Raw genomic sequence first — 66,069 nt, forward strand, 5'->3', positions numbered from 1 at the left:
CAGCAGTGTTCACTTGAGCTTCGAGTTCACCTCCGTCAGACTCCGGAATCAGCTCGTACGTCCCGTCTGACAAAGTAGTCGTATCTATATGTAATGCAAGAACAACATTATAAATACACACATGGGCAATTGTTTATAGAGTAGTTAAATAACAAATTTAACTACACAAGGCATCATGATCAACAGCACACGCACGCTATACCAACTTCATAAATTGAGTGGTGGTTGATTCCTATAGCAATTAAATCCATGTTTGCTAATAAATAAATAACTCAAAGCACAAATAGTAATAAATTTAGCAAAAATTACCCTAAGCAGAACATGAACAAATTAAGCTACCCTGCAAAAATCATGCCAAGACATGTAGCCATTTAATCATAACAATTCATTCCTTCAGACAACACCTAGCACAAGCTTGAATTATACAGGTCAAACTAGAGCAATTCAGAAGCTCAAAATTTAACAGAAGGTTGACACAGAAATGATCTAGCAACTGTGAATTTTTCATGATTTTATCTACAAAGAATTAACTCTGAGAAAATAAATAAAACAGAAAGTAGATTAACAAGATTCATTTTTTCGAGAACTGATGCTCAAACTTCCTGGACAAGCTAAGCTACTAAAAAAGAACATGCAGAAATATTTTCGAGATTTATTACGAACAGAAACTATTTACCATAAATAAAGTCTATTAAACAAGGATTAAATCAAATAAATAGCTACACCAGAGAACTGATCATGAAATTTTTATAGCAAAACTAGTGTTACATGAGTAAACTACCATAAAAGTTTCACTGCAAGACATGGCTTTATACAGTAGTTAAGAAAAAGATAAAAACAACCAACATTTATGCACTAGTAACACAAATCAAATTCTACAGCAAAAACTTGCAACTAAAGCCTAACATGTTATGGTATTACTGCATAGAGCTCTTCAAGAGGATTCCAAAACATCCAGATTTGATATTTTATGAATTTTCTACGAATTGATAATGAATTTCAAAGATCACAACAAACTATTACAAACAAGTCCCTATAGCACTATTCAAATGTGTCACTGACTACGCAGATAACCCCTGGGGTTTTTCAAATTCAAACACCGACGTCCTTGGCCGGGTCAGAGAGGGGAGGCGGGGTTTGACCGGCCGTTTCCCGGCGAGGGGCTCACCGGCGGCGAGGGTGGAGGGGTGCGTGAGCTTCACGGGTTCAAGGCGCACCACTGGGTGGTCTAGGGGTGCGGGGAGGGGCTCGGAGGCGGCGGCTCGACGGAGCAGGGCGTCTCGGCGGCGGAGGCAACCGACGGCGAGGGTGCTCCGGTGAGGGTTGGGCGAGGGGAAGCGGTCTGGGAGCTGCGCCAGGACGAGGCGCGGCTAATGGTGGGGGCTATTGGGGTGGAGCGGGTCTGTGGTGGCGGCTCTGCGGCGGGGTGAGCTCGCGGGGGTTCGGGGTGGTGCGGCGGCGGCGTTCCAAGGCGTGGGAGCGAGGAGAGAGCAAAAGGGTGAGAAGAATCGATTTCTGGGGCTCTTGTAATGCTCGGGCGCTTGCTAGAAGAGGGCGGCGGGCTCTGCACGGGGCTGTCCACGGCGGCATCGCGGTGGCGGCCGCCTGGGCGGCTCTGGAAGCGGCGGGGGTGCGTGGCACGGCCGAGGAGCTCCAGCGCGAGGCAACACGAGGGGGAGGAGGAGCGGCGCGACGCGTGGGCGCCAGCGCGACGGAAAAAGGTGGCCGGGAAGGCCCTCAACGGCGCCGGTGGGCGGCGCTGTCGGTGGGCGGCGGCGAGAAACAGAGCAGGGAGGTGGAGGTGGAAGAAAAGGGCGGTTTTGCAATTTCCAAAAAATTCAGGGACCCCTCTGTAAACAAGCAATAACTTTTAAACCAAAGCTCAAATGGAAAAGTGTCCAAAATGAAAGTTGTTCAACTTTTCAAGATCTACAACTTTGATGTTGAGCAAAAATCTATTTGACCAAAGATTCAAGAGCTAAAATTAAAAACATTGAAGAGGTTTTGAATTCAAAGGAAACTTGTCTTTTTCAATGCAAATTCACTTTAAATTTACACTTAAAAGCAAATTTTGCTGCCATGCATTAAATGCACTGAATTTTTGCAAAAAGACCCTCCACAAAAGCTATAATTACACAACCTATTCAACATAACTAGAGAAAGGACCTTGCATAAAATTATAATTACACATATAACCTTTGTATTTACAAAAAGATCCTTTTCAAGCAATTCAAGCACATGATGCATATAAAATATACACAATTACTGTGCAGACACCTATTTAATTACTGTGCAGACACCTATTTAATTACTGTGCAGACACCTAGGGTGTTGCAGCTATTCTGCCGATGTCAGAAACCAAAGGTGCATCACTTACCATGCTCCCATGTCATCGCGGCTTGTTCTGTATCTGGGTTAGATGCTGCATCCTATGTTTCTCAATATTTCATAAAAGAAGCCGCAGCACAGACTTGGTGTCACAAAATATACGACATTGGTATTCTAGGCCCATTCACTCAAAAAAATCCCCATCCAATGCTCATCCCTGATGCAGCTACGAAGCGGGGCATAGGCCGATGGTAGACACGTCGGATCCGGAACGGAATGGACGAGTCCGAGGCTGGAAAGAAGAAAAAACGTTGCAACTTGTGTGGAGCGGACGGTCACACTTACAAGAAGTGCCCACAGCTTTCAGTACCCACTGCTGCTGCCGAGGCTGGACCTTCCGGGAATCCGATGGATGGATCGGCTCCACCTACAAGAATTCGCTGCATCTAGTTGTGCACGTAACAGCTTGCAATGTATTTGTGTGTACGAAACTAAGTATATTATGTATTTGTCTCGAATTTGGTTGTAACGAATGAAACCTTCAATGTAATATGTTATGTGGTTTAATGAAGGACAAGTTAGGTGCGGTAGGAGTTAGCGGCCGAGATCCTGCCGACGATGATGATGACTACACGCTCGAATAGCTCAAAATTGGAATCATAGTGTATCTAGCTGCGAGTACGAGATCACAGGTTGCCACTGCTCAGCACGGCAATCACGGGTTTCCCAAATGTCGCATTCTTTGCCCAAACATACGTGACAAAAGACGACAACCCAATAGCAGTGCCCTTCCACCATTTCAAAAAGATGTGACAACACGGCAACCACACCAGCTCACCTTCAAAGCAGTCTCTCTAGCGAGGACGACGGACCTGTCATTCTACAGCGAAGGTCTGTGGCGTGTAGTGGGGAAGGCGGCATCTAGGCGCGATCGACCGAGCGGCAGCAATGCAGTGCTGTGAGTCAGCATGCACAGAGATGCATCGAGTAGTCATTTCGAGAATCGAATCTAGCCTTTTCAGTGTTAGGTCATCTAGCCTCTTCACTGTGTTGTCATGTAAGCTTTTTAGGTGCATTTACACTCCACACTCCGGGTATCAGACCATTGTGCGCCTATAAATACTCCGAAGTTTGTGAACTCCCAGCAGCACTCAAACATCAAAGCTCATTGTATACCCAATGTCTGGAGGTGGGTCTAGCGGGAAGAATTACTACGGTTTTGGGAAAGGAAAAGGGGGAAGAAAGAGAGACCCCATAATATGGGAGGGGCCTCTTGGACCTGATTCCTTTCCGGAACCAGTGTTTGAGTTTCCGCCACAGCAAAAGAGTGAATTTACCAATGAAACTCCTCTTCGACAATACGATAACCGTAGAGAACTGTGGCCAAAATGCAGACATGGTGAGGACTGCTTAGTGCAGATGTGCACCGACGGGATGGATGGCGGCCGGCGTTTTTTTAAATGTCCACACACATGGGTAATACTCGGTTGTTTCATTTCTTTTTCTTCAATGAGACACCTTACATGAAATTTGTTTTGCAGTCTTCCGATGCTCCAGAAAACTATGGTTTTACTAGGTGGGTCGATCCTGCACCACTTGATTCTGTTCAGGAGTTCATCGAGTACCTCCAGATAAAGATCTTTGATCTGGAATGCAAGGTGAACCATTATGAGGAAGTGAGCGAGGGTAACATAGACGACGAAGTTGATGATACCAGCAATGCTGCCGGCTCACAGGAAGAACCATGCACTATTCCTTACTACAACTGCCCTTGTCACAAGAAGAAGGGCCCTGCGCCTCCGGCACCACCGCCTGCACTACCTGCAATGGGTGGATACTGCGGAGAAGACTCAACGCAATTTGCTACGTGGGGGTACGGCTACTAGGACTACCCTAGTGCTAGTAACATGTTGCATCGTTGTGTTTGTTCTGTTTTTTTTTTAAATTACCTAAGGCATGTTAGGTTAGTCCGGAATCTGTTTACCGTAGTTTGCAACGGGTTCTGCCATGCCACTGCATGTGTGATGTGTGTTTCATTATCGTTGTATTATGATGTTTGTATCTGATGTTTGTATCTCTGATGTTTATTTGTAATGAGATAGCTGTGGACCGCTTATTTATACACTTCAACGTTCGCCTCTTATCACTCTCGTATTTTCCATTACATACAATAGATGGTATGTTTATACTTCGATGCTCCATTACGACTAAGTACGATTCAAACTCGACATTATGTACATGTCTAGTGAATGCAAAGTTAGGTACGAGACATACATACAAACATAATACAACATTAACAATACTAAATGCGAATACATCTTAAACCGATGAACATCATATGTTATAGATCATGACATGAAATCATCTAGGTCGTTATCCCAGTTGACAGATGGTGGTGCTGCAGGTGGTGTAGTATGGCTCGACGAACCTCTTGCCTTTCCCTTTCTCTCTTTTCTTGATTTACGTTCATGTACAGGGGGAGGAACATCATGTGTTGAAGGCCATGGTTTGGGGGGCATGAAGTCATCCATGTCGTCATCCCAGTTAACACAAGTTTGTGCTGCAGGTGGTGCAACATGACTTGATGAACCTCTTGTCTTTCCCTTTGTCTCTTTTCTGATTCTAGGTTCATGTAAAGGGGGAGGAACATCATGTGTTGGAGGCCATGGTTTCGGGGGCATGAAGTCATCCATGTCGTCATCCCAGTTAACACAAGTTGGTGGTTGAGGTGCTGCATCATGACTCGATGAACCTCCGGGCATCTGTTCTTGCGCAGGCCAAGTACTATCACCCGAAGATCTTATCCACCTCCTTCGTCTAGTTTGCGGCATAAGTCCACCAAAGATACATACCAATTTACGGAAATTTGGTATCGATTTGTTAATCAACTCCGTGTCCTCGGGGTAATCCTAGCATATAATTACACAATAATTTTACTATTTCGTAAATATGGATTACAAATAACGGACGTGATTAGAACTAAATAAGAGTTACCTTAATGTGCATCTCATACACTTCTGGCCGCATCCATATCTTACAATTAGTTTGTAAGAATCCAATAACATAAGGATGATTCGCTAGTTCACATACCCTTATGTATATTTTCCGACGTTCTAGCAGGTGTTCCTTTAAATCTTGCATTGTAATACCTCGAAACAATGTCAAATCTTTAAACTCAACTAATTTGGACAATACCATCTCTATCGTACCATCCGCTAATGGATCCAACTTCTTACTGATTACAAGATGTGTCATGATGTCAAGAAATATACTAGATTTTTCTTCGGTCCATGAAAATCCAACAGAATTGGCGGCAGCCATTGCCTTATGCTACAATAATAATAAGGTACTGTCATTCTAAGTTTACTATTCTATATTTCACTATCCAAAAACTAAATCTATTCTAATTCATAATTATTTTAGAAACAAGTCTATAATAGTTGAGAAATATTGGTTACCTGCTGTTCAGATCCAAAATCCTGCAGGGCTTCGCCGGTTTTTTTACCTCCCTCACCCCTCCTCTCTCTCTCTCCCCTCTCTGGATCTCATGGGCAGAAAATGAGGGCGCAGAGGGAAGGGGCAGAGTTTTATATTTGAGGAGGGAGCCTGCCGCCCGGCAGGAGGGGGGGCGGCAGGCTCCCTTCAAGGACCTTTGCGCAAAATAAATTTATTTTTATTTACATATAAGTCCCTACCGCCTCCCTGCCGGGTGGTAGGGGTATAGAACTGTAAAACCTGAAACCAATAATATATTTCTGTAATTTTTTTTGAAAAATACAAAATAAAAAAAAACGCGCCCGCGACTAGTAGTAGGCTATGCACATCCTCTCCGGAAACCCTATACATCTTTTGGAATATTTTTTCCCACCTTCCATGGTTTGAGATTCGTGCAAAACAATCAAAAAATTTGGATCCACTCTAAACCTAGCTTCTCTCTCTCCCAACTGCTCTTCTCGCCTCGACCGCCGCCGCTCTGCGCGCCCTGCTCGGCCCCACATCGTTGTCTCGCCAGCTCGCCGCCACCAGCCGCCGACGTCGGAGAAGAAGGTGAGGTTCAACATTTTCAAAGTATTAGTTTAACATTTTCAAACGATTGATTTAACATTTTCGAAATATTAGTTCAACATTTTTGAAATGCTAATTCAATATTTTTTAGTAAAATGTTGAATGTACCGTCACATGGGCTTTAATAGGCTTTATAGGTGAGTTGCTACATAGGAGCCCCATCCTCTTTGTCTAAAAAAAGTAGGCTATGCGCCAGTGACTGTGGCACGCTGCCAGTAATTTTTTTTGAGAAATACAGTACAGACGCATACGCTCACAAACACGTACGCACACTCATATCTATGAATACGTGCACGCAACCCTATCCCTATGAGCATCTCCGAGAGACTGAGTCGGCAAATCCTCGAAATTGACGAAGTCACCACGGGCGCTTCGCTGTCGACGTGAACGTCGCCTACCATTGAAAGCACAAATGCCGTTAAATTTTAAAAAATTCGCTCCCACAGGTAGTCGAGCCCATGACCTCGATCAGATGCTATCGAGACTCTTGTAACCACTAGACTACACGCTCTTTCGCCGTTGACTGTAACCTGGTATATAATAGTACAGCTTGTGGTGCGACTGTTAAAATCTTCTAAATGGGAAGCTTTGTTCCTCTAAAAAAAATGGGGAAGCTTTGTAAATTAGCTTGATTCTGCAACTAGCTTTGTAAAAAAACCTATCTTAACGTCATTTGTTTAAGAACGGAGGGAGTACGTTGAAATGCACCTTCGTTACGGACCAAACACTCTTATCCACACCAGCATATCATGGAAGGGCAGGAGTAAACAATAGATCGCGTTTCTTGTAAATTTTGCATTTGGACGACACACGGACACGGTGGACTTGAATTGTTTTGACTGTTGAGCGCATGCGTGCAGCTGTTGCCTGTTTTTTTTTTTTTGAGCAGCAGCTGTTGCCTGTTGATCAAGATGACCCACACACATTCTCAGACATTCATTCCTGTCCTTGCTCCATCACTACTCTGCATCCAAGCAATCACCAGCTGTCCCGCCTTGCCCCAGCCACTGCCACCCGGCCCCACGCGCCCTCTCCAGCTGTACGCCGAACGCGGACGCGCACACCCAACGTCGCTGTCCCGTGGTCCCAGCCCACCTCACCGGCCCCCATCCCGCTATTCCCCCCTCGCTCCCAAAAACTAATCAAACCAAGGGCGGATCAGCTCGGACGCGCACGCGATTCCAGAACGAGTTAATCCGCAAATTCATAGGGTTTATCACCGCCATCCCCGGCTGCTAAACCCGCAAGCGAAGTGATATACACGGGCCGGGCGGGCGCACCGATCCAGTTCACCCGCGGCGGTGTGCGCTGCTCCCCACCCCACACCAATCCACCCCGTCGCCGTCTCGCCGGTGCCGCGTCCCTTTCCTCTCCTCTGGCCTCCGTCGCCGTCCCGCGCGAGCTCCCCGCGTCTAATCCGAGCCGGACGGTGCTACTAGTGCTGCTGCCACCACCGGGGCTTGGGGTGACACCTCCGTCGGCGCGCGAACCCGGGGGGCGATTCGGTGCGGATACGCGGGGGGTTCGCTCGTCCGGGGTCCGAGCAAGCCGAGGAATGCGGTGAGCCGGCGGGGGCCCAGTTGCGGAGTCTCGCTCGGATTGGTGGCCGGTGAGTGATCGGCGCGGGCGCCATGGACGGCGGCGGCAGCAGCAGCGGCGCTGCGGTGAGTGGTTTCGGGGGACGGGGAATGTCGCGGGGTGGGTTTCCTGGTGCGGTGGTTTGTTTGGGGATTGTGCTTGGTCTGAAGGTGTTTTGTGTCGTTTGTTTTTTTTTTCATGTGCGCGTGCGAAGAATTCGGGGAAGCACGGGGCCGGGCAGGTGTGCTGCCAGATCTGCGGCGACGGCGTGGGCACGGCGGCGGACGGGGAGCTCTTCACCGCCTGCGACGTCTGCGGCTTCCCGGTGTGCCGTCCCTGCTACGAGTACGAGCGCAAGGATGGCACACAGGCGTGCCCGCAGTGCAAGACCAAGTACAAGCGCCACAAGGGTAATGCCCTCCTCGCAATCTCCATTGATTTTCGTGTGGTTCAGGTTAATGGGACGTGGTTAGGCTCGAGGAGCAGAGAATAATTCAGTGATTGGCAAATTTATTCAGAGTGTTACCAGAAGCTTGCCCTTTCAATGAATGTGGTAATCAATCAAATTGTGTTGTATTGTTTAGGGAGCCCTCCTGTGCATGGTGAGGAAAATGAGGATGTTGATGCTGATGATGTGAGTGACTACAACTACCCAGCATCTGGCAACCAGGATCAGAAGCAGAAGATTGCTGAGAGAATGCTCACCTGGCGCACCAACTCACGGGGTAGCGATGTTGGCCTTGCTAAGTATGACAGCGGTGAGATTGGGCATGGGAAGTATGACAGTGGTGAGATCCCTCGAGGATATATCCCGTCACTCACTCATAGCCAGGTTGGAGCTAGATTTTGAACTTTTAAGTTGATTTGTGTTACTTATATGTCACATGATGTAACTAATGCTCAGTTTCTTCATATGAGTTCATTGTACAGATCTCTGGAGAAATTCCTGGAGCTTCCCCTGATCATATGATGTCTCCTGTTGGGAACATTGGCAGGCGTGGACATCAATTTCCCTATGTGAATCATTCTCGTATGTTTATCAATCAATAATCATCCTTTTTGTCTACTTTTCTGCATATGTTGTGATCTAATTTGTTCATCTTGTTTCGTACCAGCAAACCCATCAAGGGAGTTCTCTGGTAGCCTTGGTAATGTTGCATGGAAAGAGAGAGTGGATGGATGGAAAATGAAGGACAAGGGTGCAATTCCTATGACTAATGGGACAAGCATTGCTCCCTCAGAAGGACGTGGAGGTGGTGATATTGATGCTTCTACTGACTATAACATGGAAGACGCTTTACTGTAAGTTTAAATATGCTTGTGCATACCATTAACCAGCTTCAAGTGTACCAGCAATTAACGTTTCCTGCATTATCTCAGGCACTAACACTGTTAACAGTACTTTGCACTTTAATGTGTTTGTAAGTCTAAAACTGTATGTGAAATCCTGCCCTTTTGGAAAAAAATTTATGCATTGCTCTGGGATTAATGGCTTATACATTATATGGATGTAAATCTCATCAAATGTGCTGATGCTGACTTTTCATGTCCCTTTTAGTACTAACTTTTGTGGACCCAAATTGCAGGAATGATGAAACTCGGCAACCACTATCAAGAAAAGTGCCAATTCCTTCATCCAGAATAAATCCCTACAGAATGGTCATCGTCCTACGTTTGATTGTTCTATGCATTTTCCTGCACTACCGTATCACAAATCCTGTGCGCAATGCATATCCACTGTGGCTGTTGTCCGTTATATGTGAGATTTGGTTTGCTCTGTCCTGGATCTTGGATCAGTTCCCAAAGTGGTCCCCAATCAATCGTGAAACCTACCTTGATAGACTGGCACTAAGGTGATGTGAAATATTTAGTGTGAATACAGAACTGTCTCCACTGTTCTAATACTGACTATTTCACAATGCTACATCCATTATCAGGTATGACCGAGAAGGTGAACCATCTCAGTTGGCTCCTGTTGATATTTTTGTCAGTACCGTGGACCCTATGAAGGAGCCTCCTCTTGTCACTGCAAATACTGTGCTTTCCATTCTTGCTGTGGACTATCCGGTTGACAAGGTATCTTGCTATGTGTCTGATGATGGAGCTGCTATGCTGACTTTTGATGCACTCGCTGAAACTTCAGAGTTTGCTAGAAAATGGGTACCATTCTGTAAGAAGTACAACATAGAACCTAGGGCTCCAGAGTGGTACTTCGCTCAAAAAATTGATTACTTGAAAGACAAAATCCAAACTTCATTTGTTAAAGACCGCCGGGCAATGAAGGTATATTTGGCTTATATGCGTGTAGGTTTTGGTAGTTCCTGCTGCTGTATGGCATTGATTTCTATTTTGAAAACATACTTGACAGAGAGAATATGAAGAATTCAAAGTCCGTATTAATGGCCTTGTAGCCAAAGCACAGAAAGTTCCCGAGGAGGGATGGATCATGCAAGATGGTACTCCTTGGCCTGGGAACAATACTAGGGACCATCCTGGAATGATTCAGGTGAAGCTCAATTTTGTTGCCAAAAACTATTTGACATTGATTGATTTTCTAGCACACATTGATTATTAGTCTAAGCACTTTTAAGTCCAAAATTGTGGTCATTCTTAGGTTTTTCTAGGTCACAGTGGAGGCCTTGATGCTGAGGGCAATGAACTTCCTCGTCTGGTTTACGTGTCTCGTGAAAAACGTCCTGGATTCCAACATCACAAAAAGGCTGGTGCCATGAATGCGCTTGTGAGTGGCTAAACACTATATATGTCGAATGGTATCTTGTTAACTTTTATAACTTGGATATAATTGAAGTTGAATGCTTTCTTCAGGTTCGTGTATCAGCTGTCCTTACTAATGGGCAATACTTGTTGAATCTTGACTGTGATCACTACATCAACAATAGCAAGGCTCTCCGAGAAGCTATGTGCTTCCTTATGGACCCAAACCTAGGAAGGAGTGTCTGTTATGTCCAATTCCCTCAGAGGTTCGATGGCATTGATAGGAATGACCGATATGCAAACAGGAACACTGTGTTTTTCGATGTAAGCTAGCAATATCCTTTTAAAATATTTCTGGGCATCTCACTTTCTCATTTTCGTGAGCATAAAGAAAATTCGATGAATTAGTGCTGCTAATACTTGTTATGTGATGATTTTTTTGAGAATTCCAGTGAATGTGCCAGGTAATTATCTGTATTTCTGTTTGCTGCAGATTAACTTGAGAGGTCTTGATGGTCTTCAAGGACCAGTTTATGTGGGAACTGGTTGTGTGTTTAACAGAACTGCCCTATATGGTTATGAGCCTCCAATCAAAAAGAAAAAGCCAGGCTTCTTCTCTTCACTCTGCGGGGGAAGGAAAAAGACATCAAAATCTAAGAAGAAGAGCTCGGAAAAGAAGAAGTCACACAAACATGCTGACAGTTCTGTGCCAGTATTTAATCTTGAAGATATAGAGGAAGGGATTGAAGGTATCATTGAGTTGATTTTATTTTTCATTAGAGTATGCCTGCTTTCAATTTTTTTTTTTGAAAGAAAGATGCCTGCTTTCAGTATTGCTGATTGTTGGAGATGGCTATTTCGGTGCCCATCCATTTACTATTTTTATCTGCTGTAAATGTAACATACTGTAGACACCTAGAGCTGCCTTTCTTTATTCCCTCTACTTTTACCTTGCACTTGTTCTAAAAAAATACGTTTCACTTCACTTTCATGATAGGTTCTCAATTTGATGATGAGAAATCGCTGATTATGTCTCAAATGAGCTTGGAGAAGAGATTTGGCCAGTCCAGTGTTTTTGTAGCCTCTACTCTGATGGAATATGGTGGTGTTCCACAATCTGCAACTCCAGAGTCTCTTCTGAAAGAAGCTATCCATGTCATCAGCTGTGGCTATGAGGACAAAACTGACTGGGGATCTGAGGTAATGACTCCTTAACTCCTAAAGTTACAACTTATAACATCAGCATTGCTGATGCTTGTGCTATTACTTGCTACTTGCATGTACAAGGAAGTATTGAGATACGAATTGATGTTTTGTTGTCTGGTCTACACATACAATTTTTGAATTTTGTGATAAATATCTGCTTCTGTTGTTGCAAATGATCAATTGAAGAGAAAAAGTTTATTCACTGTAAATCTTCAAAATGGTTAATTGCAGATTGGATGGATCTATGGTTCTGTTACAGAAGATATTCTCACTGGGTTCAAGATGCATGCTCGAGGCTGGCGATCGATCTACTGCATGCCTAAGCGACCAGCTTTCAAGGGATCTGCTCCTATCAACCTTTCAGATCGTCTGAATCAAGTGCTTCGATGGGCTCTTGGTTCCATTGAAATTCTATTCAGCAGGCATTGTCCCATATGGTATGGCTATGGAGGACGGCTTAAATTCCTGGAGAGATTTGCTTATGTGAATACCACAATTTATCCACTCACCTCAATCCCACTCCTCCTATACTGCATATTGCCAGCTGTTTGTCTTCTCACTGGGAAGTTCATCATCCCAGAGGTAAAGCACATGCATTTACCTACTTGTGCTAGCAGAATTACGAAAGAATTGATATTGACTTTTTTCCTCATTTTGGAATGCAGATTAGTAACTTTGCGAGTATTTGGTTTATATTGCTATTTATTTCTATCTTTGCCACTGGTATCCTTGAGATGAGGTGGAGTGGTGTTGGCATTGATGAATGGTGGAGGAATGAACAGTTTTGGGTTATTGGTGGTATTTCTGCCCATTTATTTGCTGTCTTCCAAGGTCTCCTGAAAGTACTTGCTGGTATCGACACCAGCTTCACTGTCACCTCTAAGGCCACTGATGAAGAAGGCGATTTTGCCGAGCTCTACATGTTCAAGTGGACAACGCTTCTGATCCCACCAACCACTATTTTGATCATCAACCTGGTTGGTGTGGTTGCCGGCATTTCCTATGCGATCAACAGCGGCTACCAGTCGTGGGGGCCTCTCTTTGGGAAGCTCTTCTTTGCCTTCTGGGTGATTGTCCACTTGTACCCCTTCCTCAAGGGTCTCATGGGGAGGCAGAACCGCACGCCCACCATTGTTGTCGTCTGGGCCATCCTACTCGCATCGATCTTCTCCCTGCTGTGGGTTCGCATCGATCCATTCACCACCCGGGTCACTGGTCCTGATATTGTAAAATGCGGCATCAACTGCTAGAATGGTCGAAAATATTAGGAATGTAATTGGCACCCATTGTGTTGTAAGTTATCAGCGGGTGACACTTTCTATTATGGTAGGAACTCAGTTGTCAGAACTTTACTTTCGTATGCACTAATATGTACCTTGGATATCGGTTACCGATAAGTTAAAATCACTGCCTTGTTTGGAAGTGTCTTGACAGTATCTAATTGGAAAAAGCTATATAACAACATGTCGCTCTCACGCTGGAGGGCGCGACCTGCTGCGGTCCCTCATCAGATGAAATTAGACTGCCGTGGCCAATTTATTTTTAGGTAAAGACTTTGTTGCGGCCGGTCGTAAATTTGCTCGACTGCACGGTGTCTAAAATTTGCTGTTCATCTTCGATCGGACACGCAATATTTATCAGGGGCCATGTCCGTGAGCTATCCCACCGAAGTCACATTTACAATACTGCATGGCAGTCTAAGTTAGCTCTCCACCCGTGAGCTATTCCACCGAAATCACATTTACACTACTGCACAGCAATCTAAGTTAGCCCTCAACCGTGCAGGATGGCAGTCTAAGTTAGCTCTCCACCCGTGAGCTATTCCACCGAAATCACATTTACACTACTGCACAGTAGTCTAAGTTAGCCCTCAACCGTGCAGGGCATGACACGTGCAAACGACCTCAAAACTTAAAAAAGTTGTAGTTCTTAAACAATACATCAAATTCAAATTCTGATTGCGTAACTGTATCTCTTTCGAGGAGATCTTCAAAACAAGACCCCACTTGAATATATTTCGACGATACTTTTCAAAACACATAAGTTGCTTTATGTACGTGAAAAAATGCCAAAATCAATTAGTTAAAATACTCAATCGATATGCTAAAATTGCCTATTATTGATCATGCGATCAATATTCACCTACCTAACAAAATTGTTTACCATTATCCACTATTGATACTAAACATTCTATCTTCACAATATGAACACCAATATCCACTTAACTGAACTCGGGCATGCAAAAGCAATATTATGTAAACCCATGAGCATTTTTTGCAAACATCATAAGCAAATTAGAATATGCGAAAAAAGTATTTTCTCTCGAAAAAATCATATCGTTAAAACATAGTGGTGTGAGATCTTGTTTTGAAGCTTTTATTGAAACGAATACAACTGTGCAATCGGATTTTGATTTCGATGCTCGGTGTTGAAACTATAGCATTTTTTATCTTCAAAATTATGTGCATGCATGCGCTGTTGGTTCTGTCATTGTCCCTCACATGCATGCAACACTCACTGTCCGAACGGCCGTACGGCCAGTCTGATTTACGGCCGGCTGTAAATTAGTCGTGTCCTTATTTTTATATTGTTTGAGGTAAAAAAATAAAGTTTATTAGACGACAGATCACGCTAGCCATCGATCGCGCGGCCCAGCAACCAGCTCCCGGGGCCTATCTCTTTTTCTCTCTAAAAATATTTTATCTCACTCATATAAGCTCCGTTTTGAGAACCGATTGCACCACAGTAATCTACTCGACGAGCCGAACAAAACTAGATCTCACTTACATATGTTTCGACCACATTTTGCAACAGTGTCAAATTACTATATACTATAACATAAGTTACACAGTGTTATATACATAGGTTGTCATACTTCTAATATACAAGTTGCCATAAAAAATAACATTTCATTTATATGAGTTTGTCATAAAAGCAGAGTATCCACTAACAACTCATGTGCCAACTTATGTGTAGGACATCCTTCTGTATTGTGTGGCAAATTATGTGTTATATGTGTAGCAACTTATATTTACAACACCCTTCTGTGATTGTGGCAATTTATGTGTTATATGTGTAGTAACTTATGTGTAAGACACCTCCTATTTTCTGACAACTTCTATATTACAAGTGTGACAACTTAGTATAAGATTTTTTTTGTCAACTCGTGTGCATGACACTTTTTCTGGTCTTTGTGACAACTCCTGGACATAACAAAGTATGATTTCATGGTAAATTTCTTTTTTTTCTTGACAACTTACACAAGAAAATGCTATTTTTTGTTGCAACTCTTATTTTACAAGTGTGGCAAGTTATGTGTAGACACTTTGACAACTTATGTGATAGTTTATAACAACTTGGCATGAGTGAAAAACATATCAAAATATATGCAAGTGGGATCTAGTTTTGTTCCCCTCGTCGCACAGAACGCAATGGTGCAAACGGTTTCAAAAACGGAGATCATATGGTGGAGATAAATCATTTTTTTTCTATAAAAATACATAGACCCCACTTTTTTTTGGACAACACACCACCGCTGCTCTCCCGACAGCGACAAGTCGCGCGCTCCCACCCAGCACGACCTGTCGCGCGTTATCTTCGTCCTATCTAATTATGTACGGCCCTCACCATGTTGGTTTAGTGTATAAATCCAAATCTCATCTGCCAATATCAGATGCATTAACCCTGGATTTATAGGAATCTTACAACAGGAATTCCAGATACAGTAACGAACACTACCATTTTAGTATTTTACTACTACTTTATGTACACCCGCTTTTAAATGCTGCTCAATTCCAATCCCTCATACTCGTAGTTTTTGGCAGTGCAGGGCTGTGGGATAACGGTCCCCGATTTCCTCCATTTTGCATTCTGGCAGGTGCTTTCTGTGGCGCCCTTCCCGCCCTGCATCTTCAGGTCAATGTTCTGCAAGGTGATGCCATGGCATGGGACATGCTTACTGCACTTCAGTTTAATGGCGTCCTTGGTAATTGTTGTCCCCCTAATGTTCTTGAATACCACATTGCTAACCTCCACTGCTGACCTCTGTTCTTTGCATGGCTTATTCTTGTCGCAATAGTTTTGATCGATGATTATCGGGTTCTTGACATTATACATGATCATATTTTGAAATGTGATATCCTTGGCATACCCGCTTCCTCCCTGGTATGTCTTGATCCGTGCTCCATTGGTTGTGCCGTATAACTGCACTGTATCTATGATAATGCCGGATACTTCAGCTCTCGAGTTGTCATCTCCCAAGCTTCCTATGCTGATTCCGTGACCCGGTCCGCACACAACTTTTGAGACATGAAGATTATGCGTCCCGTGTTCAATTGATATGCAATCATCTCCTGCAAAATCCATGGCAAACAAGCAGATTATTCAGTAAAAGAGAAACCCAAAGGTACAAAACCATTTGATTTATGATTTTGAACTGTTAATTTGTCGATGCTACTTACCAGTCTTGATCTTGCAGTCCGTGACCTTCACATCTTTGCTGCGAGTGATGTGGATGCCGTCGGTGTTTGGGCTCGTGCCAGGTGCAGTAATAGACAAACGTGCCAGGTGCGCATTGGTGCAGTCTTCCACCGACACGTGGATTTGCTGGCTGTTCACAATTTTCAGATCCTCCACCCTCAAATTCGTGCAGAAGTGGAACGAGAGAGCGGTTGGAGCCTCCTTGCACGGCTGCACAGAAAAGTTGTGCTAGGTCAGGACACTTTCGAACTTAAATCTATAATTAATTATCAAAAAGTTTAAATTTATAATTAATCAGATCATGTGAAGGATTGGCACCACACTTACGAGAGCCTTGTTGATCTTGCACGAGTGCGGCCACCACTTGTTGCCGTTGCCGTCGATGGTCCCGCCGCCATTGACGATGAGCTTGTGGACGCTCCTGAACACGATCCAGAGCCTCCTGTCCCTGTCGCTCCAGTCCGCCCTGTTCGGCGACGCCACCAGCGTGCCCTTCACCGTGAGCGTGACGCCGGACCTGCACGGGCCGTGGAGGGTGACGAGCTTGAGCAGGTAGCGCCTGCCGCCGGGGACGAGCACGATGGCCGGCCGCGGCGAGGCGCACGCCGCCTTCCACGCCCTGGCGAGCGCCTGCGTGTCGTCGTGCCTCCCGTCGCCGCGGGCGCCGTAGCGGTCGAGAGCGAACACGCTCGAGCCCAGCGGCCTGGCCCTGGTCCCGGCGGCGGCGGCGGCTGCTCCGTCGACGGAGGTGCCGTTGGTCGTGCCCGGGGCCTCTAGAGCGCCGGGCGCGAAGAGCCACGCGAGGAGAGGCGCCGCGAACACGAGACGCGACGCCAGTGTCAGAGCCGCGAGCGCGTCGCCGCCGTAGCGGTCGAGGCTGAGCACGCCCTGCGACGAGGAGCCCGGCGACCCGCCCCCGATCCCGGCGGCGGCGCCGTCGGCAGAGCTGACCAAGGAGCTCGCGCCCTCGGGCGAGGTGCCATTAGTCGTCGTGCCGCCCGCGGACTCTAGCGCGCCGGCGGGCACCACGAGCAGCGCGAGGAGAGGCGCCACGAACACAAGACGCGGCGACGCCATTGGCGGCAGAGCTAGCTTGTGCCAGCCAACGCAGTTGCTCTGCTTTCGCGTTGGATTGCTGGATGGCGTGGTGACCAAGGAGCATGCCCATGGCATATATGCGCGGGAGCTCGAGCCATGGAATCTGGGAGGTGAGGCGAGATGGGGGGTTGCGTTGCTTGCGAAGAAGAGTAATGCGGGAGAGTTAGGTTGGCAGATGTGAGTTTCGGAATTTGGAGTGTGCACGCAGGTGATGGATGCGTCGCCATGCCCATGTGCGCAGGTTGCGGGGGTAAAAAACAAGAACAACTTGAGCCGTTGCCTGCCTGCCTACCGTACAGCGTGCTACTGGGCAGTGGACGCTCTCCACACTCCAGTGGTTCGGCACACCGGCCTGATTCAAGTGACCTGAGAGCCTGAGACAAATTCCAAGAGCTTACACTAAGTTTAACTGCAATGTTTCGCTGCTACAAGTTTGGGAGTGCATGCCATCTTCTCTACCTACGATTCCTTGCCAATTATGAGGCCTCTCATTGGGCCACATCACCCGAAAAAAATCGGCCGTCCGATCGGGCCATCCAACGGCCTCCGCCCGAGCCCCGCCGCGTGCGCGCGCGCCGCTACTGCCCCGTCCCCGCCGCCGTGGAGGTCCCGTGCCGCCCTGGAGCCCCCCCGGAGGCCCCACGCCGCCGTCCGCCCGCCACTGAACGGCAGACCCGCCGCCATGCGCAACCGCCACGGCCGCTGGCGTGTCCTTGCCGGATCCGGCGCCCGCGGAGCGGCCGCCCGCGGAAGGGGAGGGGAGCCGCCGCCAGCGCCAAAGAGGGACTGGGACAGGGAGGGGCCGGCGGCGCTCGGGAAGAGGGAAAGCCGGCGAGCGCGGCGAGATGGCCCACCGCCACCTGCTCGTCCTCGGCACCTTGCCCTTGCTGCCACCGCCGCCGCGGCCGGGAAGAGAGAGAGGGAGAGAGTGGGGAAAGACCTAGGGAGGGGAGGGGCGCAGGGCACCACGGCACCGCGCGCAGCCCTCGCCCGCGCTGACCGCCGCCGCGCACCCTGCTGGCCGCCGCCAAGAGCTCCCTGTTGACAGTGCCCATCCCCATCTCGAGCTCCCCCTCCCTTCCTCTCCTCCCACAAGTGGAGGACCCTCCCTCCCACGCTTGGGAGCAGCTCGAGCTTTTGGGCATGGTGGTGATGGGGAGATTCCTGCGCGACGAGTTCACACACAGGCTGTTTGCTCGGCAAAACAACAGGGACAGCAAGAGAGGAGAGAGAGAGATTGGATGATTTTGGCTAAGGAGCGGCGGAGAGGATAGATAGCAGGCCAGATTAAAAAAAATATTAGGGTTAATTGGATCTGTGCCATTACAATTCGTCTATTTTGAAACATGCCATTATAATTTTCCCTCTATCTGGCTCATGGCATTTTCTACACTTCCGGTAATATTGGGCCCACTTGCAGACTGTAGTATACGTATAAAGCTATCGTATGGCTCAATCTGCTCTTGGCTCCTCAGATAAGATCGGAGCTGGGCGCATAGAGCCGTCGTCCTCCTCCCTTCTCCCAGTCGGCTTACACCGGCCGGCCTCATCCGCTCGCGTGCGCCGTCGCCGCCGCCTCCAAGCTTGTAGTAACCTGCTGGCCCCGCCGTCGGGGCTCGTCTGGCGGCGCTCCCCAGCCGCGCAGCACCGACGTGAGGCGCAAGGAGTGCATCCTGCACCACGCCCCTGCTCCAGGTCCGTCAGCATCCACACGTCGACGGAGCCGCCCGAGCAGTCGTGGTGTGCCGTGGCCAGGCAGTTGTTGAGCTCCGCCAGACTCAGGTGCGCGCGCGCAGGCGTGGTGGCAGCCGCCGGCGCCGGAGGAGGAGAGCGGGCCACGGAGGACAAACAACCTCCATGCCTCCGCGCCGAAGTCGAACGAGTCGACAGCGTCAAACTTGGTGGCCTCGATGGATATATGCTCCTCCCCGATGGATCGGCTGGAAGCACCTCTTCTTCCCGCTCGACGGCGTTCCGTCCGGCGTGCCGTTGCCGCCGGGCTCACTCTTCAAGTCACCTTCCCAGCCTCCGCGGCCGATTTCTATGCACATAGCGAGCATCTCCCTTCCCCTTAATGGCTGAGCATCTCCCTCCACTACATGGATGCTGGCACATCACTTAGATCAGCCCCTAAGGACCGCCGTGCGGCCGTCCAAGACAGACCGCGGCAACGCCGGACAGGCGGGGCCGGACCGGTGCGCCGCACGCGCGGCCGGCAGGGCGGCAAATCGGAGCGTAGCTGCTCGCGGATGCGCAGGGTCAGAGCGCCGCATGCGCAGCCGGCTGGCCGGTCGAGCTGGACCGCAGCTGTGCGCGGACGTACGGGGCTGGGCTATCCAGCCGCCATTGGAGCCTCTGCGAGCTTCACCCCCAACACTGATGAGCACCTCCGACTGACCCTCGTTGCCTTTCGACCCCCAAAACGGATCCCCATGAGCTTCTCGACCCACCCAGCCCTATTACCCACTCTATTGCTCGCCACGCCGCCGGGAACGAGGCGCCGCCGCGTCGGCCGGGCCGCCGTTGAGGCGCTCTCGTAGCGAGCCGCCCCGCGTGGCCCTGCGTCGCGCCTTCGCGCGCCGCTATCTCCCCATGGAGCGCAGGACGCGGATCAGCCCGGCCACGCGCCGGCAGGGGGGCTGCGCCGGTGCCAATGCTGCGGCGGCTCGCGGCCGCCGACGGTGAGGATCTCGCAACGCGAGCGGACGAGGCCGGCTGGCCGGGTGTAAGCCGACTGCCATAAGGGAGGAGGACGGCTCTGTGCGCCCGCCTCGATCTTATCTATGAGCAAGGGCATATTGAGCCATATGACATCTAAATACGTATACTACGGTCTGCAAGTGGGACCAACATCGTCGGAAGTGTAGAAAATAGCATGAACTGAGTAGAGGGTAAATTATAATGGTATGTTTCAAAATAGACGAATTGTAATGACAGAACTCAGAACTTAGAAAATTGTAATGGCACGGATCCAATTAACCCAAAATATTATTACTACACAGTTCTACAAGGCTCTGAATATGTGGATAGAAAGCGTCCGATATTTTCTCTCGACGCCCGAGTCCAAGCATTACTCCAAAACTACTGCCTCCATCTCAAAATATTTGCATTTCTAGATTTAGGTATGTATACCAAGATAGTACATGAAAAATAATACTTTTACCCCTAAAAAGAGCCTCTCTTCTATTATCACCGGAAACACCACGCAGCCTTGCTGCGCGAGACCTGATTTGTACCATTTATTTGTATTATTTGAAACTTTATTTGAAACATGGAAGAATGATGTAATTAGGTTGATATAAAATTTTTAAAAGGTTGCTATGTATGTAAGACGATTTGGTCAATTTATTCTCTCCGTTTTTTTTGGTTTGGTCGCAGGTTATTGCTGCACTAACTATTAGTAGGTTGAACAACCTGTGTAGTCGAACAACTGTATAGCATTACCATGTAAGGATGTGTTTTTATTTTATACGTGCATGAGATTTTTAAATGTTTGTCACAGGCTAAACACTTTTTTGGCCATCGGGGTCAGGGACCTGGACACCTATAGAGTAATAGGGTGATATAGCACAGCACAAGAGGCGCCAGATATACAAATAACTAGTTGAATACCCCACGCGTTGCTGCGGGATTTCATTGCAAAAATGTTGAAGTTGAGTGTGTTGAAAAGATAGAGTTATGAAGTTGCAGCCAATTTTAGTATTGCAGATATATGGCATGTTTGTATATAAGAAATGATTAAATATGGAAGTCGATGTACATATAAGAAGTTCTAGTTGCATAAACCGATAAAAAGAGGAACCATAATAGTTATGATAAGGATACGTAAATTTTATTCCGGGAGGAAATGGAAATATCCGCATCATTTTGTGAAGCAAGAGATTGGACTTTGTATTGACTCTCTTGGATAATTGAAGTTTCTGGATTTTTTTAAAAAAAATTAAGTGTGAGCAACGCAATTGTGTGAAATGTTGATAATCGGAAAGAATATATTTTGTTTAATAGTTTTATTAGTACCTATGTTTCATTGGACCAATGTAGATATTTTGAATTGGTTATGGATTCTCCACCATCGTGATCTGTATTACTGTAGTATAATAGGATGTTAGGAATGGGTGTGACAAAAATGCATGAGGGATGTCAGCACTTACATTATTTTTTTAACATTTTGTTGCTAATTCTGTCATAAAAATTGTTCATATGGCAATATAAAACCAAGTAAAAAGGTAAGAAATCTTAGTGGGTTGCGGAAGGTCAAGATATGAGCTTTCATTCAGATCCAATGGTTGAAATAAAATGATGATGTGGCTTCACCACAAGTGAGAGAAATAGCTATTAATGACTCTTAGTGGGTTGCACTTATATAAGATATATAGATACTTGACAAAAAAAAATTCATTGGCTGTAATAATACGACAAAACACACACCCTCTGTGTCAACCCAATGGGAAAAATAGTGATTATTTTGCGAGACACGTTCAAAAATTCTATGCACGGATAAAATAAAAATACACCTATACATGCTAATGCTACGCAGTTGTTCCACCGTACAGGTGATCCATGCACCAATTTGTCACACATACGTCGGAACCTTAAAAAATTAAAGAATGTACCAACCTAAATACGTTCTTCTCCCATTTATCAAATAAAGTTTCAGAACATATAATCAAATGGTACAATACAGGTCTCGCGCAGCAAGGCTGCGCGGCCTTTCTAGTAAGCATACTAACATTAGTTAATACTGGGAACGAAGTAAACACTGGATCAAGTGTAGAAATTATACATCAACTTCCATTGCCAGCATCTTTCGAAAAAAAAAACTTCCATTGCCAGCAGTTTCTTATGATCTTATCCTTTACATGGCAATAACCGGGCTCACCCCTGCTTCATGTACTGTGACCTCTGAATTGTTCTGTCAAGTAGATGTAGAACCTAATAAAAGTAGAATTGCACAAATTATGTTAGAACACACGTCTTATCTGGTTATATGAACATGTAATCTGACAAATTTGTGCATACTTTTGTAGGGGTCGAGGGGGATTAAGCCGATTTCTTTTGCAATGTCCAACTTCTTTTTGGCATAATTGTAATATGTCTTCCGTTTTGGAATCTGAAAGTAAATTCAGGCTTAGCCTCCACATCAATCAGCAATATAAAGTCAATCCTAACATGCATTAAACCTTGAAGAGCGCTACATCTAACATCTCAGAAAGAAAAAGAATCCACTAACAAATTTTTTGACAGCCTCCATGATCAACTGATAAGCTACACCTTCTTCAGCCTATAGATAGACACAGGTTGCTTTAATATGAAGAAATATTCTAGTTAGACTTTGATCTCAGACAAATGAAGCTACCTTTTCATCAATGTGAGCCAAGTGGGTGTTATACTTGACAAAGGACAAATGAAAGAATTAGATACTGATGATAAAACGAGAGAGTGAATAACAACTTTGAAGGGTAGCGTACACGATGTTCCACAGGGCCAGGATTCGGATCATCGCTCTCAAACTCAGATTTCCATTCAAATCTAAACAAGGTATACTTTCCTACATATTACACTTCCTTCAAAGCCTCTTTATAATTCATCTAAGCAATGAAGGAAATAAAAGTTTTTGTCATCAAGCACATAAATCTGGAATATAAATGGAAAAGAAGGAGCAGCACAAGTTCATTAATTCGGTGTATTCAGGCAAAAAATTTACCTTCTGTTTAGCAACCCTCTTCCAAATCCCAAAATAGAAACCAGCAAAGTATTTATACCAAGTATTATCAAACTGAACGCTCCACATGAATTCCTGAATAAATAAAAAATATCATATGCCATCATCAATTTGCAATACCCACTAAATTAATATGTGAGAGAGTATTACAGGGAAGCCATAGTGAATTCGATCCGTAAAAACGTAGGAAAGTTCTGCTGTGATCTTCGGCATGTGGTAGAAGACCAAACTCTCAATTTTTGAACGCTAAACAACAAAACAGCTTTAGGACGTGACATGTGAAACTTCATAGCATCAAATACATTAGAATAAACAATGCTGATTAGTCACAGCAGACTATTTTAGGATGTTTACATTACATGATTTGTCTGTAAGAAAGAAATCAATCAACTGCGCATGACAAAAAGGGCAATCAGACCATGAGAACATATAACTCGAATTTTGCAATTTGTCACATCATGCATACCTTAGTGTTACTTAGTAACTTTTCCCATAACTGGACAAATTCTTGGTCACCCTCAAGGGTACTACAGGCTTTTCGGTAATCTTCCCACTCCTCATACTCCCCCTGCACAATGAAAACGTTACCTATGACTAACCGGTGTGATGTTCCATAAATTTTCGCTAAAGTTCTTTCCTGAAGTATATCCAATGCCAACCTATCTAGAAATGAACAAAAATATTTCCTGAAGTTCTAAACAAACATGATAATGAAACACCAACAAAAACAGGTTTAGCACCTTAAACTATGGAATATAATTGAACGATGAAACTTGCATACAGCTAAATGCTACCTACATTATTACGAAGCATAAGCCGCTGGTAGTCTTGAAAGCGGGCATAGTTGCAGTATTGAGGATCGAAGTACCAGTCAAATTTGTTCTCATACAACTTGAAGTACCCGTTGTCTTCAAGAACATTTGGTGGGTATCTTGCTTTCAGATTTGCATCGTCAATTTCCCGATGTTCCTCCTTTATCTACAGATATAAGGCACATAAAGCAAACTAAATATATACCAGAGCAGATGCTTCAAACTAAAATAAAAAAATGGATAAATTTGTATGATCTTGTCACCCCATCTGAATATCTGACGCTCTGGTGATAACAGATACCCACCATATGAGCTCTGATCCGGCACAAGGCGAGCCGTTGGTTCATCTCCCGGCGCTGCTTGTCATCACAGTGAACCCAAAAATCGTCGTCGTCGTTATCAGGGAGGCGACGGTTCAACTGTTGAAGCTGAAGATACCAATCAATCTTCTCGTCGAGCGTATCCTGATCCCAATCAAGGCCTTCGAGTTGCTCCGGCCCTTCTTGGACAATAATCATGGCAGAAGCGTCATCCTCTTCGGCCTCTCCGATATCCCCACAGGCAGAGGTCGGTGTGCTTTGGATCTTTGTCTTCTTTTCACCTGTCCATGCGCTTGTTACCTCCATCTGCCGCCGCATCGCCCTAAACTAATCTTCTTCTAAACAGGATCCCCAGACCCTAACCCGCCCTGCCGACGCGATTCGAGCCGAACCCTGGGATCGGTTTTGACGATGCAGAATTGAAGAGGCGAGGGGCTCGACTGTGGGGAGTAGAGTACGCTAGCAAGCAAAGCAAATCTAATCTCGTGGGCTACTTCTTTTCACTTTTCGGCCCAAATGAAGGCCCGAGTACGAGAATGTTTGGCGCGCACGTAGGGAAGATTGTCATGGAATCCGAAACTGAAACTGCTGCCGTACGTTCTACCGAGGCCCACGCAGCTCAACTCTTCCGCGCGTCGATCCATGGAGGATTTCAAAAGACTTGGGCATGTTCCCACCCCGTAAACGCAAAAAAACCATAAACGCAAAATTTTGCGAAGGAATCTTACTAATTTGAAGTACTAAATGAAGTCTATTTATAAAACTTTTTGTATGGATGGGCTGTAAATCACGAGACAAATCTAATGAACCTACTTAATCCATGATTTGCAACAGTGATGCTACAGTAACCATCCACTAATTATTAATTAATCATGGATTAATTAGCATCATTATATTCGTCTCGCGATTTACAACCGGTATGTGCAAAAAGTTTTGTAAATAGACTTCATTTAGTACTTTAAATTGGCAAGATTTCTTCGAAATTTTTTTGCGTTTACATATAAGAGAACTAAACAGTGCCTTGGTTGACGTGTTACTTACCATCGATGCGTTTACGAGCAAGTCAAGTAGTAGCAGGGTCCAGTCAACCACGGATTGATAGACGGTCTCCGTCTGTGGAAGGTTGTTGGGAGGCAGGGAACTAGTATGCTCACGTACGTACGGGTACATTCACTTTTCTCACTTTACGTGTGCTCCCAAGTACGAGATCGCTAGTATATTCATTCGCTGTTTGTTGGTGCAGACAGATCGGAGAGGTCACTTAACTTCAATAGCACTGATTAGTTTGATCACCAAAAAGGCAATTACGTACTCCCTCCGTACTCACTCGTTAAGGAGATCGTTTTGGACGGCGACAGGATCTCCAAACACAACTTTGACTTCTTCTTTTTATAAAAATATTTATCAAAAAGTGATATATGTATATTTTTATGAAAATATTTTTAAGACATTTATTCATATAATTTTTACATTTTCAAACTCAACAGCTTGAGAGTTATTCATAATTTATATTTCCTAGGTTTGATCCAAATCTTGTCCTAAACGACTTCCTTTACGAGTACGGAATGAGTACATCATACAATCGAACAAGTGATTTAATTTTGACCTATCTTAAAATGTGAACAAACTACGACTTCTTGTCCCCAAACCATTTATTTGTCCAATTAAATCCTCTAATATTTTTCTCGTTTTGGACCCCACATACACAAGTTAGAGATTTATTAAGTTCAAATTTTGTAAATGTGAACGAAAAATAATCAATGACGAGAAAGTACTTCAGGATTTTCCCATATATAATTGCTTTTGAGAATTGCTCCAATGCTCGTTCCTAAAAATTTCACATGGATCCTAAAGCTGATTAATTCGTTTTGGATATATATATATATATTGTTACTGATTTTAATAATTCTCTTACTCTAAACCTCCAGGTTTAAATGCAATAATGATGCTTCTAACCTAAGACAAAATGTCATGAATAGAGTCGGAGACGTGCGGTACTAGCTCCTGAATATCTCCTCTTGGATGTTGCTTTTCTATATATAAAAGAATATGTATACATGAATCTATACTTGACTTTGACTAGTTGTTTCTACAGCAGCACAGTACAACCACTTTGTACATGCTACAGAGGCTGCTCAGCTGCAGCTAGCTGCTGCCTAGCTAGTTCTGGGAGGTGCACGGTTGTGGAAGAACGGTGCCGGCTTTCCTCCACCTCGCGTTCTGGCAGGTGCTCTCCGCGGCACCATTGCCGCCCTCCATCTCGAGGTCAATGTTCTGGAGGGTGATGCCATGGCACGGGGCGTTCTTGCTGCAGCTCAGCTTGATGGCGTCCTTGGTGGTGCTCGTCCCCCTGATGTTCCTGAACACCACGTTGCTGACCTCCACTGCCGATGATCCCTGCTCCCGGCACGGCTTGGCCTTGTCGCAGTAGTTCTGGTCGATGATGATCGGGTTCCTGACGCCGCCCATGACCATGTTCTGGAACGCGATGTCCCGGGCGTACCCGCTCCCTCCCTGGTAGGTCTTGATGCGTGCTCCGTTGGTCGTGCCGTACAGCTGCACGGAGTCGATGGTGATGCCGGAGACTTCAGCTCTCGAGTTGTCATCTCCTAAGCTTCCGATGCTGATCCCGTGCCCCGGTCCGCACACGACCTGCGAGACGTGAAGATTGTGCGTCCCGTTCTCGATGGAGATGCAGTCGTCTCCTGCAAAATCCATCAGAAACCAACCAAAATTTAGTAAGTGATTTTTGAATAATTATGGATGTGCTGATGCTACTTATATCATTACCAGTCTTGATCTTGCAGTTGGTGACCTGCACATCGTTGCTGCGGGTGATGTGGATGCCGTCGGTGTTAGGGCTCGTGCCAGGAGCGGTGATGGACAGGCCTGCCACTTGTACGTTACTGCAGTCCTCAATGGACATGTGGATTTGCTGGCTGTTGACGATCTTCAGATCCTGCACTCTCAAACTCGTGCAGTAGTGGAACGACAAAGCCGTTGGGGCCTCCTTGCACGGCTGCAAAAGTAAAACAACGTCGGTTAGTTAGTTGAGCTATTTAGGTCATGACAGTACTTTCCAACGAACAGCAATTTACGATCAATATATAATCAGATGAATCGTACGGCAGCAGCACACTTGCCAGAGCCTTGTTGATCTTGCACGAGTTCTTCCACCACGCCTCGCCGTTGCCGTCGATGACGCCGCCGCCGCTGACGGTGAGGCCATCGACGGCGCGGAACACGATCCAGTGCCTCGTGTCCTTGCCGCTCCAGTCGGCCCGGTTCGGCGACGCCACCAGTGTGCCCTGCACCGTGACCGTTACGCTTGCCGACCTGCACGGCCCGGAGAGCTTGACGACGCTGCTGAGCAGGTAGCGCTTGCCGCCGCCGGGGACGAGCAGGACGGCCGGGCGCGGCGAGGCGCAGGCCGCCTTCCACGCCCTGGCCAGCGCGGGCGCGTCGTCGTGGCTCCCGTCGCCGCGGGCGCCGAAGCTGTCCAGGCTGAAGAACACGCCGCTCTGCGCCGACGCCAGCGACGACGACCTGCCGACGGCGGCGGCAGTGCCATTATTGGTGGTCTCCGCGGCGGCGGCCCCGAGAGCGCCGGACGAGAAGAGCAGCGCGAGGAACGGCGCCAGGAACACAAGCTGCAGCTTGGTGGACGCCATTGCCGCCAGAACTAATTAATTAACAAGATCACAGGCTCACAGGAGGAGGCTTTGAGCTTACGCAGCAGCTGCACAAGACCACAAGTAGTTGCTGTTCCTTCTCGAGGAGCTTGCTGGCGGTGTTGGATTGGATAGTTGTTGGCCATGGTCCCATGGAGCGGGCAGCGAGTCCTATTTATACGCGCGCTGGAGATGCAATGGAGGCGCGCTGGAGTCCTGGAGCTGGCCGGAGGGGGAGGAAAGCGAAGGCCGGCCGGGGTTGTGTTTGCGTGCGAAGAATCGGAGTCACATGCAGGCAGGACTGCAGCCTGCAGGAGGGTTAGGCCCAGCAGAACTTGGAGAGAGCTGGAGCTTGTGCAGGTTTCAGATAACTAGATGCGGATGAAGAAGGCATGCATGCGTGGTGGTAGACGCAAGCTCGTTTCGATCGGCTAGCAGATGTAGAAAAAAAAATGTGCCTGAATCGTGTCTCCATGCATGCATGTGTGTTTGCCATGGCAAAGATAAAGGAAAAGGTCCCAGATTTGCCTGCCTGCTCGATCGTTTCATCAATTCCTCTTTATTTGATTTGGCCTGGACTCTCTGTGCTTCAGCACCCAGGGGCGAGCGTGCTGGTTCAGTTCAGGTGAAGCTGAGGAGCAGCTGGCTGCTGGCCCGTACGTGTACGTCCATCGCCCGTCCATCTCTAGATCTCGAGACAGCGAGCGTATCGTGTGACGATAGATCTGTCTCTGAGACTTTTAGATGGTCACGTCAGAACTGAAGCTGCTGCCGCGCGCTACTTCAGGTCACGTACCCGGCCGACGACGACGACGTACGACGTCGTGACGCCAATCATGCGACGCGACGGCGGTTGCCGGTTGCTCGTAACCGCCGCCCGGGAGAGTGGGAGACCACCGACGTGTGGGACCCACATGCAGGTACCGGTAGTTGGCTCTGCCGCCAGTACTCCTCTCCTCTAGGTAAGTTGCAAAAGGATGCATGCAATGCAAGCAGCTAGTACCGAGTGTGGTGCTGACACGTCGCGATCGATCCAAGGTGATGTATCATTGTGCTGGCGGCAGTACTACGTGACAGTCAGTGTCATGCTTAATCGCACTGGTCCGATCGTGTTTGTGCAATTATTGTGCATGGCTCCGTCCGTGCCGTGCAAGACGGACGGCACACGAAAGAACGGCGAGGCTTGGGCAGGCAAGAGACCCGATCGACCGAGTTCGGCGACACGCCAACACCACTTATAGCTCCATTCTGCTCTTCTTTTCTTCCTCTTCTTTTTTTTGTTAGAAAAAAATCAGAGACCTAACTAGTAGTATTGATGATGGGTTGGTTCATTGGTATGGATGATTAGGATTAATTAATCGCGTGCACGAAACACCGAGACTAATTACACGCCGGCCGGCCCCTGCACGAATGCTGATTAGGTGTCGCGCGCGCGCTCAGCGTCCGTGACAAGACAGGGACGCACCCGCGGCCCCGCGCGCGCGCGTATCTCGCCAACTAATAATCCACGGGTACGCTAAGGTGGCCGTGCACGTGAACGTGATGAACAAACAAGCTAAGCTAAGCTAAGCTAAGCTAGCTAGCCCGGTATAGAATGATCGCTCGCTCCAAGTGTACACATGTACTCCTACTACTTGAACGAGACGTGTACGGTGGTCGTATAGCTTTGGTGATGGTCAAGGGAAACAAGGATGACGAGATCGACATATGATGTGTCTAATGGATTGCGTCAGCCGTGCTGACTGACTGCTGACCGCTGACGTCACCTCTCTGCCTTTCGGTACACGTTCAGTACTCCCTTGCATTGGTTCAAAAATACTGAGGCCTGTTTGGCCAACCAAATATGCTGGATAGATAGGAGATGGAATGGAATCTTTTTTTTTCTTTTGAAAGAATGGTGAACCAAATATTATGAATTTGGTTGCTCCATTTGAATCTTAATTATTAACAAAACAATAGACATAACTACACGCAACCAAGTATTATGAACATAAAAAAAAATTGGATCTAAATAACTGACAAGTACTGTGTCAATAGATAGGTTAAATTTTTTTAAAAAAAATTATACATATTTCATAATTTTTTGACTTAAAATGGATTACTTATGAATTTTTAGTTTCAATGGAATATTTTTAATTCTCATAAAATAAAAAACCACGAGCTAAATTTACCCGGTTTCAACACTTGAATGGTCTTTGTTATCCAGTTTCGTAGTTGAAGGTTGAAAATCGGACTTTTGTAATAGTTCGAGAGCATGTAATAGGACTTTTCTCTCTCTTTTTTAGGGACAACGGGAGGGGAGAGAATGGACCACTCGATTTTAATTGCAATAAGGGAGTTTTAATTGCAATTAGCCCCTAGTAGATTGTCACATTGCTGATAAAAAACAGGAAGCACAAGGTATCACCTGAAAACCTGAAACTGAATGCGCCAGCCGCATACTGATAGTCTGATACTGACAGTGATATGAAAAGCATCCGAGTCTGCCATGGGTCCGTGGCCATCAAAGTATCGTACGCTGTCCCAAATTACCTGTAGCCCGAAAATAAAATCGCTTGGCTGTGCTACCCTGCGCTGCCCGGCCCCTTTTGGCGTCGCTAGCTAGCTTATCAAAGTTCAGTTGTCCAAACTGCCTGTAGCCTGAAACTGAAATCGGAGCTGTCAACCGGATGAACCTGATCACCTGAACAAACACACTCGTGCGCTGCCGGACCCGGACGTGCAAATAAACGGCAGGGAGCGAGCGAGCAGGCAAATGAAAATACATGCGAGAATTTTCGTCATGAGAAACCTGCAGACTGCAGTCGGAGGATCGATTCAGGCACATCTATCCCCTTGCCACGCCACAACGACCAAGCTGAGTAATCAACGCAACAAGATCGAGCAGCTGCTCAGCTCAAAGTCTCATCAGGCCGGTGGCTTTGCTCGATCGATCAGACTCCAAGACGCCTTGCCCGTCGTACTCGTATCTCTGCCAGTGGCGTCGCGTTCTGTGCTGCGCTCGGTAATACTTGCCGCTCCGCACACCGCCCGGTGCCCGGAGGCTCGGCGATGGAGGCGGCGAACAACGAGGTAAATAAACCTAGGGTTACCCATAAACCTATACGCTTCGCACGAGCTGCATTCGACGCGGCAGGAAGACCGTGTTCTCTCACTCCCGGCGCCCCTCAACTGCCGGCGGACGGCGGCGGGGAAGGATAGTGTCCGCGGGGACGGGAAGCCGGGGAGGACGGTGGGACGGTGTTTCATTTACCGTCCACCCCCTCGACCTATTTGCGCGTGCAGCTGGATCTGTCCCCAGGGAGGCAGGCGGCAGCCTCACGTGGGCCGGGCCGGCGTGCGGTTACTTCATCTCGGCCCAATCTAATCCGAAGGCCCAGCAAATGAAGCCAGTCGTTTCTCTCAGAGGCGCCGCACGGCGGCAGGCAGCTCCGAGCCTCCGACGTCACGGCGAGCCCGCGCGGCGACGGCGGCGGGGGTGCGGTGCCAGTGGCGAGCCCGCTGCCGTCCAAGTGTAACGCGTAGTTGAGCGTCTCACTGCAGCAAAGGGAGGAGACGGAGGCCATGGAGTAGCTGTTCACCTCACCTGCGCTGCTGATGCTTGTGGTGTTAACTATAGATGGCCATTTGGCCCAATACCCATGGGCCCGAAGCCCGGCCCATATTAGCCCGACCCGAGCACGGCACGGGTCCGAATATTATTGGGCTCGGGCCGGCACGGGCACGATAGCCGGGCCATACCTGGGCCTCACTGTCAGCCCACTGACGCGGCCCGAAAAAGGGCGGCCCGATGGGTAACATGATAGACCACTTTAAATACTATGTTATCCATTATCAAACCCTATTTAAACATTTTCGGGCCGCCGGGCTGCCGGGCCAAACGGGCCAGCCCGGCCCGATTAAATCAATTTCGGGCCGAGCCTGGGCCGGCACTTCAGCCCATGGGCAGCCACGGCACGACCGGTTAATATTTTCGTGCTTAAACGGTTCGTGCCTAAACGGGCCGTGCTTAGACGGGCCCGTGCCGGGCCGGGCCGGGCCGCCCGTTTGGCCACCTATAGTGTTAACGTTGGCCTGTTGGGGGAACTGAACAGTTTTCGTAGCAGTGATCAGAACGCCGCGGCAGGCGAAGTTGCAACACAAATAGGAAGCAGACTGCCAACTTGAGACGAGGTAAGAAGGCGACAATGCTTTGGGATGCATGGTAACTTATTACTGATTTCTGTTCCACTAACAAGCAGCACCAAAAATAGGCCTGGGCACTTAAAACCGAAAAACCGAAACCGAACCCGAACCGAACCGAACCGAATAGACCGACGGTTTTCGGTTTCGGTTCCTAAAATCAAACTGTTCGGTTTTCGATGTCGGTTTCGGTTCCGTTCTCCTGAAACCCGAATAGACTCAAAGAACCGAAATTCTAGTGAATGAAGAATTTAATTTTCCAATTCTTTAGGTTGCTCGTGCAGTGTGCTGGTGTTGTGCTGTACTGCTGTTACAGCCAACATGCATGTATGGAGTCATGGAGAAGGGTGGAACCGTGGAAGCCTGGAAGGTGTTGGCAAGTTGCATTTTCTTTGGATGATTAAGGATGGAGCCTGTCAGGCTGTCACCTGGTGTTTGTCAAGACTTTTAAATTTGTTTGTCATGAACTTGTTAAGTTATTTTCTAGCCTTTTGTCCTGTGGTGACGTATTGTGGTACTGGTACTATGGTTAAATTATTTCCTAGTCAATTTCTGTCACTATTTATCTCATTGTGTGATCTGTGAGTAGTGGCTCTGTTAGGTTATTTCGGGGAACCGAATAGACCGAACCGAAATTTTCGGGTTATACGGGTTCGGTTTCTGCAATTTTTCCAGAAACTTCGGTTCTCAAAATTCAGAATCCGAAATTCTCGTAACCCGAATAGACCGAACCGAACAACCCGAATAGACCGAACGCCCAGGCCTGACCAAAAGGCATGCTATTGCTAGCTGATGAGGACTGTGACAGGCGCACGGGGACACCTCTGAACCCCACCGAACAGCAAAAATTGTTTGCAGCTTTGATTTGTGCATTCATCCTTCAGCCGTGAGATTCGTCGCTCTCACGCCCATCTTGAGCCGCCGGACGCGCCGCTCTGCAGTTCGCACCGTCGCGCACACTCGGCGCGGCTATGGACGCAGGCTCGGCGATGGAGGCGGTGAGCGACGAAATAAATAAACCTATGTGCTTTGAATCGGAAGCGAACTCTTCCCTGCGGACGCAAAGGGCAAAGGCGCCGTTAGCTCCTGTGTTAGCGGTGCCGCGGTGGACGAGGACGCGCCGGCGCGGCGAGGAGGCCCTCCGCACTTGCTGCGCGTCCGCCGCCGTCCGGAGAGGCAAATCCAAGCCGGAAAGCTGCTTGGGCTGCATCGGTCGGTCGGAGGAGCGGAGTTCCGCGTGGCAGGAAGATCGCGTTATCTCGCTCCTGGCACTCCGCCACATCCGGTGGACGGCGGCGGGAAGCCGGGAAGGGCGAGTGTCCGCGGGGACGGGAAACCGGGGAGGACGGCCACTTCGTTTACCGACAAGGTTGGACGGTATTTCATTTACCGTCCACCCCTGGGCCACATGAACCGTCGGATCGAAAACGTGCCGCGGGATCCGATCCTTCGCAGGCGAGCGGCAGCGTCGCGTGGGCCGGTGGGCGGCTAAATCAGCTCGGCCCAGTATTTTCGAGGCCCAGAAACAGCAGTCGCCTTCCCCCTCTCACCAAAAAAAAAAATCTCTCCGCAGTCGCGACGCGGAGCTCCGTCGTCGTCGCGGCCAGCCCGCGCCCGGCGGCGCGGTGCCGTCGGTGAGCCAGCCGTCCCCAAGCGCGGCAACATGGTTGGTGGGGACAAGGACGTGAGGCGCTGCAGCCTGCAGCGAAGGGAGGGAATGAAGACCATGGATTCCACCTGATGACCACGACCTCCGGCGTCAATTATTCGAGATTCAGCTGAGGGCTCGAGGTCACGACGGCAAGGCGGCGAGCAGTCGAGCACTGTGCCAATTCAGCCGTCGCGCCTCTCCTCGCCCGCATAGACACCAATTGCTACCGGCTGCTGAGGACGAAATGCTCGCCATTGCAGATCGTCCGCGCCTGCTCCTGTTCCTGCTCGGCTGCTCCTCCGCTTCCCGAACGAGGAACAGAGCAGATGCCAGCCACGAAAGCGACGGAGGAAGCGGCACGAGGCGCCTGCGCCTGCTACGGGAGACCAGAAGTCTAGCTGGAGTCGGAATCCGAATTGACTTAGGGCTATTATTAGCTTCCTTCCCCACGCGGAGCAGGGCCTGGTCGAAGAAGACCTCCCGATTGCAGCTTGGGTCGGTGCACTAAGCGTTCAAACCTGGAGCAGTGGAGTTCCGTCGCCGCGCCGGCGGATGCCAGCCGTCGTTTTCTAACGCCCATCTTGAGTCTCCGCGCGCCGCCACTGTGCACGCACGCCCGGCAATGCAGGCGGCAGCAAATATGCAACGGATTAAATAAACCTGTACGCTAGGACCATCGAAAGTTAGATGTTCCAGGCGTCTCCGGGACTCCTCCCCGCGGCAGAGATGGCGGTGGTAGCGGTGCCGCAGTGGCCGGTGGGCGAGACCGCGCTGGCGCGGCGCGGCGAGGCTCCCGACCGGCAACCCGTGTGCTGCGCGTCGGGGCGGAAAACCACAGCTGGGGACGGTCGAGCTGCATTGATCGGAGGAGCTGCGTGCGACACAGCAGGAAGACCATGTTCTCTCTCTCTCCCGGCGCACCTCAACTGCCGGCGGACGGCGGCGGCAAGGACAGTGGCCGCGGGGACGGAAAACCGGGGAGGACGGTGTTTCGTCTACCGACCTGGGGTGGACGGTATTTCATTTACCGTCCAACCCTGGGCCACATGAACCGTCGGATCGAGAACGTACGGAGGGATCCGATCCTGCGCAGGCGAGCGGCAGCATCGCGTGAGCCGGTGTGAGGCTAAATCTGCTCGGCCCAATCTTTTCGAGGCCCAGAAATAGGCGTCGCCTTCCTCCTCTCTCTCAAAAAAAAAAAAAAAATCTACGCAGTCGCGGCGGGAAGCTCCGTCGTCGTCGGCTCGTCGCGGCAGCGCCCGCCCGGCCGCGCGGTACCGGCGGTGAGCCAGCCGTCCCCAAGAGCAGCAACAGGGTGGTGAGGGCGTGGGGCGCTGCAGCCTGCAGCGAAGAGTGGGAACGAAGGCCATATGGATTCCACCTGACCACGACCGGCGGCGTCAATTATTCTGCCGAGGTCTCGAGGCGGCGAGCAGTGGAGCACCGTGCCATTTTCAATTCCAGCCGCCGCGACTCTCCTCGCCCGAATAGACAATTCATCACCAATTGCTACTAGATGCTGTGGACGCCGCGGGCATGGAACTGTCTTTTCTACCAATTGCAAATCGTCTGCGCCTGCTCCTGCGGCTACTCCTCCGCTTCCCGAAAGAGGAACAGAGCGGACGCGTGAACACGCCGGCAAAGAACACCATGACCTGCAGGAACGGGGACGCGCCCCGGACCAGCGCGGGCACGGCCAGGAGCATGTACGCGACCCACACGCGAAGGCCGACGCGTATCATCAGGTACTTGGTGCCGGCGGCGGGGATATCGATGGCAACGTGTTCCGACGTGCTGCGGCGCGGCAGTGGCACGGGATCTCGAGCTGCAGGGACGCACTGCACGAAGGCACGAGGCCTGGAGTCGTCTGCTCGGCAGGCGCCGCGAGGTCCTCGGCATTTGCGACCCGTGCGCTGCGCGTCCGGAAGCTGGTCGACCTGAATGGGTCGGAGGCGCTGCGCTCTGCGCTGCAGGACGACGGCGGACAGCGGCGGGAAGGACAGTGCCCGCGGCCGCGGGGACGGGGACCCGGAGAGGCGGGGAGGACGGTGTTTGGTTTCCCGACCGGGGGTGGACGGGGACCGTCGGATCGAGGTCGTGCGGCAGGATCCAGCCCTGCGGGAGGCGAGCGGCCGCGTCGCGTGGGCCGGCGTGCGGCTACATCAGCTCGGCCCAGTCTACAACCGAGGCCCAGAAAAGCTCCGACGTCGCGGCCAGGCCACGTGGCGGCGGAGGCGGCGGCGGCGCTGTGCCGGCAGTGGGCCCGCCGTCCCCAAGCGCAGCAACACGGTGTTGTGGCGCTGCAGCAAAGGGAGGGGACGAAGGGCATGGAGAGGGAGTGTCCACCTGGCAGGAGCGGCGGCGTTCACTCGGCAAGACAACCCAGGAGGTCTACGACGGCGAGGCGGCAAGCAGCGTGCCATTTTCAGTTCAGCCGTCGAGCCTCTCGTCACCAGCAGAGAAACTACATCAGCTACTGTGGACGCCGCTGTCACCGAACTGTATTTTCTGATAGCAGCGCGAAATGCTATCTTTGCAGATCGTCAACTCAACTGCAGTACTATATCTGAGAGTTCTGAAGCGCCCCACAGAAAGCTTACAACCGATTTCAGCAAACAACACGGCAAAAACTCTTATTAGGAATGAGGACGGAGGCAAAGAAACGTAGTAATTTTAGGGCTTCACCACTCAAAGGCAGCAGCAAGCTGGACAACGGAAAACAAATAACTGATGAAACATATTACTGGTGAGAGCAAAAATTGTTTGGGAATTCGTTTCAAAAAAAAATTCCTTTTAAGAAAAAATGTTTGGGAAACAACCTCATCGACAGGTGAGGTGCCAGCAAACAGGTGCTGCAAGAGTGCTCGTTGATGGGTTTAGATCGCAAAAGGTTTTACAAACGCAAGCTTCTGATCGAGGTCCTGCGTTTTTCAAACACAAAGCAACAGGTTCAGCATCCACTGAACTGTTAGCTTGGAACACTGGTCGAAACAGCACGCCGTCAACCCTGTATTTGTTAATTGGTTCTTACAACATTCCTGTATATTCAATTAGTAAGAGTAACAACAGTTGACATTTCGAGATACCAAGAGCCTGCAACTAATGCATGGATGATGTGGTTAGTCCAAATGGAAAATTGTAAAAGCTTCCAAAAGAAGAAATCGAGACAATCTGAACTCTGTACTGTAATGAACTAAAGCTTCATTATTCATTGAAATTACAAAAAAAAAAAAAACACGGCCGGGGGGTGAACGGATCCCACCGTTTTCATTGAAATTACAAGGTAGAGTATTTTTAACCTTAAATCAACCGTCGTCGGCATGGTCCAACATTCACCATCGACTCTAAAGAATCGGATTCACCTGAACACACACACTCGTGCGCTGCCGACGTGCAAATAAACGGTAGCGAGCGAGCAGGCAAATTATAATACATGTGAGGATTTTCGTCAAGAGAAACCTGCATACTGCAGTTGGAGGAGCGAAGTAAGCAACGCAACAAGAGCAGCTGAGTCATCAGCTCGAAGTCTCAGGCCGGTGACCTTGCTCGATCAATCAGACTCCAAGCTGCTACCTACTCGACGCCTTGCCCATCGTACTCGTAGCTCTGCCAATGGCGTCACGTCCTGTGCTGCTGGCACGCCTCTCCTTGCTCGGCGATGGAGGCGGTGAGCAACGAGATAAACCTACACTCTTCGCATCGGAACTCTTCCCTGCGCAAAGCAAAGGCGCCGGCAGCTGTGGTAGCGCTGCCGCGGTGGAAAAGGACGCGCCGCCGCGGCGAGGAGGCCCTCGGCATGCACCTGCTCTTGCTGCGCGTCCGGAGCGGAAAATCCTAGCCGGAGGAGCGGCGTTCCGCGCGGCAGGAAGACCGCGTTCTCTCACTCCCGGCACTCCTCCCCATCCGGCGGACAGCGGCGGGGAAGCCAGGAAGGGCAAGTTTCCGCGGGGACGGGGAAACCGGGGTGGACGGCATTTCGTTTACCGACCGGGGTGGACGGTATTTCATTTACCGTCCACCCCTGGGCCACGTGAGCCGTCGGATCGAGAACGTGCGGCGGGATCCGATCCTGCGGAGTCAAGCGGCAGCGTCGAGTGGGCCGGTGTGCGGCTAAATCTCTCCGCGCAGAGTCGCAGCAGGGAGCTCCGTCGTCGCGGCCAGCCCGCGCCTGGCGGCGCGGTGCCGGCGGTGAGCCAGCCGTCCCCAAGCGCAGCAAAATGGTGGTGAGGGCGTGAGGCGCTTCGGCAGAGGGAGGTTCCACGGACTCCACCCGACCACGAGTCCACGACCGGCGGCGTCAATTATTCAGCCGAGGGCTCGATCGAGGTCACGACGGCGAGCAGTCGAGCACTGTGGCAATTTATCCGTCGCGGCTCTCCTCGCCCGCATAGACACTGCATCACCAATTGCTACCAGCTGCTGAGGACGAAATGCTCGCCATTGCAGATCGTCTGTGCCTGCTGCTGCTGCTGCTCCTCCTCCACTTCCCGAACGAGGAGAATGATGGACGCGTGAACACGCCTGCAAAGAACACCATGACCTGCAGGATCGGGGACGCGCTCCAGACCAGCGCGGACACGGCCAGCGGCATGTACGCGACCCACACGTCTTGAGACGAAGGCCGACGCGCATCATCAGGTACTTGGTGCGGCGCGCCGTCGAGACGTGCGGGTCAGGGGTGGCGTGCCGGCGGCCGGGATATCAATGGCAACGTGTTCCGAGTTCCGACGGCGGCGTAGGAACGTAAGATGTAGATGGCGACGGGCTGCGGCGACGGCGGCACGGGATCAGAAGCTGCAGGGCCGCACTGCACGAAGGCACGAGGCCTGGAGTCGTCTGCTCGGCAGGCGCGACGAGGTCCTCAGCATGTACGACCCGTGCGATGCGCGTCCGGAAGCTGGTAGACTTGAATGGGCCGGAGGCGCTGCGCTCTGCACTGCAGGACGACGACGGCGGGAAGGACAGTGCCCGTGGCCGCGGCGACGGCAACCGGGGAGGACGCTGTCTGGTTTACCGACCCGGGGTGGACGGTATTTCATTTACCGTCCACCCCTGGGGCCAGATACACCGTCGGATCGGAAACGTGGGGCAGGATCCGAGCCCACGGGAGGCGAGAGGACGCGTCGCGTGGGCCGGCGTGCGGCCACATCAGCTCGGCCCAGTCTACTCCCGAGGCCCAGAAAGCTCCGACGTCGCGGCCAGGCCACCCGGCGGCGGCGGCGGCGGCGCTGTGCCGGCGCCCGGCAGTGAGCCCGCCGTCCCCAAGCGCAGCAACACGGTGGTGTGGCGCTGCAGCAAAGGGAGGGGACGCAGGGCATGGAGTTGGAGTCCACAAGACACGAGCGGCGGCGCTCCCTCGACAAGGCAACCCAGGAGGTCTACGACGGCGAGGCAGCAAGCAGCGGTGCCATTTTCAGTTCAGCCGTCGAGCCTCTCGTCACCGGCATAGACACTGCATCACCAATTGCTACCAGCTGCTGTGGACGCCACTGTCACCGAGCAGCGCGAAATGCTGTCTTTGCAGATCGTCAACTTATCTGCAGTACTATATCTGAAAGTTCTGAACCGCCCCACAGAAAGCTTTACAACCGATTTCAGCAGCAACACGGCAAAAACTCTTATTAGGAATGAGGACGGAGGCAAAGAAACGTTGTAATTTTTAGGGTTCCTCCACTCAAAGGCAGCAGCAAGCTGGACAACGGAAAATATATTACTGATGAAACATACTACTGGTGAGAGCAAAAATTGTTTTGGAATCCTTTTAAAACAAATGTTTGGGAATCCTCAACCATCATCGACTGATGAGAAGATGTTAAAACATAGAGGTGACAACAGTTGTTAATTGGTTCTTGCAACATTCCTGTATAATCAATTAATAAGAGTAACAACAACAGTTGACATTTCGAGATATCAAGCCTGCAACTAATGTATGGATGATGTGGTTAGTCAAAATGGAAAATTATAAAAGCTTCAAAAGAATTAGAGACAATCTGAACTCTGTAATGAACTAAAGCTTCATTATTCATGCAAATTACAAGGTAAAGTATTTGTAGAGACAGGGGAGGGGTAAATCAGAACTGTAAGACTTCATATTGCCACACATTGGGGTTGTGCGATAGCATGACTAGCATTATTAGGGAGTTTTGGTGGGGAACTGAAAAAGGAAAAAGGAAGATGGCATGGGCGGGATGGAACACGTTGATTCAGAAAAAGAGTTATGGAGGTATGGGTTTCAAGGATCTCCGATTATTTAACCAAGCACTGTTGGCTAGGCAAGCTTGGCGGCTGTTGGAATACCCAGATAGTTTATGCGCCCGTCTGCTTAAGGCCAGGTATTACCCAAGAGGATGTTTGGTTGACACATCCTTATGTTCTAATGCTTCTAGTACTTGGCAGTCTATTCTGTACGGGTTAGAACTTTTAAAGCAGGGCGTGATTTGGCGCATTGGGGATGGTAGGAAAGTGAGGATATGGAGGGATCCATGGATTCCCAGGGAGTTATCGCTAAGAGTGACAACGACAAAAGGCAGACAAAGAAGCAAATGGGTGGCCGAGTTACTGGATGCAAATGGTAGACAATGGGATTTTAACAAGCTGATTGCCATGTTCAATCCTACAGACGTTGACGCCATTGCCAGGATCAAAATTCCTACTCGTGCTTCAGAAGATGTTCTTGCATGGCATTTTGATAGGACTGGTACCTTCACAGTCCGCAGTGCCTATAACTTAGCCATGCAACTAAAACATAAGCAAGGTGAAGAAGCATCTAGCTCTTCGCCAAATGGGGAAAGAAATATATGGTCAAACATCTGGAAGACAAGGGTGCCCGCAAAAGTCAAAATCTTTGCATGGAAGTTAAGCAAGGATATTCTGCCAACCAAAAACAACAAGTTCAAGAGGAAGCTGGAAGCCGATGGAACCTGTGACTTATGTGGGCTAGCTTCAGAAACAAGCTTTCATGCTGTGGTGACCTGCCAGCAGGCGTACAACTTGAGGCAGGCTATGCGTGAACACTGGGAGTTACCAGCAGAGCATCGCTTTGCTCCTAGCGGCCCGGATTGGCTGTTGGTACTTCTCGATGGGTGCACAAGTGAGCAGAAGGAAAACACCCTCCTAATGCTATGGAGAGCTTGGCTCGTGCACAACAACATCACCCATGAATCAGGGCCAACGGGAGTTACGGATTCTGTTCATGCGCTGCTCTGCCTGAAATCAAGCCTGCAAGATGCAAAGAATCATCAAGAGCTCGAGTTCAATGGCAAAGGAAAGATGCAAATAGGATCTGCACAAAGTGGTTTGCGCAAGGAGGCATCTAATCCCAGGGAAACCTGGTCACATCCACCTGACGGGTGGATCAAGCTGAACGTTGATGCATCCTTTGTGGACGCCACAGGCTGCGCGGGGGCCGGGATGGTAGCTAGAGACAGCGAGGGAAGGGTGAAATTTACTTCCTGGCGTGCGCTTTTCAACTGTGCTAGTGCAGCGGAAGCGGAAGCACATGCTTGTGTTGAAGGTTTAAGACTTGCCTCCCAATGGTGCCATCATCCGATCATCCTGGAATCGGATTGTGCTCGTGTGACGCAGGCATTGTTGTCCACGCGACCGGATAGGTCAGAACTCGGCTTCATCATAGCCGAGGGCAAAGAGCTATCTCAGCTTCTACTGGAACTGAAGATAGTGAAGGTTAAGAGAGACTGTAACAAAGTTGCTCATGAACTAGCTGCGTTAGCTAGGCGTAACACTCACTCAGCGGTATGGTTAGGTCAGGCTCCTGCGTGTGCCATAGACCTCATCAATGCCGATTGTATTCAGCCTCCTGCCTAGTTAATAAAGCTCTCTCTTTACTCGAAAAAAAAATATTGCCACACACTGTTCCTGAAAACTTCCCAGAAAAATGTATACTCTCTACTACAACTCCAGTTATATACAACTGACAGACTGATGGAGAAACCACAGTGCTCGACCTAAGGAGCTAAGCTTAATCAGCAACCCAAAAGAATTTTAAACCTCGGCTTCAACCGATCTTCTCCGTGTTGGTGTCATCGGTTGGCCAGATGACCGTCTCCATCAGCCGCTCCCGCATCAACATCAGATTCTCGTCGGAAATCATCTCGTACATCTTTGCATGGTCACATTTCTGACAGTTATCCAGAATCAAATTGTCAGTCTATAGCTGAACTACAGGGCAGCAGGTTGGTTGGCAATAGACTGGCCTTGTTTGGTTTCTCCGTGCTAGTTCCTAGCACAAATTTCTTTTGCATGCATGAAGTACTAAATGAAGTCTATTTGCAAAACCTCTTCAGGGATGGGTGCAACTTTTCGGGACGAATCTAATGGCTGTAATTAATTGATGATTGGCTACAGTGATACTACAGTAGCCATTCTCAAATCACGCGGTCAAAGATCTCATTAGATTCTTCAGGGTTCCTAGTGCAGGGGTTTTGGAGTTAGTTTTGTAAACTGACATTATTTAGTACCCCTAATTATTAATCAAAATTGCTACAGTCTAGCGTAGCACAAACCAAACAAGGCCAGAATACACGGGCAGTGATTGTGACTCCACCAGTTACCTTTATCCATTTCCCATACAGGTGAAGCCTGGTTATCATCACCCGTTCTGCAAGCTCCTGCCTCTCCTGAATGACAACAAAGCCAGCAATTTTGTGAGTTTGATTTGCAGGAGTGCAACATCATGTGCAGCAGGGTATCAGTGGATTTATCTCTGCACTACCTTGCTGAGAGCACGAAGGAACAGCTTGCCATCAGTAGGTTTGTTGACAGCAACGAAGCTGTGGCGAAAACAAGAACATGTTTATTATACAACCGTGAGCTGAATTGGCACGTGATGAATAAATCGACGATATGTGGTAGGACAGAGAGAATTCTTGTTTATTACTTACTTGTAAAACCAACGGTAACTTGGGGGGTTCATCTCGTAGAGCTGGGTCAGCACGGTCCTGACGGCTTTGTAGGTGAAGTAGTTCATCAGTTGCTGGAAGCAAAAAGAGAAAACAGCAGCAGGAAATTCTATTCAGTATTCCTACACCAGGAGACATCAACATCTATTTTCCATTGGAAACAGGAGATTTTATCTTGGTGATTAGGCTAAATCATAGCAGAATCAAGGCATGGTTTATGTTCAAGACGAATCTTGGTAAGACCTGCTTGTGACAGGCAAACGGACAGAACAGTAGCAGTACAGCGTACCAGCTGGACGTCATCGAAGGTATCCTCGTACTGCCCCCCGAGGTTGCAGACGATGCCGAGCCCGCCCCTGCTGCTCCGGCCCTGGCCCTGCCTGAGGGCCCTGACCGAGCAGGACTGCCGGCGAGGCCTCCTCCAGCCCCCCACGAACAAGCTGGTGGTACTCACCGCCGAGCCACTGGAGGGCCCCACGCGCCTTCTCCTCAGCGCCGCCACGCCCCCGTCCGCCCTCACGTCGATCGCCGCCGGCATCATCTGAACTCCGGCCATCCTCTCTCTCTATTATCTGTTCTTCAGACAACTTCGTTCCTTCCTTCCGACCAATCTATCTATCTCCGGCTTCGGGGGAGCAGCCGCGGCGGCGGCGCGGTATAAAAAACCGAGTGGCGCAAGGAAGAAGACGACTTGTACTGCCGTTTGGCCTCCTCCCCGCCCTCGTGGCTGGCTGTGCTCCCTGCCCGCAACCCCTCGCCAACCAAATTTTCTGAGGCCCAGGGCGCGCGCAGTCTCCGCCTTGTGTTTGGAAAACCTCGGCCGTCAGCGCCACCGCTCCCGACACGCGAAGGCCACCCGTTGGCCGGCCATGGTCCCCTCCCAGCGAAGATTCTAAAAGGCCGGGCCGGCACCGTAGACGGCGGCCCCGCGTGTCATCGGCGCGTCCACGGCGACGGCGAGGGTCGTGAGTCGTGACCGGCAGGTTCGGCGGACCTGAAACAGAAGACGGGACGCAACTTGGCAGCTTCCGTGACGACGGCACGGCACGGCCAGGGCCCAGGGGCAGGTCGCTGTGCGCGGCGGGGCTTCTGGTTTCGGGTCGTGGCGCGCCTCGTCCTCGTCGTAGCCGGGCGGCGTGGCGACGACTTGGATGGAGCACGGGATTCCTGACTCCGGGGGCGCGGGGCCAAGGCGTGCACGGTGCACGCGGGGTTTCTTGCACGAACGAGCAAGCTGTCGACGTGGTCAAGGCTGCAAACGTAGGAAATCGAGCACGAGCGTGGATGGACTCCAAGGTCCAAGCAGAATAGCGAGCAAGGAAGCAACGGATCGGTGGCGAATTGCAGCACGAGTAGGGATGCCCAGCCCTGGCACGTTTGCGTACTTCTTGCCATGCACGACAAAAAGGCAGGACACTCTGAACACTGAAATTTGCAGCGAGATATGTACGCCGCTGTTGCTCGTGGGACGCGTCAATATCTCCCAGTAAAACACCTTAATTGATTTTCTTTTTCGCTGATCAAAAGGAGAAGTATTAACAAATTTTGGACACCAAAAGATAAACATAAAAAAATTTAAGATGGTGAAGTCAAAATATCTTTTGGTTATTTGTATTGTCTAATATAGGGGCCCATTCTGTATTTCGCAACGCGGCCTCGGAAACTTGGGTACGGGCCTGCCAGCGAGGTACGGCCTGCCATCGGCTCGCCTGGCCGTTCCGCCTGAGGACGCGGCCGTTGCGTTGGGAGACGCCGCTGTAACGCGAACGAGAAGAACAAGTTCTACATCCCGAACCCCTGCAAGGCCCACTCCGACCACCTCCGGACAGCGATGCTTAGGGTGATAAAGCGCCATCAAATTAGATATCTATAATCTTAGAGGCGGGCTCCAATCCTATATAATATCGAGCTAAAAAAATTTAAGAGCTAAATTGACCTGTGAAGCAACCCCTAGCGATGCTACTTCAGCATCAAACAAGCATAGATAAACCCAAACTAAGGATGCCATATACAAAACATCGAAAAAATACTACGAACAGCCTATTGCTACTTGCTCCCCTCACGCAGCCAAACATCAGCGATGGCTCAGATTATGCTAAATTAAAGACACACAGTATAATAGTATATATAGGCTGAATACCAATCAAGGACACACAACACACCAGTAGCTCAAAGGCAATTAAAACAGAATCTGTCAACAATTCAAGTATCCAACACCAATTATGTGACCGTCACCAATAGCTTGAAAAATGGAAGACGAATCATGAGACATTTATGTAGCATTCAGCGATAGGAGTAGCATTGCACCATAATCCAAAACTTGACAGAAAATAGCAACATCCAGGCAAAGAAGACCGAAAGTTGACTCCCTAAGTTCTTAACTATGATATAGTAGGTGCATTAGAGAACTCGAAGCAAGTAGAACTCTTTACTCCAACATCCTAAGCCTCTACTGTCTCAACTGGGGCCTCAAGCATAAGACCCTTGGTAGGCTTTGCCAGGATATCAGTGAACTGCTGGAACGGGGTCCTGGAGAAACTGGTCTCCTTCCAGAACTCAGGTGTAAGGAAACCGTAGGTCTTCATCAGGCAGTCGAAGGTTGCCTACACATCATCAACAAAAATAGATGAATCAAATCGCAAAGGCTATATGTTTCTATGTAAAGACAAGTGCGGAACATAACCACAGGATTAAGTTAAGTTAGTTGTACTGTGAACTAAGAATATATATATAGAAACACCACATACAAAGGTATCCTGAATGTCAGCAGAAGCACAACTGCAGCATAAAACTAGGTTTGCGGTAACTCCAGGTGCCAATAAATAAAAGAATACCACAAACAACAAAATGGCATTCGGCATGTAAAATATCGAAGGAAAGTAGACCACCAAGAAATGAAATTGAATCATGTTTAGTACATGGAATTGTGGAACAAAAACCATAAACCGAATTAGCTTAATCATAGCGACAGATCATGTAGAAATTGTCCGCTGTAATTTCCTAATCATACTAACAAATTATAAAACACACATTGTTGAGCATGTCGCTAGACTATTAGACTAACACTAAAACAGCTACAGCTACAAGCACCAAGTTCTGAACAATTTAGTGACAGATCCTATCCCATAAAGTGAGTGCAATGAGGGTCCTCAGCTACAAGTTGTAAACAACTCTTCTGCATAAAACACAAAACATACCAAAAGAACGTACCAATCTGTAAAATACTGAAACATCAACACTACTAACTCACTGGTCTATCCATTATACAGTCCTAAGTTGCTAGCATTGCCAAGGTCTAGCATCGTATTAGCATTACGCTACTATATTCAGATCACAAAGTACCTTGACGAAGTTGCCAAGAGTCTTGGTGGAGCCGCGGGACGAGGTGAAGACATCCTCAATGCCAGCGAACTGCAGCACCTTCTTGGGCACGCGCGCGGCGACGATGCCGGAACCCCTGGGGGCGGGCACCATGCGCACTGTGACGGAGCCGCACTTGCCGGTGACCTTGCACGGCACGGTGTGCGGCTGGCCGATCTTGTTACCCCAGTAGCCCCTCCTGACGGGCACGACGGAGAGCTTGGCGAGGATGATGGCGCCGCGGATGGCGGTGGCCACCTCCTTGGCGCACTTGACGCCGAGCCCGACGTGGCCGTCGCAGTCCCCGACGACGACGAAGGCCTTGAAGCGGGTGCGCTGCCCGGCGCGCGTCTGCTTCTGCACGGGCGTGATCTTCATGACCTCGTCCTTGAGGCCAGGGAGGAGGGTCTCCACGATCTGGTGCTCCTTGACGGGGAGCGAGTGCAGGTAGATCTCCTCGATCTTGGTGATCTTCTGCTCCTTCACGAGGCGGCCGAGCTTGGTGATGGGGACCCACTTCTCCTCCTCCTGGCGCTGCCCGCGCCGCCCACCACGGCGCCCGCCACGGTCGCCGCGGCCGCCGCGGCCGAAGCCCCGGCCGAACCCGCCGCGCTCGCCACCGCGCTCTCCGCCGCGCTCCGCCATGGCTTGGTGAAGGGTGGGGGGCCGCGGCGCTCCGGTGAGTGAGGGGGATGAAGGATTGGGTGCTGCGGCGGCGCGAAGAGTGGCCGAGCGGCAGGGGATGAGGTATTTATCTGGACGTGGCGGAGCTAGGGTTTTCAGGATACGGCCCGGTGGAGGCCGTGGGCTCATACATGGGCCAGGAATGCAGTTTAGAGGCCCGTTTTTCTGTCATCGGGCTTTCGAATTTCGCGGCCCATGTACAAACCGGGCCTCTCTCTTGTTGCTTCATTCTCCACGAGCCCACAACCCAGCACGCTAATGGGCCGGGAATCAAGTTCTGGGCTGCGGCTGCCGCCGCGAACCGAATGGATGAAGAGGATCTAAATCTAAACAGAAAAAACAAATGAGTCTAAAAAAAAAGAAAAAACAAATGGCATTTCCATCCCCCGGATTTCTCCCGCGACGAACAAAAAATCAGTTCAGGGAAGCAGGCCGTTAGCATCTTGCTATCGTGATCTTGTGCCTAGCGAGCCCTATAAATAAAGAGGCGTGGCCTCGCTTGAGAGCACGCAGCACAGCAGCAGCCCCGAGCCAATTCCTTCATCGTTCTCCTCGCGCCCTCCACCACCATCGACACCATGAAGCTTTTCGCCGCCGCCTGCTTCGTCCTCTTCCTCCTCAACAGTAAGCTAGTAGATCAGTATTAGCACTGTCGATGTTACCTTAGCAGTAGCAGTAGCAGTAGCATCACTGTTTTTACTTTTAAGCATGCAAAATTCTCATGGTGGCATCTGTGTGTGCAGTCGCAGGCCGTGTGGCGGAGGCCCGAGCGGTGGCCGGCAACGGCGACGCGGCGACCCAGCGGCGGCATCACCGCCACCACCGTCGCCATCACCACCACCTCCCCCGGGCGAAGCGGGCGCACAAGCTGTTCGTGTTCGGGGACGACTTCGCCGACAACGGCAACAGCGCCTCGGATCCGGGGCTGGGCTCGGTCTCCCGCGCGTGGCGCTACCCCTTCGGCATGTCGGACGCCGCCCACGGCCGGAAGGCCACCGGCCGCTTCTCCGACGGCCTGGTGCAGTCCGACTTCCTGGCCAAGATCATGGGGCACGGCGAGTCCCCTCCGCCCTACGCGGGTGACGGCGACAACTAGGACGACGGCATCGACGCCTCCGGCATGAACTTCGCCGTCTCTCAAGCCGGAGCACTGGAGGCGCCGCGGGGCGTGCTCAGGCTTCGCGCGCAGGTCCGGCAGCTCAGGGACCTGGTCCGGGACGGCCTGGTCGATGACCGGGACTTCACCAACTCGGTGGCGCTCGTTGCCTACTCCGGCAATGACTACGAAAGTGCCAACTACTTCGTACGTGATCGAGCCAACACCATCATGCGATCTCATCTTTTATTTATTATATATATAAATATATTGCATCTTAATTATCTATGCAATTATTGCATTTGCATACGCAGAATCTGAAGGATCTGGTGGCGAAGGTGGTGGACGAGGTGGCGATCGTGGTGTCGCAGCTGCAGGACCTGGGCGTGGCCAAGGTGATCGTGAACAACGTGCCGCCGTTCGGGTGCTCGCCGTGGCTGGCCAGGGCCTCCAACTACAGCTCCTGCGACGACGACGGCAACGTGAGCTCCGACGAGCACAACACGGCGCTCCGGGACCGGCTGGGCGGCGAGGAGGGCGTGATGGTGCTGGACGTGAACAGCATCATCACCAACCTGGTGGCGCCCAAGGAAGGCTCGGCGCTGTACGAGAGGCAGTTCGCGGAGCGCCTGCGCCCCTGCTGCGAGGCCGACGGCGGCGACGGCGGCTACTGCGGCCGCGACGGCGGCTACTCGCTCTGCAGCCGCCCGGAGGAGTACTTCTACTGGGACGTGGTGCACCCCACGCACGCCGGATGGAGGGCCGTTATGCAGCTGCTCCAGGGGCCAATCAAGGCGTTCCTCGGCATCTCGGACCTCGAGCACTTCTATCTCGATCGGTCGATCATTTCCTCCAGGGAATAATAAAATGGACGGCGAAGACTAGCTTAGCTGGTTTGGATTTGGTAGTTTGTTAGTTTGGAATAATTCTTCGTCGTCAACTCTTGTCGCAATTAGTCAGTTTTAATTTAGTTTGCTAGCTAGTGGATAGATCTTGTTAGTCTGGTGTTGCTGCAACCTGAAAGATTATTGGTTTGTTAATCGAGCACACACATGCAACTCTTTTATCTAAAAAAAGCAACAACTCTGTCTTTGAGATGAGACTGTCATACTGCAATTTCATCATATCTCGCTTAAACCTAGAACAAGCATCTTAATTTACCTCTGCACGCACGCACTTCATTTATTCAACTTTTAGAAATATATGGATTAAGGAACAGTGACAACAACTGAGTAAGAATTTAAGCTGGTTTGATGTTCTGTTCTGTTTTTTTTTTGGTGGGGGTGGGGGGGGAGGGACAGAGAGGAAGATGAAGTTAAGGTAGTTATAATAGTGTAGCAAGATTGATGTACTCCGCCGATCCTGAAACCCCATGGGTACTAGCATATATGCAGGAACTGTTCTGTTAATGAGTTCTAGGAGGCATATTCTGGGCTGATAGGCATATTCCTTCTGAGGAAGAAGGGCTTCCTTGGTCAAAGAATTCCATGAGGAGGAGGTGAAAACAGCTATGTTCAGCATGAAGAGCAATTCTGCCCCTGGACCCAATGGGTTTGGGGTAACCTTCTTCAAGAATTTTTGGTCCCTTATAGGCAAAGACTATTTTGCCCTATTCCAAGACCCGCACAGGGGTGTGCTGGATGTGAGGAGGCTGAACTATGGTGTTATTACCTTGGTCCCTGAAATTCAGGAAGCCAACAATATTAAACAATATAGACCTATTTGTCTCTTGAATGTTGATTACAAAGGAATAACTAAGGTGCTGACTAACAGATGTTCTCCCCTTGCTCAGACAGTGATTGGTAGTAACCAAACTAGGTTTGTGAAAGGCAGGAATATTTTGGAAGGAGTAGTGGTGCTGCATGAGATAATACATGAGCTGAAAAGCACTAAAAAGAGGGGCCTTATCTTGAAAATCGATTTTGAAAAAGCCTATGACAAGGTTAGGTGGGATATTTTGGAGGAGGTTTTGACAGGCAAAGGTTTCCCTCCTTAATGGATAAGCTGGGTCATGCAATCTGTCCAGGGGGCAGAGTTTGTGTGAATGTCAACAGTCAGAGAGGCCAATATTTTAGAACCTTTCGAGGACTAAGACAAGGGGGCCCCCTCTCCCCCCTTCTTTTCAATCTGGTTGCCGATGCTCTAAGCAATATGCTGGACAAGGCTATTGCTAAGGGGCACTTGGTGGGCACCTTGGATTGGCTAATCCCAGGGGGGATTTCCACTTCTAATATGCTGATGACACAGTGATTATGACTGATGGGTCTAATAGCTCTATCTTGTGCCTGAAACTGATACTTTATTGCTTTGAATGGCTATCGGGTTTGAAGATTAACTTTCACAAAAGTGATGTGTATGTATTTGGAGAGACCCAGGAAAGACAAGAGGTTGTGGCCAATATGCTAAACTGCAGACTGGGGGAATGGCCGATGAAATACCTTGGGTTACCTCTATCTGAACATAGAGTGGGGGCTCGATCCTTTGTTGGAATAGTTGACAAAATGAGGAAAAGGCTTGACCCTTGGAAGGGCCGAAACCTATCTTTGGGAGGAAGGTTGGTTCTCACCAATTCTTGCCTATCTAGTCTGCCAATGTACACCATGGGTTTTTATCTTCTACCGAAATCAATTCACGCTGAAATGGATCCAATCAGGAGCAACTTTTTTTGGCAGGGTGCTGGGGGAGACTTCAAATACCACATGGCCAAAATGGACACTATTTGTAGGCTCAGGATCCAGGGTGGTTTGGGTTTGGTTAACACTAGACTAATGAATGAGTGTCTCCTAACCAAATGGATCTGGAAAATTGTCAAGGGCTCTGATGAAACCTGGTATAAGATATTGCAGGCCAAATACCTAAGAAATGGCAGTTTCTTCTCCTCCCCTTCTAGGGGTACTTCACAGTTCTGGCAAAAAGTATGCACAAAGTAAAACACCTGTTTAAATGGGGGGCCATTTATCAGGTGAAAAATGGGAAGAAAACTCTATTTTGGGATGACATCTGGAAAGGGGACTCTTCAATTAAATCCCATTTTCCTGAACTATACCGAATGTGCACATACCCTCGGGCAAGTGTTGCGGATTATTGGGATGGGGAGGACTGGCTCATCCCTTTTAGGAGGAGTCTGACCACCTCTGAACGGGGGTGTTTAGAAGAGCTTCACTCTTGGTTGTGCCAGTCCCCTCTCGAAGCTGGACAAGATGATATCCTCTGGGCATTGGATAAGTCCAAAGCTTTTACTACCAACTCTCTCTACTCATTTCTGACCAACAGGGGTGTGATGCTGAAACCCTCGGTTAACTTTTGGAATGCCCGGATTTCCCTGAAAATCAAAATTTTCCTATGGCAAGTAGACAACGATAGACTGCAATCTGCTGTGACACTAAAGTATAGAGGATGGCAGGGGAGTCATCTTTGTTGCCTTTGCCAGCAGCCGGAAACAACGAACCACATCGTGCTTTCAAAAAAAAAACAACAAACCACATCTTGTTCGGGTGTTCCAGGGCCCGATTCTTATGGAAAGGGGTTGGGGAGACCTTAGGCTGGATAGGCCAATCGAAGTCCTGGGGGGACTTCCTCACTACCTGGATCTCTAGGTACTGCAAAATGCCTAAACGCTTCAGTTTTCTCCAAGCTGCTAGTCTAACGTGGATGCTTTGGACGACCCGCAACAAGATGATCCCCTCTCGAAGCTGGACAAGATTATATCCTCTGGGCCTTGGATAAGTCCAAAGCTTTTACTACCAACTCTCTCTACTCATTTCTGACCAACAGGGGTGTGGTGCTGAAACCCTCGGTTAACTTTTGGAACGCCCGGATTCCCCTGTAAATCAAAATTTTCCTATGGCAAGTAGACAACGATAGACTGCAATCTGCTATGACACTAAAGTATAGAGGATGGCAGGGGAGTCATCTTTGTTGCCTTTGCCAGCAGCCGGAAACAAAGAACCACATCGTGCTTTCAAAAAAAAACAACGAACCACATCTTGTTCGGGTGTTCCATGGCCCGATTCTTATGGAAAGGGGTTGGGGAGACCTTAGGCTGGATAGGCCAATCGAAGTCCTGGGGGGACTTCCTCACTACCTGGATCTCCAGGAACTACAAAATGCCTAAACGCTTCAGTTTCCTCCTAGCTGCTAGTCTAACGTGGACGCTTTGGACGACCCGCAACAAGATGGCGATCGAACATGTTCTCCCAACTAATGCCACTCAAACCTTTCATGTCTTTGTTGGCTTTATGCAGTGCTGGATCCCGTTGTCGAGAGCTACTGATCGGGAGAAGGCCAGGGAGATTGTGGAGAGCCTCAAAACTTGGGCGATGGGCTTTCATCCGACGAGACTTATCCTGTTTCAGACATTGGTTACATTTAAATTTGCTGTTGATACTTAGTTTGAGAGCTGCTGCTCCTTCGCTTCATGTTTAGCTGGTGCCCCCAGCTTGTAATGTGGTTGTGGATGATCCCGGATCGTTTTATTGCTTTCAATATAAAGCAGAGTTTAACTCCTTAAAAAAAATGAGTTCCAGGAGGATCCTGGTGATTTAGCGTTTTCTTTTTCTCGTTCTCATCATGGCAACTACCAAAAAAAACCTAAGTACTCCGTAGTCCGTAGATCCAAAAATTCGTTCGGTTGCATGTGCATCCATCGTCTTCTCTGTTTGAATTCACGATGGCATTTCGATATGCTTCAGGAATCAGGACACGAGAAATCGACAGCGCAATCTCAATTACTAGAATTGCATAAAAAAAATCTTAATTACTAGAAGCGAACAGGATAGGCAACCGAATTTCACAAGATTCCATTACATTCCACGGCATGCATGCACAAGTTCTTCAGAACGCTATCAGAGAGGTACCAGCAGTTCCCAGTTCTCATAATGCACAACCATGCCAAATTACCAACAGAGAAACACGAGATAGCAGATTCCCGGAGCTCCGACGACCCAACAGTCCGAGCAGCGAGCCAAATCCGCCGCCTACGCCTTGACGGGGAGGGGCAGGACCTTGACCTGATCCAGCACGGGGCCGCACAGCGAGACGCCATCGCTGACCTTGGTGTGGTAGTAGGAGCTGTAGAAGGTGAGCCGGGTCCGGGCGCCGCTCGCCACGAACCTGAAGCTCGCCGCCCTGAACGCGCCCTTGCCCGCCGACTCGAACGGCACCTTCTGCGTGACGTTGCCGGCGAAGGCCTCCACCAGCATGGACCCGTGGCAGCCGTTCTGGGCGTCGCCGACGGCGAAGGACAGGTTGTAGGCGCGGCCGGGCACGGTGCGGATCACCTGCGCGATGGCGCTCTCGCGGCCGGCCACCAGCTCCACCGCGTACTGCCCCGCGGGGACCGAGAAGTGCGCCGCGTCGATGAACCGCACCGCCTTGAGCGACTCGATGATCCACCCGGGGAGCGGCGACGTCGTGTCCTTCTGCTTCGGCGGCAGGAAGACGCCCACCGTCGAGTTCTTCAGCACCTGCGGCCCGATCTCGAAGCCGGGGTTCTTGATGAGGTTGTCTGCACACATGACAGGCACGGCATTGCTTGTTTCGTCAGATCACCGGCAGCGCCATTCGAGCTCTTGAAGAAGGAAAGGAGATGCACTCCGGGCAAATCCCTCACCTTTGGTCGGGTATGGCGTGGGCAGCTCCTTGATGGCGACGGCGTCGATCAGCGGGCCGCAGGCGGCGTCCTCCTGCACGCCGGGGTTGGCGAAGGTGACCTGCGCGACGGGGGAGGAGGCGCGGAAGCCCCAGGCCCAGGTGTCGGCGGAAGAGCCGCTGTAGAGCGTGCGAACGGCGATGTCGGCGGGGGCCGAGAGCGACGGCGCCACCGCGATGCGCAGGTTCTCGTCCTGCGCGCAGGTGCGCGTCGCCGCGAACGTGAGCGCATAGAGCGCGCCGGGGCGCACCGTCACGTTCTGCGACGCCGACGCGCGGCTGCCGAGGCGGAGCGCGTGCATGCCGTGCGGCACCGCGAAGAACATGCCGCCCGGCTGCGGCCCGCCGGAGACGTACTCGACGTGGCCGCGCAGCGTCCACCCCGGCAGCGAGTGCCGGCCCACGATGAGGGTCTTGTTCAGCTTCCTCGGCGCCGTCTCGAAGTTGCCATTGATGAGCAGGCCTGCGCCAGCACGCAAATCGTGAAGATAAAAAAAATCAGATCTTTCGCTACTTCTTCTCCATTCGCAAAATCAGTAAATAATATGACCAGCTTACTCTTCTAATCTCGAAAAATAATCACAGCATTTTGGCCTTTTGGGACGATGCAAGAACAGGAAAACCTAAATATTAACCGATGGATAGAGAAGGGTAAAATGTACTACTCCTAGAACACTTTACTGTCCTGCACAAACATCTGTAAAGGTAAAGGTAAAGCTGGGGGTTTAAGCTTGCTAGTCTAAACCCTTGCTAGTCTTAAATCTGCGTGCAAGAATAGAACAGCGAAAGAACTAGAAACAGAAATGGAGCAACAAATTTAGCCCATTCTCGGTTTCCTCTACATATCTAAATCAAAATCAAACCTGCACAATCATAAACGTACTGCATTTTTCCAGCACCCCACGCAGATCTAGAAGAATCCAGACAATGGCGGCTACAGGTGACGGCAGACACAAGATTGTCGAGGATAACCAGAGTGAGATGAGACAGCAGGCGGTGCTGTTTACCTTCAGCGTCTTGAGCATGACGAGGTGAAGGTGCCGGCGGCGGAGCACTGACGGCGAGTGTGGCGACAGCCGCGGAGGAGGAGGAGGAGGAGATGGAGAGGACCAGCAGAAGCAGCATTCCCCAGGGAAGCTCCATTGCCAAGCTCTGCTCAGTTCTGCTCTCTTTCGCTTTCACCTTGGCTTCTTCACCGGGAGCTGCCCCTTCCTCCTTTTAACGAAAAGAAAGGACAACTTCAGTAAAGACCTCCTCTGTTTGGATTTTTGCAAATGCTCCCGCGTTCGTAAGGTGCTGCAAACAACTAGCCGAAGTAATGCCAGCGGCTTGTTTGGATCCGTTGCAGTTGAAGGCATATACTTAACCAGTCAAAACTAGTTGTAACTGATTAAAACAGATCAGCTAATAATGGAACAGTTTTAATAATCCAGCTAGGCAGATAGTAAATACTAGATTAACGTTTTTAAACAGCTATTCCTAGGATTAAAAAAACTAAATCCTCAACGGCACACAATAAATATCACCCACCACTGCCCAGAATGGCAGCATCCCTTCAAAAACAACAATCCAGACCCTACATAATCCAGGGATCAAACAACCTGAGCTTTTAAATTTGGAGTTTTTTTTATTAACTCTATCTATCAACCAAAATTTTCCTCGTCTCTATCTATCATCCAGTTTTTTATTAGCTCTAGCTAGGAGCTAGCTTTTTTTATCTATCATCCAATTTTTCCTTAGCTCTATCTATAAAGAATGTGCCGAGATTGAATAAAAAAAAAGAATGTGCCAAGATGGATAGCTACATGAGCCCTGCAAATTTTTTTGCCTTTTCTATCACTCTAATATGATCAGTTTGTATGTATTGAAGTTTCACTTTTATTGTAATCTTTCTACAAGCAGCTACTTGAGCCGATCTGACTAGTATGCACATAAAACTGAAAGACTAAGAAATAAATCACAAGTTAGAAATTTTTATACAAGAGTAAAACGCTTAGGCGTTAACTACTTAACTGTCAGCAAAAAAAAAAGAAGCGACTTAAATTCTTGAATCCAAGGGTTGCTTTCGAAAACGCAAGAAGCTGGAGGGCCAAAAGACAACAACCTTCCCGCGAATTTACCCTCCGTCGTCCTGGCGACGTGCTGCTAGGCGCGCTAGCGCAGAGGACATTTACCGCCGCCGCTCCCCACCCTACTGCTCGGCAAGGACAGAGGCAGGACACCATGGCAGTATGGCACACCAGAGAAGAGACTAGAGAGCGGTGGCGCTCAGCACTGTCCCTCAATAAATCGGAGTAATCTTCACCGGCCCGTGCTCCGCCACCACCAGCAGTCCACCACGCTGGCCATTGCCCATGTCAATGCACGAGAAAAGTGATGGACATGACCCGAAAGCCACAAAACAAATTTTGGTCCAGTTTAGTTCTCGCCTTATAAACTCCGGAAACACAAAAAAAAACATCACATCAAATATTTCGACACATATATGAAGTACTAAATAAATTCTATTTATAAAACTTTTTGCATAGATGGTTGTAAATCGCAAGACACATGCATGGAGTACTAAACGAATCTAAACGAGTTCATCCCAGAATCTCATGGAATATTCCGCACCGGAGCCGCTCCGTTCAAACGTGGGATGGAACGGCTCTGTTCCGGTCCGCTCTTAAACACATCCTTAAGCTTTCGTCAAGAATTGAGCGGCAGGGAAAAGGCACTTTGACGTGATGCCATGAGGTGCCTGTTACACGGCGGGGCCACGGCTGCAATGCTGCTCGGCGCACGGGCCTGTACGTGGATCCGGGATCGCCTCCTGAGCAGGAGCAGGAGCAGGAGCGAGCGATGACCGATGATGCAACCGCATAGCGTCGACGGGGGCGTACACGTACGGGTACGGCACGCCGTGCAGCAGGCTGCGCGCTGGCTACTGGGCTAGCACTGCTTGCTTCATGGTTTCCCGCCATCTTTTCTGACGACGATGGGCGATGGCCCTGCCTCGGATGCCCCCTGAGGAGGCGCTGTGCGCGGTGCAGGAAAGGCGCGCGGTGGGGTCGCGGGCTGCGTCCCCATTGGGCAGCAGCGACACTGATGACCGGCCAGAGGTGGCGGTGCAGGTGGGCCTACCGGCGTCCAACTTCACTGACTTGAAGAAGCGAAGGCACAATGATGAACAGTGATCTGAGTCTGGATGAAGTGATCCCTACAGTAAATCACTGTAGATGGCACTGTTCACGGAAAGCTGTTCAAAAAGGTACTGTTTTGCACTGTGGCAGGTACTGTAGCAATCAATCCTGGCCATCCATCTCAGATCGGGCGCCCGGGAATACACCCGGGCCACCGCTACAGTGTTCCCTGACTTGGCAGGGAATCCCGATTGGGCCTACCGGTCTCCGTGGAGAAAAGAAAAGGGCTCTGTTTGGTTACAGTATCACGAGGAGCGCAACGACAAAATTTCCAATGTATAAAATATTAAATAAAGTTTATTTACAAAATCTAATAACGGTAATTAATTAATGATGGGTTATAGTAATGCTACAGTACCAACTTCTAATCGTACGACCAAAGATCTTATTAGATTCGTCTCGCAAAATAGCACAAAAATTGTAAAATTAATTTTACAAACTAACTTCATTTAATACTATTAACTAACCGTCAAAATTGGAACGCGCAGCGGGGAGCAAGGAACAGGGGTCGTCGACTCGTCGTCCGTTGGGGTCGGGCACGGTCCCCGCGGCCACAGGCAGGGGCGCAGGGCGGTGTCGGCCCCGCTGCCGCCGCGGCGCGCATGGACGCCGGCGTCATCACCCCTTCACCCGCACCCGTGCCATGTGACTGACCATGCGCCGCTGCGCCCGCCCCTCCCGCTGGTCGACTCGCCGGCCGGGCCGCGCCGCCCGGTTGGCCGGCGCGTGCGTCACCTCTCCCCGTCCCTCCTGCGTCCTTGCACTCGCTCTACCCAACGCACGACAAACCTCGATCAAACACAGCACGATGCCGCCGAGACTAGACACCTCTGCACTTGCACTGTGTGCGGATCGATTCCGATTGGCCCCCTAAACTCTCTGCAAAGTCTAAACTTCAACCCTGATATACGAAACCGTCTACTTGACATCTCTGATCTCCTAAAACCGGATATCCAACCCCCTCAACTCATACCAGAAACCGCCGCGCCGGACCGAGCCGGCCATGGACGCCGCCTCCGCCGCACCGGACCGAGCCGGCCATGGACGCCGCCGCGGAGACCGCGAGCTCCAGGTGCGGTGGCAAGGAGGCAGGGGGCGGCACCACGACCCGCCCGTGCTCGAGGGGGCCGCGGCTCCTCCTCGCGGTCCGGCAGCCACGCGCCATGGCCTCCGCCTGGCGAGCACGCGCGTTGCTCCGCCCATTCGCGCGCACTGCCGGTTGCGCCCCGCTACAGCTCCTCCCACGCGCGCGACGCTCCGCCCGCAAGGCCGCTAGGGACCGCGTCTGAGCTCCGCCCAGGGCCGCGGCGGAGCTCCGCGCCGCCGGTCGAGCCGGAGGAGAGAGTGGGGAGGATCCGGCCGCCGCCGCCGTGGCCACCGCCCGCCGGGCGGGATCTGGGAGGAGGGGGCGAGCCGGAGCCGTGCCTGCCCGCCGCGCCCACGGGGTCCTTGCCCACGCCCGCGCCGCTCCGCCGCCCGACGAGCAGGGGTCCGCTCCGCACATCCGCCTGCTCAGCCGAGCCCCTGAGCTCTGCACGCGTGCCACCGCACCGCCATGGCCACGACGCCCATCAAGTTAGCCGCGCTTGCCAACGGCAACCGGTGCTGGGCGCACGGCGAGCCTCTGAGCTCGGCCCCGTGCTCGCGCTGCCGGCGAGCCTACCGCCGGTGAGCTCGGCCCCGTGCTCGCGCTCGAAACCAGTCTGGTATAGGTTGAGGGGGTTGGATGTCCGGTTTTAGGAGATCAGGGATGTCAAGTAGACGGTTTCGTAGATCAAGGTTGAAGTTTAGACTTCGCGGAGAGTTTAGAGGGGTAGTGTGGACTTCTTCCATTCCGATTCCTCCCCATGGCGTTGTCATACAAGTTTGACAACATGCGGGGTCTTGCAGTGGATAAAGTGGCCAGCCCTTTTGTTCGAACGGGGCCAAGCCTTTTGCTGAAAATGTTGGGCCGAATACTACACGGCGCCTCGGACACAGAGATCGGGCGGGGCCAAGCCTATATTGTGGAAGATAGATAGTACATCTATCTTTAAAGTTTATTTTAACCCAATTATTTGCTACAAATATATTCGACATTTTAATAAAAATAACTTAATATTTTATTGAATATGTCCAACATTTGACTTTCAAAATATTGAAATTATAAAAATAAAATGTTGAAATTAAAAATATTAAATATTAAAAATACTAAATAAAAATGTTGAAGATTCTTTCGCCGGCGGCGGCGCCGCCGCATCGCGCGCGCCCGCAGCAGCACGCACACACCAGCAAGCAGCAGCCCGCACACAGCAGCAGCCCGCAGCGGCGGCCCCGCAGCAGCAGGCAGCCGCGGCCACGCAGCCGCGAGCAGCAGCACGCGGCATGCGGCGTGCGGCAGGGAGCACGCGGCGCGCGACAGCGAGCAGCAGCAGCCCGCAACGGGCGGTGTGCGACGGCGAGCAGTAGCCTGCAGAGCGCGGCGGGCAGGCGGGGGGCGGCAGCGGCGCGTGATGAGGAGGGGGCACAAGGAGGAAGAAGGTTAGGTTTACATAGGATCCGGGGGGGGGGGGGGGGGGGGGGGGCACGCGACACGTGAGCGCGAAATCTCGCGCGTCTCCTTCCTCTCCTCGACCTCGCCCGCAGATCACACCGCCGGCGTGACTCGGCAGCACCCGACGACGCGCAGAGATGATCGTTGCAGATTCGATCCTCCCACCCCACATCATCTCCGGCGTGGTCCCGCCCGCCTCATGCGCACCAACACCACCGCGGCCTCACGGCATGGCACATCTACAAAACCGGGGAGCACGAGACGTAGCTGATCCAGATTGAGATATGTGATGTCGGGGGAGGTCATGTCGACCGACGACGGATCCGTCGGATCGCAACGTTCCCGGCGGATCGGAGAGGCCATCCTCCGGGCGGCCGGGGGCACCGGGCGCATGACATGAGCGCGCCGTCCGGAGGGGGGGAGGTAGGGTCACCACTCCGCAGCAACTGACGCTAGCTAGCTACCTGCACACGCATCACACATGCTCGCACGCCTCCACTCTTCCTCTCCCTGCAGTCGTATAAAGAAAAGCACAGGGCGTATGTCAAACTACGCCATGAACTCGATCGCTCCGTCAGTCAAAAGCTACTACACTCCGGACGCGTGTTTTATTTTTTTTGGCAGAACAAGATCGTGGAGTGATGATGTCAAAGTCGGCGGCTTTGGACCTTGCTTCGAGCTTGGGAGGGTCGATTGCCAAGGGCCAAGTCAAGTCGGCCGCCGAACAGTACGTCATTCTCCTTCATCATCCTACCAAGTTTTTTTTTGGCTGATTTCTTTCTATATTAATCTAATCTGCAAGCGTTGAGTTTTGATCTCGACTTTACAAGTTTATTGACAAATAATGCCCTAATTATCATTTCTCGGGCTTGCCTTGTTTATATTTTTGGATGCATTTGAGTTGTCCTCTCTCCTAGCACATTCTGATCGAGTGCTTATTTCCCATCAGGTATGTGAATTACCACCATATATACGGAGGCGAAGCAGAATCAAGGAAGTCAAATTACACTGATTTGGTACTCTCCATCTCTATAACCCCGATACTTCAACATGACCCCGTATCACGTATCCGATACGTATCCGCGTATCTGTATCCGATACTCCGATACACCTTTGTGCCTTTAAGTTTTGCAGAAATTTGACGTATCCACGTATCCGTATCAGGCCGATACTGATACGCCTATCCGTATCGGTGCTACATAGCTCTCCATCCTTCATCTCAACATTCTTGGATTACTTGCTTCAATAAAGTTCATTAATGTTTTCTGTTTTCGGACTGAAGATCAAATATGCCAATTCCTCTTATGTGAATCAGGTAAACAAGTACTATGATCTTGCCACCAGCTTCTACGAATATGGATGGGGTGACTCATTCCACTTTGCTGGCAGGTCAACTACATAGCTTGCTCTCTAGCTAATCAGTACCCACTGACAATAACACCATCCGTTTGTCCTAGTTCAGATGCTGACTTGTTTATACATCACAATTGTGCTAGTACTAACTTGTTTCAATTTCATGCTTATCCTTTAGATGGCATGAGGAAACTTTCCATGAAAGTATTAAGCGCCATCAGCACTTTATTGCCCTACAATTGGGGCTCAAGAAGGGGATGAAGGTTGGCGATCAAACCGAATTCCTTTGCCAATTATGCATGGAAGATATTTACAGCAGTACTTAAAAAACATGTGAAATGAAAATTACATACAACAGCATACACACTCTCTATCTCCTCTTTATTTCCTCACAGGCTTTAGCATTTTTCTTATATTGCAGGTCCTGGACGTGGGATGTGGAATTGGGGGACCTTTAATAGAAATTGCCAGATTCAGGTAGTTACTGAAATATAAAATTTTCAATGCCCAGTTAATTGATTAAGACATGAAAATCACACAGACATATATATGATTGTTTTAATGCTATTTATTGTAGCTCAACGCTGGTAACTGGATTGAACAACAATGATTACCAGATGTCAAGGGGCAAGGTTTTTTATATTTGGTCACTCTCTTCTTGGAGTAGCATATTGATTAGCACATAACAATTGTTTGTTTGTATGTTTGCAATGAAGGAGATCATTTGTGCAGCGGGATTGAGTGAGCAATGCAACTTCGTGAAGGTACATTGGCATACCTAGCTCTGTAATGGTTTTCTTTGGGTCATTACCTTTGATATTATGGACAGTGAGGAAGAAACAAGATTGGTTTATCTTCGATTTGTGATTGCAGGGAAACTTCATGGAAATGCCAATCGCTGATAACACCTTTGATGCAGCCTATGCGTTACAGGCAACATGCCATGCACCTGATGCGGTATGTCTCTCACCATACTTCTGTCCAAAGCACAGTTGAAATAATGGCAAAAATAGGACTACAAACATTGACCTCTCGTGATTTTGCAAATTTCTCAGCACAATTTCAGTTTTCACACGGGCACAGTGTTGCTTAGTATGTACCTTCCTCCACTTGTATTACAGCGAGGTGCCTACAGTGAGGTCTACAGAGTGCTGAAACCTGGGCAGTATTTCGCACTAGATGAATGGTGCATGACCGATCGATTCGATCCAAACAACGGTAAACATTTGTCCATCAAGGCGGATATTGAGCTCGGCAATGGTCTGCCTGACATCCGTACCACTCACCAATGTGTCCAAGCTATGAAAGATGCAGGATTCGAGGTGCTGTCCTTGTATCAGTATACACAAGCAATGAGCCTTTTACCAACAATGTTCCAAGTGAAACTATTTTCATGAAGTAATGGTTTCGTTTTTTTTCTTTCTTTCTGCTACTGAAGATTATCTTCGCAAAGGATCTTGCCAAGGATTTTCCTTGCCCTTGGTACCTGCCGATGGACCCTAGCCATTTCTCATGGACTAGCTTCCAATGCACCCGTCCCGGACGCTTCATCACCCGTGCAATTGTAATACTAAAAGATTGTCCTTTGATGTAATTTGCTATTGAAAATTATGTTGTCTATAGTTTTGCATTTATTCTGTCCCAATCATCCCTTTACTTTTCTGCAGATCAACACACTGGAGTTCCTTCATATTGCACCAGCAGGCAGTATGGGAGTCTATCACTTCCTGCAGACTGCCTCTGAAGGTCTGCTAAAGGGTGGGCGGTAAGTCCTATTTTCACCTATTTTTTGAAAAAAAAAGTCCTATTTTCACCTCTTTTAGAGAGGCTTCTGTAGAGAGCAAGTAAATAACCAAATTTCTCCTCTCCCAAAACGAGAGTAGATAACCAAATCCGAATTTCATCAGACTAACTGGCGCTACACCATCTCAGGGAAGGAATCTTCACTGCGACTTTCTTCGTCCTGGGCCGCAAACCTATTGGGGAGACTGAAATAGTAAACGACGGCCCCCGAGTGTCAGGCATTGCTTAATTGTTAACTTCGAGTATGTATCATTGTATGGTTCTGCTTACGTTTCTACAGTAGAGTTGAAAAAAATTCCGTCAGCGCTCAGGAATGAGCTTGAGAGAAACCTCTTAATAAATCGGCGGGGAACATGCGAGGATGGATCAGCATCAGAGATGGACTGTTCAAACAACATCCTAACAGTCTATGCTCACAGCTCTGAAATTTCTGTTAATTCACTGTACACTAGACGCACTAGTCTGAATTTGAAACTGAATCGGGTACTTGGATGCCATCTTGTTGTCACGAGCAGTGAAGCATGTTAATTACAGTTAGAAAGTTTTGGGACTTCAGACTGATTTTTGCAGTTGAAGAGTTCAGGTTAAATCTGCAGATTTCAACCAAATCAGAGTCCATTCTAAAAAAAAAAAATCAGAGTCCACGACGCCAGCGGCCAGCCCACAGCGTCAGGGCATCTTCGAGGTGGCTCTGTTGCTGTGCTGGCACAGTAGCCTTATCGAGCAAATTACGGATAAATTTTTTTTGAAAGTTCAAATCTCGGATAAGTTGCAATGGAGGACAGGAGGAACAATTTCGGTTGATGCTCTGCTGTCAGTTTGTCAGTTGGGTCGAAAATGCCGCATTGGTCAGACACGAGCAAGATGTAGCCTGTTGACAATGAACTGGAAAGGGGATAACCATTAATAGAAAATTTAAATTCGGTTTGTCAAAATGAAGAGAATGATGCTGTTTCTGCATTGCGAATTAAACCAACAATCCCTCTGAAAGTCTCAACCTTGTGGTAGCACAAGGCCAGAGCATGACGAGGGTAGCACTAAGGGGATTTGCAATTCAGATTTTTTTTTTGGAAGACCCGGGGCATTACGTAGCTGGGATTTGGTTCTCGTTTTTGTTTAAATTACAACGAATTTCCTAAACTCATCCACTGCTAGTCTGGTTGACTGTACATCCAGTGTGGTGCTCCCTTTCCTCCATGGTGGATCACAAACAGAGAAAACAATAAACAAATTAATATGGACAGAGAAGAAGACCAGAAGTACATGATCCTGGATGATCAATCGCATCTGCAAGTGAACAATAACCCCAAAAACAAAAAGTTTCACACTCAAGCACACATCGTGGCGAAACAATCACATGTAGACGCTTACTTTGAAAAAAAAAATCACATGTAGACTCTCGAATGCACAAGGCCACTAGGGAGTAGGGAGTCCTGATCTACTGTAGCACAGCCATGGTGGCGACCGCCGCCAGCGCCATCGCTACGACAGCCCGGTAACCTCCACGGACCCCGCCGCCGTTGGCGTTGGGCGCTGGCGCGGTGGTCGTCGGCGCGTCGGGGGTGCTGTCGGTGGACGAGGCGGCAGGCGGCGAGGCGGCGCTCGGCTCGCTGCTGCCACTGGGCGTCGCCGCCGCCGAGCGCGTCGGCGCGGGCGCCTTGGAAGGGGCGTCAGAGGACCGCGGCTTGAGGACGCGGATGTTGACCTTCTGGCCGGCGGCGCAGTGGCCGGGCACGCCGCAGATGAAGAAGCGGTGGCCGGGCCTCTTGATGGCGATCTTGTCGTCGCCGGAGGTGTGCGTGGCGATGGGCGTGGAGTTGGTGCAGCTGTCGTAGTCGGCCTTGGTCACCTCCAGCACGTTGTGGATGCCCTGGGGGTACGTGAACTCTGCACGCGGCCATGCCAGTGGTGGGCGCCATGGCCATCAGTTCATGATCATCATCAGAATTCAGAACGAAAGCAGGCGCGGAGAAAAAACATGCTCTTTTTGGTAGTATCAGTATGATCTTTCGATGCCATAATGGTCACGCAAAGAACCAAAAAAAAAAAAAGTGGATGGAAACGTGCAGCCTAAGGTACATGTATAACCTGTAAAGACAGACGAACTTCGACACCAAAGCAGAAAACATGCTTGTATGCTACTCATGATTAAGGCCAAAGTTCTTCACTTTACAACTACTGGTTTGACAGTGGTACTATACTGATAGATGAATGGTGGTTGCATAATTGCACTGCATCCTAGGATAGTTTCGCAATGGTATGGCCCTTTTGCTAGCATCTCATGATAGCCATATATGGTTTCAAAAAAAATGATAGCCATAAATGTTTATTTTTTATTGTGTTCATTTGGCCGTTTTGTAGGTCCTTAAAAGCTACCCCTCTGTCCCGATTTAACTGTCGCTCAGGAACAGTGATTCTCCTCACAGGCGCGCTCTCCTGGCGATAGTTAGGGGCCGTTTAGTTCCCGAAAAATTTTCACCCAAAAATTTTCACCTCCCCTTTAAACACATGTATGAAGCACTAAATATAATTAAATAACAAAACTAATTACACAGTTTGGATGTACATGACGAGACGAATCTTTTAAGCCTAATTAGTGTATGATTAGCCATAAGTGCTACAGTAACCCATATGTGCTAATGACGCGGTCAAAGGCCTCAAAAGATTCGTCTCGTGGTTTCCAAGTGAGTTCTGAAATTAGTTTTTTAATTAGTGTTCGAAAAGCCCTCCCGACATCCGGTCAAACTATCGACGTGACATCCAAAATTTTTTCCGTTTGCAACTAAACGGCCCCTTAAAAGGGGACGGAGGGAGTAGGAGCAGCCTTGAATTAAAGATTGCACTGCAGAAAGCATGCTAGACCTTGCACAGCAGAGCACAAGACAGCAGAGCCTATGCCATGGTGCAGTAACTATAAACTACCGACATAAACCAGGCCCTGCATCCATTTTTCATGAATTCCTCCCTGGCTTTTTTCAGATCGCCAGTGGTCGGGCAGTAAATTTGTGGATCATATCGTATTGATCATCGTGCGGGGCACAGTCACGAAACCTCCGTGAGCTTGCAGGCATGTACTGCGCAGCGTGCAGTAAGACACGTGAAAAGCAGAGGTAAAAAGAACTATTGTATTTTTCCCGAGTCCCGTTGCTAATGCCATGGTTAACTCAAGACACTTCATCTAAACGCAACGACAAAAGAGAAGAAAGACGCGTCGTAGAAAGTACTGACGGCGACAGGTGAGTGGCGTTCATCTCTGTGTCTGCACCAGTGAGACATGGGGGGACAAAAGATGCAGGCATGGTGCCTTCTCAACATGTCACTGAACCTTGCGCAACGGTACTGCATCAGCGACACATTTCGGTAGACATGAATCTCATAGTATTTGCAGACGTTGTCGAGCTGAGATGGAGCATCTGACCATCAACTGTTGTAGGCTTGTAGCGAAACTGCAAGAAGCTAGGAAATGCGTGCGTGCGGCAGCAACCACCACTGAAATTACACATAGCGATGGTACTCGAAGAAAGTTGTGCATGATGGCAGCAACGGCAGTATACAATTGAACTTGAGCGAGAGAAGACTGAACTTGCCTATGATGTCTCCAACATGGAAGGTCTTCTTCGCAGTCCAGTTGGCGTAGTTGATGTTGCCGAGGATGGTCCAGCCG

The 66,069-nt window shown here is 49.7% G+C and overlaps 10 protein-coding genes and 1 long non-coding RNA gene across 18 annotated transcripts in view; 3 read left to right on the forward strand and 8 right to left on the reverse strand.

The window, feature by feature from the left end:
• Positions 1–7,543: 7,543 nt before the first annotated feature.
• On the forward strand, positions 7,544–13,319 carry LOC120649364 (probable cellulose synthase A catalytic subunit 2 [UDP-forming]). The gene is made up of 14 exons (XM_039926149.1): positions 7,544–8,057; positions 8,186–8,381; positions 8,556–8,803; positions 8,902–9,001; positions 9,087–9,273; positions 9,558–9,824; positions 9,909–10,254; positions 10,340–10,477; positions 10,586–10,711; positions 10,798–11,010; positions 11,180–11,435; positions 11,684–11,886; positions 12,124–12,474; positions 12,558–13,319. Exons 1-14 carry the CDS (start codon positions 8,025–8,027, stop codon positions 13,140–13,142), a joined length of 3,249 nt encoding a protein of 1,082 aa, XP_039782083.1. The 5' UTR covers positions 7,544–8,024; the 3' UTR covers positions 13,143–13,319.
• A 2,217-nt stretch (positions 13,320–15,536) lies between these two features.
• On the reverse strand, positions 15,537–17,678 carry LOC120649365 (polygalacturonase ADPG2-like). The gene is made up of 3 exons (XM_039926150.1): positions 16,699–17,678; positions 16,353–16,581; positions 15,537–16,244 (listed from the first exon to the last, which is right to left on the reverse strand). Exons 1-3 carry the CDS (start codon positions 17,542–17,544, stop codon positions 15,670–15,672), a joined length of 1,650 nt encoding a protein of 549 aa, XP_039782084.1. The 5' UTR covers positions 17,545–17,678; the 3' UTR covers positions 15,537–15,669.
• Positions 17,679–21,063: 3,385 nt separating this feature from the next.
• LOC120648463 lies at positions 21,064–21,842 on the reverse strand. Its single transcript, XR_005664955.1, has 2 exons — positions 21,487–21,842; positions 21,064–21,389 (listed from the first exon to the last, which is right to left on the reverse strand). It is a non-coding gene; the product is annotated as an uncharacterized LOC120648463 (long non-coding RNA).
• A 214-nt stretch (positions 21,843–22,056) lies between these two features.
• Positions 22,057–24,764, reverse strand: LOC120649366. Of its 6 annotated transcripts, none has more exons than XM_039926151.1 (9): positions 24,309–24,763; positions 23,990–24,169; positions 23,658–23,759; positions 23,342–23,437; positions 23,174–23,266; positions 22,826–22,858; positions 22,700–22,750; positions 22,489–22,579; positions 22,057–22,401 (listed from the first exon to the last, which is right to left on the reverse strand). In XM_039926151.1, the coding sequence occupies exons 1-9, from the start codon at positions 24,639–24,641 to the stop codon at positions 22,385–22,387; spliced, it is 996 nt and encodes a 331-aa protein (XP_039782085.1). In that variant the 5' UTR covers positions 24,642–24,763; the 3' UTR covers positions 22,057–22,384. The 6 variants fall into 6 exon arrangements, 3 of the variants coding, with proteins under 3 accessions (XP_039782085.1, XP_039782086.1, XP_039782087.1); XR_005665241.1 differs by lacking the exon at positions 22,057–22,401 and adding an exon at positions 22,938–23,057 and having other exon boundaries at positions 22,561–22,579; XM_039926152.1 differs by lacking the exon at positions 23,342–23,437.
• A 1,557-nt stretch (positions 24,765–26,321) lies between these two features.
• On the reverse strand, positions 26,322–28,129 carry LOC120648464 (polygalacturonase-like). The gene is made up of 3 exons (XM_039925241.1): positions 27,467–28,129; positions 27,114–27,342; positions 26,322–27,028 (listed from the first exon to the last, which is right to left on the reverse strand). Exons 1-3 carry the CDS (start codon positions 27,992–27,994, stop codon positions 26,484–26,486), a joined length of 1,302 nt encoding a protein of 433 aa, XP_039781175.1. The 5' UTR covers positions 27,995–28,129; the 3' UTR covers positions 26,322–26,483.
• Positions 28,130–39,818: 11,689 nt separating this feature from the next.
• On the reverse strand, positions 39,819–43,535 carry LOC120649367 (chaperonin-like RbcX protein 2, chloroplastic). Of its 2 annotated transcripts, XM_039926154.1 has the most exons (6): positions 43,035–43,534; positions 42,728–42,819; positions 42,559–42,616; positions 42,398–42,463; positions 41,696–41,964; positions 39,819–39,928 (listed from the first exon to the last, which is right to left on the reverse strand). In XM_039926154.1, the coding sequence occupies exons 1-5, from the start codon at positions 43,299–43,301 to the stop codon at positions 41,842–41,844; spliced, it is 606 nt and encodes a 201-aa protein (XP_039782088.1). In that variant the 5' UTR covers positions 43,302–43,534; the 3' UTR covers positions 39,819–39,928; positions 41,696–41,841. The 2 variants fall into 2 exon arrangements, with proteins under 2 accessions (XP_039782088.1, XP_039782090.1); XM_039926156.1 differs by lacking the exons at positions 39,819–39,928; positions 41,696–41,964 and adding an exon at positions 41,980–42,010 and having other exon boundaries at positions 42,369–42,463; positions 43,035–43,535.
• Positions 43,536–44,910: 1,375 nt separating this feature from the next.
• On the reverse strand, positions 44,911–46,830 carry LOC120649370 (40S ribosomal protein S2-3-like). Its single transcript, XM_039926157.1, has 2 exons — positions 46,088–46,830; positions 44,911–45,348 (listed from the first exon to the last, which is right to left on the reverse strand). The coding sequence occupies exons 1-2, from the start codon at positions 46,748–46,750 to the stop codon at positions 45,187–45,189; spliced, it is 825 nt and encodes a 274-aa protein (XP_039782091.1). The 5' UTR covers positions 46,751–46,830; the 3' UTR covers positions 44,911–45,186.
• A 474-nt stretch (positions 46,831–47,304) lies between these two features.
• LOC120648465 (GDSL esterase/lipase At5g03600-like) lies at positions 47,305–48,960 on the forward strand. Its single transcript, XM_039925242.1, has 2 exons — positions 47,305–47,413; positions 47,533–48,960. The coding sequence occupies exon 2, from the start codon at positions 48,173–48,175 to the stop codon at positions 48,746–48,748; it is 576 nt and encodes a 191-aa protein (XP_039781176.1). The 5' UTR covers positions 47,305–47,413; positions 47,533–48,172; the 3' UTR covers positions 48,749–48,960.
• A 3,661-nt stretch (positions 48,961–52,621) lies between these two features.
• LOC120649371 lies at positions 52,622–54,791 on the reverse strand. The gene is made up of 3 exons (XM_039926158.1): positions 54,542–54,791; positions 53,497–53,997; positions 52,622–53,391 (listed from the first exon to the last, which is right to left on the reverse strand). The coding sequence occupies exons 1-3, from the start codon at positions 54,675–54,677 to the stop codon at positions 52,862–52,864; spliced, it is 1,167 nt and encodes a 388-aa protein (XP_039782092.1). The 5' UTR covers positions 54,678–54,791; the 3' UTR covers positions 52,622–52,861.
• A 4,498-nt stretch (positions 54,792–59,289) lies between these two features.
• LOC120649372 (cycloartenol-C-24-methyltransferase 1-like) lies at positions 59,290–62,960 on the forward strand. 2 transcript variants are annotated; one of them, XM_039926159.1, is made up of 12 exons: positions 59,290–59,976; positions 60,199–60,265; positions 60,565–60,638; positions 60,781–60,865; positions 61,024–61,079; positions 61,180–61,234; positions 61,319–61,366; positions 61,476–61,559; positions 61,658–61,924; positions 62,041–62,166; positions 62,270–62,367; positions 62,535–62,960. In XM_039926159.1, exons 1-12 carry the CDS (start codon positions 59,891–59,893, stop codon positions 62,632–62,634), a joined length of 1,146 nt encoding a protein of 381 aa, XP_039782093.1. In that variant the 5' UTR covers positions 59,290–59,890; the 3' UTR covers positions 62,635–62,960. The 2 variants fall into 2 exon arrangements, with proteins under 2 accessions (XP_039782093.1, XP_039782094.1); XM_039926160.1 differs by having other exon boundaries at positions 61,724–61,924.
• A 658-nt stretch (positions 62,961–63,618) lies between these two features.
• Positions 63,619–66,069, reverse strand: part of LOC120649373 (mavicyanin-like) — a 2,717-nt gene continuing 266 nt past the window's right edge. Inside the window, exons 1-2 of the mRNA XM_039926161.1 lie at positions 65,993–66,069; positions 63,619–64,292 (exon numbers count right to left, since the gene is read on the reverse strand). The exon at positions 65,993–66,069 is cut by the window's right edge and continues 266 nt beyond it. Of these exons, the coding sequence (XP_039782095.1) occupies positions 63,844–64,292; positions 65,993–66,069 (526 nt within the window). The 3' untranslated portion in view covers positions 63,619–63,843. The remainder of the gene's footprint in view (positions 64,293–65,992) is intronic.

The sequence above is a fragment of the Panicum virgatum genome, chromosome 9K (assembly GCF_016808335.1).
Source record: "Panicum virgatum strain AP13 chromosome 9K, P.virgatum_v5, whole genome shotgun sequence".
In the NCBI taxonomy this organism is placed as follows: Eukaryota; Viridiplantae; Streptophyta; class Magnoliopsida; order Poales; family Poaceae; genus Panicum; species Panicum virgatum.

What these genes read in the sequence shown, in the direction of transcription:
- LOC120649364 (XM_039926149.1), top strand. Translation starts at nt 8,025, where the DNA reads ATGGACGGCGGCGGCAGCAGCAGCGGCGCTGCG. An exon ending in CTTGATAGACTGGCACTAAG is followed by an intron (nt 9,825 to 9,908) that starts GTGATGTGAAAT and finishes ATCCATTATCAG; the next exon opens with GTATGACCGAGAAGGTGAAC. An exon ending in TATAGAGGAAGGGATTGAAG is followed by an intron (nt 11,436 to 11,683) that starts GTATCATTGAGT and finishes CTTTCATGATAG; the next exon opens with GTTCTCAATTTGATGATGAG.
- LOC120649365 (XM_039926150.1), bottom strand. Translation starts at nt 17,544, where the DNA reads ATGCCATGGGCATGCTCCTTGGTCACCACGCCATCCAGCAATCCAACG. An exon ending in GCAAGATCAACAAGGCTCTC is followed by an intron (nt 16,582 to 16,698) that starts GTAAGTGTGGTG and finishes TTTTCTGTGCAG; the next exon opens with CCGTGCAAGGAGGCTCCAAC. An exon ending in GGACTGCAAGATCAAGACTG is followed by an intron (nt 16,245 to 16,352) that starts GTAAGTAGCATC and finishes TGGATTTTGCAG; the next exon opens with GAGATGATTGCATATCAATT.
- LOC120649366 (XM_039926151.1), bottom strand. Translation starts at nt 24,641, where the DNA reads ATGCGGCGGCAGATGGAGGTAACAAGCGCATGGACAGGTGAAAAGAAG. An exon ending in AGTTACTAAGTAACACTAAG is followed by an intron (nt 23,438 to 23,657) that starts GTATGCATGATG and finishes TTTGTTGTTTAG; the next exon opens with CGTTCAAAAATTGAGAGTTT. An exon ending in TGGCTCACATTGATGAAAAG is followed by an intron (nt 22,751 to 22,825) that starts GTAGCTTCATTT and finishes GTCTATCTATAG; the next exon opens with GCTGAAGAAGGTGTAGCTTA.
- LOC120648464 (XM_039925241.1), bottom strand. Translation starts at nt 27,994, where the DNA reads ATGGCGTCCACCAAGCTGCAGCTTGTGTTCCTGGCGCCGTTCCTCGCG. An exon ending in GCAAGATCAACAAGGCTCTG is followed by an intron (nt 27,343 to 27,466) that starts GCAAGTGTGCTG and finishes TTACTTTTGCAG; the next exon opens with CCGTGCAAGGAGGCCCCAAC. An exon ending in CAACTGCAAGATCAAGACTG is followed by an intron (nt 27,029 to 27,113) that starts GTAATGATATAA and finishes TGGATTTTGCAG; the next exon opens with GAGACGACTGCATCTCCATC.
- LOC120649367 (XM_039926154.1), bottom strand. Translation starts at nt 43,301, where the DNA reads ATGGCCGGAGTTCAGATGATGCCGGCGGCGATCGACGTGAGGGCGGAC. An exon ending in CCTTCGATGACGTCCAGCTG is followed by an intron (nt 42,820 to 43,034) that starts GTACGCTGTACT and finishes TTTTGCTTCCAG; the next exon opens with CAACTGATGAACTACTTCAC. An exon ending in TCCTTCGTGCTCTCAGCAAG is followed by an intron (nt 42,464 to 42,558) that starts GTAGTGCAGAGA and finishes GTTGTCATTCAG; the next exon opens with GAGAGGCAGGAGCTTGCAGA.
- LOC120649370 (XM_039926157.1), bottom strand. Translation starts at nt 46,750, where the DNA reads ATGGCGGAGCGCGGCGGAGAGCGCGGTGGCGAGCGCGGCGGGTTCGGC. An exon ending in CTCTTGGCAACTTCGTCAAG is followed by an intron (nt 45,349 to 46,087) that starts GTACTTTGTGAT and finishes GATGATGTGTAG; the next exon opens with GCAACCTTCGACTGCCTGAT.
- LOC120648465 (XM_039925242.1), top strand. Translation starts at nt 48,173, where the DNA reads ATGCAATTATTGCATTTGCATACGCAGAATCTGAAGGATCTGGTGGCG.
- LOC120649371 (XM_039926158.1), bottom strand. Translation starts at nt 54,677, where the DNA reads ATGGAGCTTCCCTGGGGAATGCTGCTTCTGCTGGTCCTCTCCATCTCC. An exon ending in TCATGCTCAAGACGCTGAAG is followed by an intron (nt 53,998 to 54,541) that starts GTAAACAGCACC and finishes GTGCTGGCGCAG; the next exon opens with GCCTGCTCATCAATGGCAAC. An exon ending in CACGCCATACCCGACCAAAG is followed by an intron (nt 53,392 to 53,496) that starts GTGAGGGATTTG and finishes TCATGTGTGCAG; the next exon opens with ACAACCTCATCAAGAACCCC.
- LOC120649372 (XM_039926159.1), top strand. Translation starts at nt 59,891, where the DNA reads ATGATGTCAAAGTCGGCGGCTTTGGACCTTGCTTCGAGCTTGGGAGGG. An exon ending in GTCAAGTCGGCCGCCGAACA is followed by an intron (nt 59,977 to 60,198) that starts GTACGTCATTCT and finishes ATTTCCCATCAG; the next exon opens with GTATGTGAATTACCACCATA. An exon ending in TGAAAGATGCAGGATTCGAG is followed by an intron (nt 61,925 to 62,040) that starts GTGCTGTCCTTG and finishes CTGCTACTGAAG; the next exon opens with ATTATCTTCGCAAAGGATCT.